Source organism: Panicum virgatum, chromosome 3N (assembly GCF_016808335.1).
Source record: "Panicum virgatum strain AP13 chromosome 3N, P.virgatum_v5, whole genome shotgun sequence".
Taxonomy (NCBI): Eukaryota; Viridiplantae; Streptophyta; class Magnoliopsida; order Poales; family Poaceae; genus Panicum; species Panicum virgatum.
The window spans coordinates 69362289-69432646 of record NC_053147.1 but is presented as its reverse complement, the minus strand read 5'-3'; the positions used below and the strand labels follow the sequence as shown (position 1 = coordinate 69432646).

At 47.1% G+C, this 70358-nt stretch overlaps 5 protein-coding genes and 1 pseudogene across 5 annotated transcripts; all 6 read left to right on the top strand.

Moving 5' to 3' along the window:
- The first annotated feature begins 1478 nt into the window (after positions 1 to 1478).
- Positions 1479 to 2580, top strand: LOC120668087 (purple acid phosphatase 10-like). Its single transcript, XM_039948032.1, has 2 exons — positions 1479 to 1501; positions 1843 to 2580. Exons 1-2 carry the CDS (start codon positions 1479 to 1481, stop codon positions 2546 to 2548), a joined length of 729 nt encoding a protein of 242 aa, XP_039803966.1. The 3' UTR covers positions 2549 to 2580.
- Positions 2581 to 19514: 16934 nt separating this feature from the next.
- Positions 19515 to 20525, top strand: LOC120668086. Its single transcript, XM_039948031.1, has 2 exons — positions 19515 to 19810; positions 20039 to 20525. The coding sequence occupies exons 1-2, from the start codon at positions 19515 to 19517 to the stop codon at positions 20523 to 20525; spliced, it is 783 nt and encodes a 260-aa protein (XP_039803965.1).
- A 5700-nt stretch (positions 20526 to 26225) lies between these two features.
- Positions 26226 to 29208, top strand: LOC120667088 (purple acid phosphatase 2-like). Its single transcript, XM_039947110.1, has 3 exons — positions 26226 to 26801; positions 26925 to 27237; positions 28001 to 29208. Exons 1-3 carry the CDS (start codon positions 26631 to 26633, stop codon positions 28897 to 28899), a joined length of 1383 nt encoding a protein of 460 aa, XP_039803044.1. The 5' UTR covers positions 26226 to 26630; the 3' UTR covers positions 28900 to 29208.
- A 998-nt stretch (positions 29209 to 30206) lies between these two features.
- On the top strand, positions 30207 to 34399 carry LOC120667087 (ubiquitin-conjugating enzyme 15-like). The gene is made up of 6 exons (XM_039947109.1): positions 30207 to 30381; positions 30486 to 30589; positions 30850 to 30952; positions 31059 to 31122; positions 33832 to 33920; positions 34010 to 34399. The coding sequence occupies exons 1-6, from the start codon at positions 30352 to 30354 to the stop codon at positions 34103 to 34105; spliced, it is 486 nt and encodes a 161-aa protein (XP_039803043.1). The 5' UTR covers positions 30207 to 30351; the 3' UTR covers positions 34106 to 34399.
- A 180-nt stretch (positions 34400 to 34579) lies between these two features.
- Positions 34580 to 40537, top strand: LOC120667086 (annotated as a pseudogene).
- Positions 40538 to 52573: 12036 nt separating this feature from the next.
- LOC120667085 (epoxide hydrolase A-like) lies at positions 52574 to 61766 on the top strand. Its single transcript, XM_039947108.1, has 5 exons — positions 52574 to 52879; positions 53771 to 54102; positions 54189 to 54365; positions 60775 to 61013; positions 61100 to 61766. Exons 2-5 carry the CDS (start codon positions 53803 to 53805, stop codon positions 61359 to 61361), a joined length of 978 nt encoding a protein of 325 aa, XP_039803042.1. The 5' UTR covers positions 52574 to 52879; positions 53771 to 53802; the 3' UTR covers positions 61362 to 61766.
- Positions 61767 to 70358: the final 8592 nt, after the last annotated feature.

The following is a 70358-nucleotide window of genomic DNA, read 5'->3' as shown; positions in this document are numbered from 1 at the left end:
CATTTTTGGCTCATAATTTAGGTTGTCCATAATAAACCCATACATTTGCTTTGCAACAAAGTCGCAAGATATATTGCGATGCGAGGGAAGAACTTCTGACAGCAAACAAGTCTGCTCTGTCATAATGGAACATTTCCAGTTTGACTTCCATTTTCCCTTGAATGCATGTACTCGCCATGGACATCCATCATTCACACACTTCACCTCATATTCTTTACTGCTAGACTTTACGACTCTGAATTCTCGTTTCAATGATATTGCCCATAGTCTCACAGCATCTTTTACGGCTTCAATGTTTGGATATGTTGCACCTTGCACTACCTCATTCCCTCTGTACTCCCACTCCTGATTTCATACATCTTCTGCGACATGACTGCCAAAACCATGCTCCTTCCACTCTTTTGGCAATGAGTACTGCTCGTCATCAGATGAGCCCTCATATTCTTCCATCTCTATTGCGGTTTGGTCTTCTGCCTCCATTTCGTCGACAATGCTATGTATCCTCTCTCCCTCATCAGCAAGGCCCTGTGGTCCCATGTTTTGGTTCTCTGTCTCTTCTGACTCATCTTGCTCAACATAATTGATCTCTCTTCGAATACTCGGAGTTCCTTGATCTGCACAATGTTGGATTTCATTTTGTGTCTTCTCCCGGATTTGAACAATAATGACCAGAGGCCACCCACGCTCTAGAGCTGCTTGCATGTACTTCTGCCAGTCATCAGTGCTGTGTATCATCATCAATTCCCATAATTCACTTTCTACCTCCCAATTAACAAGAGACTGGACAGTGATCACATGTGTCAACGGATCAACACGGAACCCACGCTGCAGCCACTTACATATGGAACCAAAACTCCTTTCCAGAGGTTTATCTATGGCGCTAGATGTGCACTTAAAGGCAAAAAGATCTACTCCATTTGGCACATACATAACATTGTAGTCACTATAAAATACTTGAAACTGCATCTTGCTCGACATATCTGTATATCACATAATACTTATCGAGTTATACTCTTTACTTCACTACTTTATTCAATAATCCGTAAAAAATAAATATGAAATTCAACTAGAACGTATAAGTATTCATAACTACGTGATGACACTCAAATTCTATACTGTATATGCCAAATTCTATTCTAAATCATAATTAATTTATAAACACGTCTCTAATAGTACTGCAATTGTAATAATAAATGGGTAGTACTAATTTTCTAAACTAATTTACTACTACGTAACTACAAACTAAAGTATCATTAAACTCCTACTTAAATGGTTCTACTATAGCATTAATTAAATTAAATTAATCACCCCTACTTAAATTACTCCTACTTAAATGCGTAGTACTTAAATAAAAAATTATATAAAATAAATGTACTAACCTGCAGATCACAAGTGCTGAATCCGGCAGGGCTTCGCCGCTTCCTTTCTCCTCACCTCTCTCTTTTTTTCTGGATTTTTGGTGAAATTTTCGGGCTCAAATGAGGAGGGAAGGGAAAAGGAGGTTGGAGCTTATATAGGGGGGCTGCCCCGGTCGCCCACGGGGGGGGGGGACACTCCCCCTGCCGCGCCCGTGGGCCGGGCCCAGCGGTCGCCCGAGGGGGGGCGACAGGCCCCCCTTTTTTTCCAGGGACATTGTTGCAAATTTGAAAAAAAAAATACACTTATGGCCTGTCGCCCTATAGGGGGCGACCGGAGGATATTTTTGAAATATTTCAAAACGGACATATATTTTTGAAATTTTTATTTTTTAAAAAATATAAAAAAGAAAAAAGCGCGGGGATTGGCTCGTGCCCCCGATCTTCCCCCTTCCTTCCAATTGGCAAGAAGAAGATGGTAACCAAGATACGGCCGCGCCACGGGCCGCCTCGACCGCGCCGCCCACGGCACAACCACGCGCTACAACCACGAGGTCGAGTACGCGCCGGAGCTCGGCGAGACCACGGCGTTCAAGCCCTTCATCCACCGGTACCCGACGCCGTACCGCGCCAGCGGGTCGTCGGAGCCGTACTGGTACTCGGTGAAGCTGGGGCCGGCGCACATCATCGTGCTCTCCTCCTATTCGGCCTTCGGCAAGTACACGCCGCAGTTCAAGTGGCTGGAGGCGGAGCTGCAGCGCGTGGACCGCGCCGTCACGCCGTGGCTCTTCATCAGCACCCACGTGCCCTGGTACAACAGCAACAACTTCCACTTCATGGAGGGCGAGCCGATGCGCGTGCAGTTCGAGAAGATGGCCGTCGACGCCGTCTTCGCCGGCCACGTCCACGCCTACGAGCGCAGCCACCGCTTCTCCAACATCCAGTACAACATCACCGACGGCAGGTGCACGCCCGTCGCCGACCGCCGCGCGCCCGTCTACATCGTCATCGGCGACGGCGGCAACATCGAGGGCCTCGCCGACGAGCTCACCTGGCCGCAGCCGCCCTACTCGGCCTTCCGGGAGTACAGCTTCGGCCACGCCGTGCTGGACATCAAGAACCGCACGCATGCGTACACTACGCCTGGTACCGCGGACATGAGATCGATCATCGATGTGCACATGAACATTTGATTTATGTTGAAAATAAGATGCATGGGTGCCCGACCCGTTTGGTCATCATGATATATATATAATTATATACTTCCTCCGTTCCAAATTGCAAGTTATTTTAGTTTTTTCGGAGAGTCAACACATTTTAATTTCCACTAATCCTTTTTTTTATTAGAAGAAGGAAGGTTAAAGAAACACAAACAACTCCAGACCCTCACACATCTGAAGCCTTTGTAGGCTTAAGATGATTACATAAGAGAAAAATTGTTATTATTAAAAAAATAGAGAGAGAAAAAAACATATGCGGAGTAAATATAACAAAAGAGATGAGGGTTTGCCTATGACCCGATGCATTCGTAGGGATGAGTATCTGTACGTCTTGACTTGAGTTGTACTATTTAATTTTAAAAAAAATTCGTCCCAATTAAATAAAAAGAAATGGGCTAGCCATGAACATGATCGGGTCTCATGGATCGCCTTCAGCATGGCCTCTCAGCAGCAGCAAGCAGGCTGAGGTTGTTGCTTTGTGGCCTGCAGCAGATGGAGCCCGCAGAAGCCTGGATGTCGACCCGCACCAGAAGACCTAGCTCGCCGGCCGCGGCGGCAGAGTGCTGACTGCTCTCTCTCTCTCTCTCTCTCTCTCTCTCTCTCTCTCTCTCTCTCTCTCTCTCTCTCTCTCTCTCTCTCTCTCTCTCTCTCTCTCTCTCTCTCTCTCTCTCTCTCTCTCTCTCTCTGCATGCAAGCGTATCAGGCAGGGTGTTGCGGTCAGTCCAAGTCCAAAGGTGTTGCTGCCTCCACGCGGCCACGCCGCCGCCGGAGCCGGACGAAAAAATTGCAATTATAGGACAATAAATAATGTGCTTTGCAAATATAGAACACCAAACATTAATTTTGCTAAAATAACCTTTAAAACGTTGTCCTTTTGTAATGCATGACATTTGACACTTTTAATCTATTTGTTAATCTAAATACATGTATTTTGACACCATAGGACCCTTTTGCAGTTCTAGCTACTGCCAACGTCGTCCCTTTTGATCGGCCTAGCGAACAGCAACTCACCGGCATCGGACACGGCATCCGATCCTCCGCGGCGTCCGGATCTGGCTACTTGGATTGGATTCACATCATGTTTGATTCGACAGGTCCGTCGATCGATCTCAATTCTCAAGTGCAAATGAAACAATCGATTGCACAACTCCCAGAGCGGCGAGACGTCGTCGAGTCATCAAGGAGTTGAGGTCGATTGGCGTCGTTGTTATCCTCCGTCCGCCGTCGTCGGTTATCCTCTGTCGCCATGGATCCATACGTCCCCTGCTTGGATCCCCCTCTCCTCCCAACCGAGGAGGGCGGCGGCCGTGGCCACCTGAGCCCAAGCTCGGTCATCTCGACACCACATCATACATCTCCGCCGATGTCACCGCCGCTGCCTGTTGGATGAACAAGGGCACACCGATCCAGGACACGTGTCCTCTTATGATATCAGTTTCCTGCTTCGTTTGTCTTAGAAAAAAATTCATGTTCTCTCTAGTATACGTGTAGTATACTGTTGAACACAAGGGGATGGACTTTTGATATTAATTAATGGTAATTCTATAATTTTCAATTAATCCCTTTTTTATTGACAACTGATAGAGTGCTGGCGGCGTCGAGTCAGAAAGTCGTTGTCGATCCATCTGTTGGATAAAGGATGGATGCTAGGATCAACCCGTTGGCAGCAGTATGTAAGCAGGACGAGGGAGATTCTCACACTCAGGCACACCCACCAAGAGGGGGAGGGCGCTTTTCTTGGGCGCTCCTGACATTTGGTTGAACACCCGTGGGCGGCGAGCGCCCTCTCCACCTCATGCCTCGGCCTCCCCGGCGGGCGGCGGGCGCCCTCTCCACCTCGTACCTTGGCCTCTGCGGCGGGCGGCGACTACTCGGTCTCCACCACCAGCCATGAGAACTAAAGGCAAGAAGGGGCTGGTCAGAGAAAAGGAAGCAGAAGATGCCACCTCCACCGCCACATCAGCACCCGTGCTAGCAACCTAGTGGCGGAGTAGGGGCGGGGAAGCACAAGGAGCACCAGACTTCCCTTCTCCCACTGTCAGCCTAGAGCCATCCTGGTGGAGCCACGGCGGTTAACCGCAACGAGCGCTAAATCATTTCTTTCACGCTGCTAGGCTTGAGCCAAACTGTCTCGGCATCGCCTTCTCTCTTGCCACCATGCATTGCGAGATGGAGCAATATGGGTTAGCAGCTGATGAATACAGACGCGGCCTCGCCATCGTGGCCTCGTGCGATTATGCGCTGCATGTGGTGCCAGTGCCACCATCTCCACAAGACCCTAACATCAGTGACCCAGCGGAGCTGCTGCGGGTTGCCATGGCCAAGGATAGGCTCCGCGGACTACTCTCTCAAGTGGCAATACTGCGTAGAAATGTTGATGGTGTCAGCCAATTCTTCAGCGGCTTGACAGAGATAGTGAGGAATTCTTTCCTTATAGTCAGGATGTCAGATCTTCTGAAGCATGTGGAAGCAAAAAAGCCTCATGTAATGGATTCATTGCATTCTAAGGAATCTGGATCTTCTGAAGCATGTGGAAGCAAAAAAGCCTCATGTAATGGATTCATTCAATTCTACCTTACAATCCGTAAGGAGTCTGGCAGCTGGCATTATTGGATGTTGGGAATCGAGGTGGCCTTAATACCCATTATGCAGAGACCTACACCTAATGCACATCAACTCACTCTAGAGTCGGTTAGCTTTTTCAATTTCTAGATACTTAGTGTATAAAGTCCTTTCGATGGTAGAGCTGCTTTCTCGCTTCTGGGTGGCAGAGCCTACCAACAGATGAAGCTGACTTTCGGGAGGCAGAGCCTTCCTACGATGAAGACCAGACCGCCTACGATAGATCACAACTTAAACACTAAATACTTAGAAACTGGGAGACTAATACTTACAAGAAAACTCAAATCTTTATTCACAACTCAACTTAATACAACACGAGATGACACTTACACTCTTTATGTGTCTATTCTACCATGACACCGCTACACTACATGACAACCTTGCCATCTCCTACTTAAGATCTCTTATGCCATGGTATAGCAAGGGGAAGGGGGCACCCCTATTTATAGGACTCCATGGTTCATATGTTATTGTCATGTACCCACCTTCTACATTCTTCTTCATTTTTAGAGTTTTCTCCATATTTATTCTACCATACAAATACTTTTTCTCTAGAGAATTCTATACTTCACCATCGGGACATGCCGCTGCCCAGGCCTGCTAGGTGCAACAGGGGATACTTCTGCACAAGAGGCTCTAGTGGCCATCAGGACATCACCGTCGTCACACTCCCAGACCGGTCGCACCTTATCAAGTATGTCGAGATGGGAACTCATGCTCGCAACAATGTGATGATCCTGTCGTCATCTCGACATCGTCATCTCGACGGGAGCAGCAGGTGCACCACTACTCTAGCTCCAGCTCCGACAATGACGATGACTATGTCCGTGACTACTGGACAGCCACCATCTGAACTATGCCCTTGCCGATTGATTTATGGAAGGATTGGCACAAGGATTGCACAATCGATGCTAGAAACATGGTCATTGACAACCCACGGCATCGTGAGTTGCTGCGGGCGCTGCCAGGGCTGACCGTTGTGTTGGGATTATAGTCCCACATTGGTTGTGGGGGAGGAGTGAACCAATTTAAAGTGAGGAGAGTCTCTCACCTCTTGGACTAGCTTTTGGGGTGTAGCAGGACTTCCTCCTGGGTGTGCGCCCGGTTGGACCAACTCTCCTTATTTTGGTCAATGGTGGACTGTGGTGTGGGATCGGATCAGGGGGGAGATTGCTGGGATTATAGTCCTACATTGGTTATAGTCCTACATTGGTTATGGGGGGAGTCTCTCTCATCTTGGGCTAGCTTTTGGAATGTAGCAGAACTTCCTTCCGGGTGTGCGCCCGGTTGGGCCAACTCTCCTGGTTTTGGACTAGCACGTTGATCCACAAGAGGCAATGGCAGACTGATCACTTCTCGTCCCATCTTGGGTAGCTTTTGAGATGTAGTAGGACTTCCTTCTGAGTGTGCGCCCGGTTAGGCCGGGCCAACTCTCCTGGTTTTGGGCTAACACGTTGATCCACAAGAGGCAGCGGCGGTGACCTTGAGTAGACTGATCACTTCTTATCCCACCTTGGGCATCGATCGTGATGTCGCCGTTTACTTCCTGACCAAGGTGGATTGCAATGCCCGTGAGGGATGGGTCATTGCTGTTGGCACCAAGGACAATAAGCTGCAAGGCATCGTCAGGCTTGATGACAGGAAAAACTTTTCCTTTAGACGCCACTACCGTCCTACTGTGATCTCCAAATATCTGACCAAGGCTACTGGTAACTATTTACATATACTTTTTCTTCATCTACTTACTGCTTATAATTCTTTATTTGGGCAATATGTATCTCAGCACATGCATGTGAAAGTCTTATTATATATCTTACAAATGTCATCTGCTTGGCTGTATGGTATACTACGTTCTTTTGTTGAATGATAGTATTTAGTACCGGGCCATGACCATTTAGTAGCGGGCCGTAACACCACCCGGTACTAAATGGTTGGGAGGGCTTGGGAGTTATTTGGTGCCGGGTCATAACACCAACCGGTATTAAATGATAGTATTTAGTACCGGGTGGTGTTAAAAACTGGTACTAAATGGCTCTGTGGGGCACTGGGCTGTAGAACCGGTACTAAATTGGTATTAGTACCGGGTTTAAAGCAATCGGTACTAACCGGAGGAGGACGAATGCCTCTTTTTCTAGTAGTGTAATTTGGAGTTTAAGACAACTTAAACTATATTGATAATAATTTCCTCCGCTTTATTTATTTGGTCTACCAAAACCCAATAAAAACTCCGATCATATTATGATGTAAAGTTTGAGTTCAAGGAACACACATGTTTTTTTTATTACACAGTTTATACATTAAAAGGCAACTGATTTGATCTGGATGGGGGAGTGGCTTCGACATATATATTGATCTGTCTTAGGTTTAAGAGGATCAGGACGATAAACAAATTGAGATAGAATTAGAGGTAATAATAAACCATGACTCAAGAACTGGTGCCCACCTTTTCATTGGCAAAATGAACACACTTGGGATTTTTTTTTGATGGAACAGGAGGGGCACAATGAACACACTTGGGATATTCAGGTGCCTCTTGAGATCAAGAGTTCTTGATTGGTCTTGGCTTATTGTTAATAGATGCCAAACTAATAAATTAATCCGAGTTTTACTAGTTAGTTTAATACTCCGGGCTGCCAAATCAGTTTCTAGGATCATGCTTCTTAGACATGAACAAGATTGTCTAGAAGGCCTGGACGTGCAAATTCTTTGTTTGTTTGCTCAGCCTATCACGCACAACAAACCGGATCGGACTCTGGACAATCTCGCTCTGGCTGCACTCGCCAACCACCATTTGCAGGAGGCTCAGATTTTGGCATCCTGTGGCACAATGGACCGGCAGCAACTATCTTGCAAGTTGGTGGATCAGCATCATTGAGAAACCAATCAAAAAAAGGCCTTTTCCATCCTGTTCATGTTTCAATGATCGAGTACTGTTTCAACGCTAGGCATTGTTGGCACCTTCACTTGTTACAAAAATAGAAAGGATAAAGCCACCATGTGATTTTGGCTGGTGACAAGAAAATATGGTCTCTCTTATGTAATGCCTTCTCTTTTTTTTTCTGGTCTCTTTGTCTTAGGCCCAGCTTAAAATACGTGTTCTGTTTTGTTTTTTATTTACCCCTGTTGTGATAATACATGAGGTACCTGAAGTAAACAGTGGGAGGGATCTGGTCTTTGTTGGTAATTTAAAAAAATAATGTGGTTCTGTGGTTGGCCCCAAAGTGTTATATCACATTTAGCAGCAGGGGACTCAATTGTCCCTGTTGACGCCTTTTTGGGCCAACACACGATCGCGCTAGATCGCGCAGTACGCAGCGATGCTCCTTGCAGCGTTGTAGCACCAACCAGTCAGACCGGTCTCGCCGGGGTAGCCCGACGAGGATCCAACGAATGCCGGCCCGGGAGGGACCCCATCGGGGCAGGCGCACCTTGGATTGCCCTAGGCTCGGCAGGCCAGCTAATGCGTCTTCAAGCACCATGGAGACGAAGGAAGAACAGCATATTGAGGTCGGAAGAGTTTAGGGCAAAGAAAAGGTAAAATATAAAAGTGTTTGATAGATTCGATTGGATACCCTCAATCGGCCGTGACCCTATATATTTATAGGCTGGGGTGGACTTATCCCGAAAGGAATCCTATTACAGATCTAAATCTACAAAAAGTCCTAGTTGTACTCGGATTCCAGTTAGACCGGTCTGACCGGTCAAACCCACCGGTCAGACCGGTCGGCGCTTTGCCGGATCTGAAATAGGTCCGACCGTTTATGGGCACTGGTCAGACCGATCTGCCAATTTTGGTCGTCAACATATGCCCCCTATTTTTTGGTAATGCTTGCATGCCAAAAAATAAGCCTCTTGACCAAAATTGTCTCAGGACAATGATAAACATACATCGGTCATATTTTGTTCTATGGGCGATAAATTCTATCGGCCGTATCTTGCTCTTCTTCAAGTTGATGACGAAACAACTTCCTTAGGCCTCCATACCTGCTTCATGGTCGCCAACCTTGCTGGTACAATCTCCGTTTGCTGTTCCATGGACTCCTTGCACATTCATTGCAGCCTCCTCTTTTGGGTGTGAGATAAGCCTAAGGGACACCACCTCGGCTGTATGTACTTAGAACCTTGTTTACTGTCATTCTCACACTGTTTGGCACATGCACCGATCTTGGCCAAATTACCATTAGCAGTAATCGGTCGTTGTGATGAACCATACTTTGCATATGAAATAAGATATTGTATACCATATGGTTGAATGTGCATCATGTCATAATCCAAAGGCATATAATAACAAAAATTCAGCCAAAATCATGGAGCAACCGGTCCTGAGTTTGGCATAGCAGCACAATTACCTTGAGATGGACGAGGATCCAATTGCTCATAAGATCTTGATGATGCCTTCTCATCTTTAGCTTCGGTTGGCCGTCTCCTTTGCTTCTGGGTGGCTCCCATCTTCTCATATTTGGCCAGGAGCTCCTTGAAGCTTGGCCTTATCCAATTCTTGGCCTTGAAAGAATTTCCAGATTCACTGGATGCGCCGGTCAGACCGGTCGTACCGGTCGGACTGATCGGGACTCTGGTTAGACCGGTTCCATCAGAACCAGTCGCTTTGAGATCATCTTGCCCCCCAGCCGAACTTGGTTTTTGTTCAGCTATACTATTTAAAACAAATTCAACATCTGGGCAATTTGTTCAATAGAACTAGCCAATGTTTCTTCAACAGTCGGCTTTTCTATCATTTGTGTCAAATCTGAATTTTTACTTAACCTTCCATCTTTTTGACACGATAGACTTGTTTAGTCATCTTATGTGTCTTTTTCTGCACAGACCGATTTTTGTGATTAAAACGGTCATTGCTGGTAGGTGGTGACTTTTTAATTGCTGATTCCTTGTATGTAATATAATCTGAACAAAAATATCTAGGAGGAAACGACATATACAAATTATAAGACCATGGAGGATAAGAATAATGCATATTAAAAAAAATTCCCATGGCACATGTAAAGATGATCCATATGATGAAAACGGCATTGACATGTGAGCATTACTCAATTGCTGATTCCGATCATAGAATTTCTGTTTTGGAACAGATTTGGCTTGCTTGGAATTTTTAGACCGACTAGCATCATTATTTTGTTTTTTGGATTTAGCCGGAAGCTTTCCAAGAACGGGCTTCGGCTTTTCCTTCTGATGCTTTTTACGGCCTTTGGCTTCAACAGTTTTCCAGACGCCAATCTCTAATTTTTTGAGTTTAACCATCTTAGGTTTTGCTTTGTTCTGCAAAACTTCAGATGAACCGGTCAAGGTGCAACCAGAACTTTTGCCTTTATTCTGTTGCCCCCCGAGCGTTGAAGTACTAGATGTAATCTCTGTGTTTTTGCTAGGGGAATTTGGCCCGACAATTTCGGCTTGGGACGGCCGAACTATATCTTGACCAGCAACATCACAAGTTGGCAAATCATTGCAAGGATTACTAGCTGGCTTTTCAATAGCCAATTTTCGAATAACAAGAATTGGATCTACACTCTTCTTTTTATTAATAAGCTTATCCACAAAACTAAGCAAATCAGTTATGAACTTAGCCGTGGACTTACAATGCTTTGGTAGATCGAACATCCTATACTCGTTGATGGCAAACATCTTCATCATGATGACGCCTTGCTCCGTTACCCGATAGCAGTGAGTGTGCATATTTATGTCGATACCCTTGCGTAGGTCTTCAGGTAATCCTTCAAGTGCTATCATGTCGCTGGAGTTTGAAACATCGGCCATGATAACCAGATTTTCTTCCCCAACGGAGTCGCCAATTTGTGTTGATGCCTTTCTGGGCCAACACACGATCTCGCTAGATCGCGCAGCACGCAGCGACGCTCCTTGCAGTGCTGCAGCACCAACCAGTCAGACTGGTATGGTGGACCGGTCAGACCGGTCTCGCCGGGGTAGCCCAACAAGGATCCAACGAACGCCCGCCCGGGAGGGACCCCGTCAGGGGCAGGCGCACCTTGAGTTGCCCTAGGCTCGGCAGGCCAGCTAAGGCGTCTTCAAGCGCCATGGAGACGATGGAAGAACAGCATATTGAGGTTGGAAGAGATTAGAGCAAAGAAAAGGTAAAAGATAAAAGTGTTTGATAGATTCGATTGGATATCCTCAATCGGTCGTGATCCTTTATATTTATAGGGTGGGGTGGACTTATCCCGCAAGGAAATTCTATTACAGATCTAAATCTACAAAAAGTTCTAACTGTACTCGAATTCCAGTTAGACCGGTCTGACCGGTCAAACCCACTGGTCAGACCGGCCGGCGCTTTGCCGGATCTGAAATAGATCCGACCGGTCAGACGGATCTGTCAATTTTGGTCGTCAACAGTCCCAAGTAATTCTGGCTTGAACTCCGTTTACTAATGGTCGTCAGGAGAAGCAACTAGTATAGTTTAACCTTGTTAGGGAAGAAAGTAATCCATAATGTTCTGTTTTTTGCAGGTGAGGGAAAAAGACTTGTAAGAACGAGGTTGGGTCGTGGCAAGTAGACAAAGGCTTTAAGGTGTGGTCTATGATGAAGCTGGTGAGCAGGTATAAGATGTAATTTTTTTGGGCTATTCAGGAGCTTGCTTGTGAGAGCAAATTGAGGGGTGTGACTGCTGCTAGTTCGTTTGTCTCACCTCTCTGTAAGGCTGTTGCATTGTTATGCAGGGATCAGAATCTGTTATTTTACCAGTCAGTCACCATGTACTATCTGATTCTGGCATACTTTTAGCGAACTGCTATGGTTATGTTTCTTTGGCTGCCTGAGAATATTGGCCGGTGTTTAGTTCGTGAAATTTTTTGAGTTTGTATACTGTAGTACTTTTGTTATTATTTGGCAGTTAATGTCTAATCATAGACTAATTAGACTTAAAAAATTTATCTCGTCATTTACAGTTAAACTATGTAATTAATTATTTTCAACTACATTTAATACTTCATGCATGTGTCCGTAAATTCGATGTGACATGTATGTAAAAATTTTTTTTTGAGAACTAAACAAGGTCATGTGTTTTCGTGTAGTACTATTTTAACTGCTGGTCCGCCGCTCGTAACCACAAATTCTGTGAAAGAGCTCTGCAGAAACCATGGCTGTAGTGGACTGCAGTTGCAGTCTGCAGAGCATCGCAGCTCACATTAGTCACAGTGCTGAGCCCTGAGGCATGAGCCCAGAAAGGATGCGGCTGGCCATGGCCAGCGATGCTCTGCTTTGATTAGGATGCGAACTACCCCAGAATCCACGAACGTGAATCGATCTTTTTTCCCATCATTGTCGAGCGGAATTCAACAGAGAAAGATAGAGGAAAGGGGAACAAAGATATGCATGGACCCATCACAAAAAGCAAGAAAAAAAATCCTTCTTGCCGGCTTTGCTTGCTCGCTTGCAAAGAACTAGTAGCTTGACTGATCGGCCGGTGCTCTTTTTATCTTGTTTTTCAGCCATGGAAATTGCGGCAGCTCCACTTTCAAGATGCTTATTTGATGGTGACGCGGCGACACACAGAATCTCTTGCTGCTTGTCCTTAGGCTTGCTCCAAGGCGGCACGGTAAACCGCCCCCCACCCTACGTAGGGGGGCTTGGGGGGGGGGGGAGCGAACGCTCCAACGGCTCCCCCCACAGCTCCCCCTACGTAAGGGGAGAGATGAATCTCCCCCTATGTATGGAGGGAGTTCACATCTCCCCCTATACTTTAATCACATCATTTCTTCATGATATTAATCTCGTTTGAGTCCCGTAACATGATGATAATGCGTATTATGACAGTACAAATACTATATGATTTTTTTAAATTCAAAAACGATAAATAAATAGTTAGTTAATGAGTGATAGTATATAGAGGGAATAGATATGGGGGGAATGGTTGGAGAGAAGGAGTTATAGAGGGAGGAATCTTTTGGAGGGAGATAGTAAAATATAGTAAATAGTACGTTTGGGGGGAGTTGGATGGGGGGAATGGTTGGAGATAGCCTTACAACAAGGATCGTCCAACTTCATTTCATTTCATTTCACAGAGAAGTAATTACTGAAAAAACAAATAGTATGAATTATATAGACTCGGGTCATCCTTGAAAACATTATTGGTCATTTTACTCGCTCGCTCGGTGGCTTTGCGCCTTTGCTTCAAGTTCATTTAATTTATAGCAAAAATGCAAAAGTATACTACTCCTACTATATACTACTATACTATGGAGACGTGACATCAGCATGAGATGGGATGCGAATATGCTTTTGACATCCGCGTTTAGCCGAAAACAAAATATATACTCTGAATTGAATGGATGATGAATGAAAATCAAAATATTGAATGCCTTGCCTCCTGGCTCTTGCGCTGGTCTTGGTTTTCGTCTTTGCAAATTGCAATGCATGCAGCATGTGGAGACTGGAGAGAGCCCCGTCAAGCATGGCAAGGACTTCCATACCACTGGCTTTTGTAGGGTCAAATAATGTTGCTGTGTGTATGTGTGTGTGTATTCATTTCATTCACAAGTTCTTGTCCTAGCTCAAAGGTTGATTTTCATTTTTCAAAAAAAAGGAGTTGATTTTCTCGGCAATGGCCGCTAATGGATTATTGGATCATAGAAAAAATAAAAAAGCGATCAAATAGTATATTCCAGGTCCTACCTTTTGTGATGAGGATCAAAAGTAGGAATATGCATGCATGAGATAAGCCTCTTGTATGCAAGGGTTATATAGATTGTGCAAGTCAACCGCTAAATGATTAGTCCCAAATGCTAATCTAGGGAAGGCTTTGCCTTTTTTCTCCTTTTGGGATTGCATTTGCAAGAACACGGCCACAATTCGTTTACAAAACAAGTAGGAAACAAAAGGTTGAGCTAATAAGGCCGTGTTTAGATGCCAAAAGGCAAAATGCAAAATTTTTGTAAATCGCTTGCATGGTGTACTAAATATAGTCGAAAAATAAATCGCATTACACAAATGGACTGTAAATCGCGAGACGAATCTAATGAGCCTAATTACGATGTGATTAGACACTAAATTGCTACAGTAATGCTACAGTCTGTATGCTCTAATGATGGATTAATTAGGCTCATTAGATTCGTCTTGTAGTTTACAGATGAGATCTATAATTAGTTTTGTGATTAGTCTATATTTAGTACTTCAAATGTTGAAGATTCTCTTGTAAAAACGCAAAATGCAAAGTGAACTAAACACACCCTAAATAAAGATTGAAAAAGCACAGGTCTTTATGCCCCATGCCTGCCTGGCTACCTGCCTTGGGCACAACATGTGATCCTCTTTTGTCCATGTCCACTTGTCCTTAGCCACTGATAAGTGGCCGAGGCCGTAAAGGAGGAGAGGTGTATATTTCTCATCCTGAGCTACAAACTACTTTTTTTTCAAAAAAAAAGCTACAAACTGCTTATAAACTGATAAGGAAAGATGATGGCATCCCCGTCGCCGGAGTTGTTAAGATGGGTCGAATGAAGCCTGCCTTTCTTTGTTTCGCCGTGGGTGCGGCCACACGGCACGACGGCGATGCATTCCATTTGTCAGAAGATATACATACGGAGAACCCCCAGCCGAGACGCAACGCAACAGTATTCTTCTTCTTCCTCAAGTTCCCACGAGATCTCGACTCCTAATTCCTAAACTAGTCTAAGAAAAAAAGGTCAACTTAGAGAGACCTTAATCAAATGCATCGGCGCACAAATCCCCATTTCTTGTGATCCATGCCGAAGCACAAATCATGGGATATTCGCTTCCCCGCATATTGAGCGAGTCAGTTAGTTAGTTAGTTTATGAGATGATGAGATCATAATCTCCGAAAAATCATCACCCATCTCCAAAGGGGATCTCATCTCATCTCATCTCATCTATTTAAACGGCCTCAGTTCCGGCAGCCTGCGTCTCCATTGCGTTGCAGACTCTTTCTTCTCCTCCTTTCTGTTTCGAGCGAGTCAAGTTGCATTGTTGGGGCCCGGCGACGGCCAAGGCAAGCAAAGCAGGGGACGCCAGAGAGTCTCTCCTAGCCAGGCAGGCAGCATGTTGGGCGGTCGCCGGTGCCTGGGCCTGGCGGCGCTCCTCGGCACCACCCTCCTCCCTGGCAGTGTGCCAGCCGCAGCTCGACGCCGCCCCCTCCTAGCCGGGGTGCTGCTGCTGGCAGCCTGACGGCGCGGCGCGGTCCCCCTCCCGGCCGGGGTGGTGTTACTGGCGGCCCAGCGGCTCGGGTCGCCGGCAGTGGCTGGCTCCGGCGAGCGGCGCGCCGGAGGAGGAGGATTGGAGGAAGGAGGAAGAAGGTGATTTGGATATAGATAGGGAAGATTTGGCTAGTCTGTTGGATACCTCAATCATTTAGTTAGCTTTTTAGTTTTTACATGGTCTTTTGTCTAGTCATTTAGATAGGATTTTTAGCTCATCTCTTGGAGATGCTCTTACGGTTAGGGTGCCAGATTTTCTAAAACACGTGGAAGCAAAGAAGCCCCATGTAATGGATTCATTGCATTCTGCCTTACAGTTTCCCAAGGAGTCTGGCAGCTGGCATTATTGGATGTTGGGAACCAAGGTGACTCTAATACCCACTATGCATAGAGCTACAACTAAGACACGCCAAATCTCTCTAGAGTCCGTTAAATTTCTAGCTATTTAGTGTATAATGTCCTTTCGACGACAGAGCCGTTTTCTCACTTCCGGGTGGCAGAGCCTACAAACAGATGAATCTGTCTTCCGAGAGGCAGAGCCTTCCTATGATGAAGCCCGGGCCCTTTGTGATCCCGGGTGGTCCCGGGTGGCAGAGCCAGCCTACGATATATCACAACTTATACACTAAGTATAAAACTGGGAGACTAACACTTATAAGGAAACTCAAATCTTTATTCACAACTCAACTTGATACAACACGAGATGACACTTACACTCTTTATGTGGCTATCCTACCATGACACCACTACACTATATTGACAACCTTGCCATCTCCTACTTGAGACCTCTTATGCTATGGTATAGCAAGGGGGAGGAGGACACCCCTATTTATAGGACTCCATGGTTCATATGTTATTGTCATGTGTCCACTTTTTACACTCTTCTACATTTCTAGAGTTTTCTCCATCTTTATGCTATCATACAAATATCTTTCCTTAAGAGAATTCTACACTTCACCATCGGGACATGCCGCTGCCCAGGCCTACTAGGTGCAACAGGGGATACTTCTGCGGAGGAGGCTCCAGTGGCCATCAGTACATCACCGTCATCATGCTCCCAGACCGATCGCACCTTATCAAGTATGTCGAGATGTGAACTCGTCCTCACAACAATGTGATGATCCCATCGTCATCTCGACGGCAGCAGTAGGTGCACCACTACTCCAGCTCCAGCTCTAACTATGACGACGACTATGCCCGTGCCGATTGCTTCATGGAAGGATTAGCACAAGGATTGCACAATCGATGCCGGAAACATGGTCATTGACAACCCAAGGCATTGTGAGCTGCTGCGGGCGCTGCCAGGGCTAACAGTTTATCCACAAGAGTCAGCGGCGGTGACCTTGAGTAGACTGATCACTTCTCATCCGACCTTGGCCTTGGGGCTTGGCATCGATGGTGATGTCACCGTTTATTTCCTGACCAAGGTGGATTGCAATGCCCCTGAGGGATAGGTCATTGATGTAGGCACAAAGGACAATAAGCTGCAAGGCATCGCCAGGCTTGATGACAGGAAATTTTTTTCCTTTAGACGTCACTACCGTCCTACTGAAATCTCCAAATATCTGACCAAGGCTACTCGTAACTATCTACATATACTTTTTCTTCATCTACGTACTGCTCATAACTCTTTATTTGGGCAATATGTACCTCAGCACAGGCATGTGACAGTCTTATTATATATCTTACAAATGCCATCTGCTTGGCTGTGTGGTACACTACGTTTTTTTGTTGAAATAAAAATAAAGTAACTACTAACTATACATGCTGTATAGTCCATCACAAGACTGCATGCAACTGTACCAAGTTACAATGATGAACTGATCGAGGCCTTCATAAAACACTTTGTAATGCTAGTTGGTTTAAGACAACTTAGCATAACTATATTGATAATAATTTCCTCCGCTTTATTTATTTGGTCTACCACACATGTTTTTAACAGTTTATACATTAAAAGGCAACTGATTTGTTCTGGATGGGGGATTGGCTTCGACATATATATTGATCTGTCTTAGGTTTAAGAGGATCAGGACGATAAACAAACTGAGATAGAATTAGAGTTAGAGGTAATAATACACCATGACTCAAGAACTGGTGCCCACCTTTTCATTGGCAAAATGAACACACTTGGGATTTTTTTTATGGAACGGGGGGGGGGGGGGGGCACAATGAACACACTTGGGATATTGAGGTGCCTCTTGAGATCAAGAGTTCTTGCTTGGTCTTGGCTTATTGTTAATAGATGCCAAACTAATAAACTAATCCGAGTTTTACTAGTTAGTTTAATACTCCGGGCTGCCAAATCAGTTTCTAGGATCATGCTTCTTAGACATGAACAAGATTGTCTAGAAGGCCTGGACGTGCAAATTCTTTGTTTGTTTGCTCAGCCTATCACGCACAACAAACCGCATCGGACTCTGGACAGTCTCGCTCTGGCTGCACTCGCCAACCTGCTCCATTTGCAGGAGGCTCAGATTTTGGCATCCTGTGGCACAATGGACCGGCAGCAACTATCTTGCAAGTTGGTGGATCAGCATCATTGAGAAACCAATAAAAAAAAAGGCATTTTCCATCCTGTTCATGTTTCAATGATCGAGTGTTTCAGCGCTAGGCGTTGTTGGCACCTTCACTTGTTGCAAAAATAAAAAAGGATAAAGCCACCATGTGATTTTGGCTGGTGACAAGAAAATATGGTCCCTCTTATGTAATGCCTTCTACTTTTCTTTTCTTTTTCTGGTCTCTTTGTCTTAGACCCAGCTTAAAATACGTGTTCTGTTCTGTTTTTTTATTTACCCCTGCTCTGATAATACATGAGGTACCTGAAGTAAACAGTGGGAGGAATCTGGTCTTTGTTGGTAATTTGAAAAATAATGTGGATCTGTCACTGCTAGAAAAATCAACATTAGTACCGGTCAGCAACCCCCCTTTAGTACCGGGCGGCTGACCGGTACCCATTGGCCGGTACTAAATGGCGTGTCATTTAGTACCGGTCAAAACGCCCGGTACTAAAGGAAATGTTTAGTACCGGTGGCTAACACCGGTCAGTACTACCGGCCGGTACTAAACAGTTTCACAAGTCACGCGAATTTTTCACGCGTAAATACGCGTGTGTGGTCGCGAGAATTTGAACCCAAGACCTCCAGTCTCGCATGTAGCTTCCTTACCATCGCACCTATGCAACAGATGTGACTAGGTAGAAGATACATTCCTTTTGAAGTAATCCGTAGAGAGCCATTTAGTACCGGCCCAAGACACCGGCCGGTACTAAAGGATGACATTTAGTACCGGCCGGTGGCTTGGGCCGGTACTAAAATGGCTCAAGGGACGTTTAAATTTTGGCCCGGTACTAAAATGATCTCGGGACAACGTTAGTACCGGACCAAAATGTGTCCGGTACTAATGGCCGAGAACGAATGAGCATTTTTCTTGTAGTGTGTGGTTGGCCCCAAAGTGTTATATCACATTTAGCAGCAGGGACTCAATTGTCCCAAGTAATTCTTGCTTGAACTCCGTTTGCTAATGGTCGTCAGGAAAAACAACTAGTATAGTTTAACCTTGTTAGGGAAGAAAGTAATCCATAATGTTCTGTTTTTTGCAGGTGAGGGAGGAAGACTTGTAAGAACCAGGTTGGGTCGTGGCAAGTAGACAAAGGCTTTAAGGTGTGGTCTATGATGAAGCTGGTGAGCAGGTATAAGATGTAATTTTTTGGGCTATTCAGGAGCTTGCTTGTGAGAGCAAATTGAGGGGTGTGGTGTGACTGCTGCTAGTTCGTTTGTCTCACCTCTCTGTAAGGCAGTGACATTGTTATGCAGGGATCGGATCTGTTATTTTACCAGTCACCATGTACTATCAGATTCTGGCATACTTTTAGCAAACTGCTATGGTTATGGATTATGCCCCTTATTTAGATGCATAAAGTTTTGGCCGTAAAATACTGTAGTATTTTTATTTGTATTTGGTAATTATTGTTCTGCTATGAGTTAACTAGACTCAAAAGATTCGTCTCGCAAATTATAGACAAACTGTGTAATTAGTTATTTTGTTTAGCTACATTTAATACTTTATACATGCGTTTAAAGATTCGATGTGATAGAAAATCTTATAAAGTTTTGAAATTTTGAAGGCATCTAAATAAGGGCATGGTATATGTTTTTTGGGAAAATTGGATGCATACCATCAAAAGATTGCATGTTTGGCAATGTACCATTAAAAGATCGTTTCTTTGCTATATACCATGGAAAGATCACAACGTTGAGATTTGTAGCATTTCTGTTAACTTTGCTAACGCCATCCGTTCCACCTGCTCCTCTCCAGTCCCAACCGCCGCCGCCGAAGATGGGGGAGGGCACTTCCTCAGCGACAACGACGCCGCCGAGGTCGACGCGGTCTGCGGCGGGGAGGTCGACCACTGCGACGTCGGCAAGATGGAGCACGGGTGAGCCCGCGAGCGCCTTGATTAGCGTCGCCTTCGTCTTCCTCCACTTTCCCCTTTTCCTTGCCTCCAACGGAATCTAATTCGGTCCTCCCGGGGCCGAATCGCTCGGCGTTGTGCGCCCGCTTGAATTTGCTCGGTGGATTGGGTCCTCTGGAGTTTCCCCGATCTGTGGCTGGTTTAGTTTGCTGAGCATATTCTCATGGGGAGGAATTTGTGATGTTTATCCAGGTGCGAGCATTACCGGCGGAGGTGTAAGATCGTGGCGCCGTGCTGCAAGCAGGTGTTCCCCTGCCGCCACTGCCACAACGAGGCCACGGTGAGCGGCTGCCCTGCTGCTGCCTGTGTCGGGCCCGTCCGCTGCCGAATCGAGTCCCGCCACCTCGAGCTCCATCGCGGCCGCATCGGCGTGAGGAGGCTGCTCCTCGCCGCGCTCGTCGACCTTGGCGCCTTCACCAACATGCCGCCATCCGCCGGCATCGACCCGCTCGCGGCTCCCCTGCCCTCCACCCGCCGTGCTCCTGCCCGCTCGTTGTTTGCTGTGCCCCTGGTCGCTGCGCAACTCGCGGCGGGCTCATCTGTGCCGAGGTCCTTCGCGTCACCGTCATCGCGAGGCGGCCGCTCCTCGCTGAGCACGCGCCGTATGCGGACAGCTGCCAAGGTCGCCGTCAGCAGGGAGACCGCTGGATCCTTCTCACCTCGCTCATGTCCTCCCTGAGACGGGCCCCGCTGCCCCAGCGGCCTTCGCCTCCCGGGCAGGCAGCGGCGAGTGCCAGGCATGCTCCTGCGCCCCTCCCCATGTACGCGCGTATGCCCCAAGTTCGACGCCATCCTTGCCTGCTGCGTGCCCGTGTTCTTCGTGCACGGGTGGCTTTGAAGAAGACAACTCAAGAACGGAGATACAACGGGACGTTAGCGAAGGTAACTGAAGTGCTAGAAACCAATAACGTGTGACCTTTCAGTGCTATATAGCAAAGAAGTAATCTTTTAATGGTATATTGCCAAACATGCAACCTTTTGATGGTATGCATCCAATTTTCCCATGTTTTTTTGGCTGCCTGAGTACTATTTTAACTACTGGTCCGCCGCTCGTGCAGAAACCATGGCTGTAGTGGACTGCAGTGCATGCCATGGTGATGTACATACATGCATGTTAAGCCCATGGAGCGCCGGGCCGGCGAGCCACGCAAGCTCTGTCACCGTCCTCATCACCTTTCCTTGCCATCTGATCTGAGAGCATAGGCACAGCTATGAATCCTAATTAAAAGAGCCCTGCAGAAGAGAATCCATGGCTGCACTGCAGTCTGCAGAGCATCGCAGCTCACACAGTCACAGTGCTGAGCCTGAGGCCTGAGCCCACAAAGGATGCGGCTGGCCAGCGATGCTCTGCTTTGATTAGGATGCAATCGATCTTTTTTCCCCATCACTGTCGAGCGGAATTCAACAGAGAAAGATAGAGGAAAGAGGAACAAAGATGAGAAAATTGCCAATTTGACATCAGAAAAAATAAACCTTGCCTATTTGACACCCAATCTTCATTTCTTACCTATATGTCTCCAAATCCATTTTTCCTTGCCAATTTGACACCACCGTGATCTTCTATTAGCCATCGCCGTTAGAATCCCGATCGGCCCACACGTCAGACTCTCTTCCTTTCTCCTCTCTGTTGGATCCCGATTCACGGGCACCAGCGGCTCATCCCAGTTCCCGGACATGGCGCGCACCAGCGGATCTCCTTGGCCAAGCACAGCGCGAAGAGGCCCCGGATCCTGATGCGGACCGCGCGCGGGGGCCTTCTCCTCCACCAGCGCCACCAGGCCCTCCATGACCCCCTCGGCGGCGCCCAGCGCCACCGGGCGTCCGCGCCGGACGCCGACGCGGCGGCCTCAACGACCTCGCCCGCATTGACCCTGGCCTCCAGCGGGCCGGTGGCAGCGAGCACCTTGCCGAGCCTGGCCACCCGCTCCTCCCGGCCCACCACCTCGACGGCCTCGGCCTCGGCCTCCCGGACCGACCGGCCAAGCGCCCCAACCGCGACGCCCCTGCCACCGACGGCCACGGCACAGGAGCTGCCTCCCTCTGAGCCCAGTGGCCCCGAGCAGACGCGCGGCGACGTCGAGCGCGTGCAGGGCCGGGCGGGCGCGGCGTCCCCCGTTGGCCCCGAACAAGAAGTGCCATGGCGTGCGGCGCGGGGCCAGGTCGCGGCGGCGCATCCGCAAGAACTGCAGGGCGGCGGTGAGGTCCCTCCAACGGCGGCATAAGCACCGCGCGGCCAGGAGTGCAGGCAGCGGCAGCCGACGCAGCACCATCTCCATGATGTCGTCCGGGAGCACCGCCAGGGACGGAGCGACGGGCCCTTCTTCCAAGCGAAGCACTGGGGCGGGGCGGCGTTGTTGGGGTCGTTGCCCGGGGCATGTCGGCGGGGTCCACCTCATCGCAGGCGCAGACGCGGTGCGTTGGCGGCGCCGAGGCACAGGCGGGGGAGGCAGCTCCTGCGCTGGTGTTCGGGATCCAACGGGGAGAGAGAGAAGAGAGACTGACGTGTGGGCCACCTGGGATTCTAACTGCAATAGCTAACAGATGGTCACCCTGGTGTCAAATTGGCAAAGGAAAATGGATCTGGGGACATATAGGTAGGAAATGAAGATTGGATGTCAAATAGGCAAAGTTTATTTTTTCTGATGTCAAATTGGCAATTTTCTCAACAAAGATATGCATGGACCCATCACAAAAAAGAAAGGAAAAAAATCCTTCTTGCCGGCTTTGCTTGCTCGCTTGCAAAGAACTAGTAGCTTGACTGATCGGCCGGTGCTCTTTTTATCATGTTTTTCAGTCATGGAAATTGCGGCAGCTCCACTTTCAACATGCTTATGTGATGGTGACGCGGCGACACACAGAATCTCTTGCTGCTTGTCCTTACAACAAGGATCGTCCAATTTCATTTCACTTGCTCCTGCACGGGCTAATTAGAATTAATAGTAGAATGAGGTTAATAATTATAATTATCTATCGCACGTCCTTTTCATCTAGAGAACATATCAAGTGCAAACCAAACAAACCGTGTAAACTCCAATCTGGGCCACCGGATCAATATACTATATTCGATATATATTTAGTTGAACTATTTGTTTGTGGTTTGGAATTTTTTTCTCTTCCAACATACATCATACATGAATATTTCGTGACATATATCGTGGGTAGTATTTTTATACAAACAATAATATAGATAATATATTATGAATGATTAAAATATTATTTTTATTCTCGATATCGAGGTCAATACAATTTGAAGATTGTAGTGCATACTGTGACTAAAATCTGCTAATTTGAAATGCCTACTGTGATTGAAATCTGCTAAATTCAAATGCCTATGATTATAAGGAGGAATCTTTTCTTGTAGCAGGTACCAAGAAATTGGAGTATATGTGCGTGTGGGAGGCCCTTCTTTTGGAATTCAATCATGCAGATATCTACATTGAAAATCACATTTATTAGTTGACATATAAATAAATAATTAGTAACATGTTGGAATGAGATTGGAACATTACTTGCATCGATTTCCCCACGGTGCAGTCTAGTTTTTTGGTGTTTCGTCAATTGCTTCAAGTTGTCTTGAAAGATGGTACCATTGATGTCATGAATGGCTGGTGATTGTTTTTTTTTTTTTTTGCATCCCCTTCATCAATGGTGTTGCACATAAATCACACAAATAGGTCTGGGTTTCCAACCAAATGACATGCCATCATTGCATCTTGGAATTTTTGCCCTCTGTAAATCGTGTGTCCTTAAAAAGAAGTTGGTAATATTATTTTGTTTCCAACCTGGTTAGTTCTTGCGTCGCTCCTTTCTCCAGAATGTCCCTTGTTCTAGTTTCCCCTAGGTGTGTTAATAAATGGAAGAAGGTTAGGTATCTGAAGTATTTAGGGTGCATAGTGAAACAAAAAGATATTTAAAAAGATCTTATGTGCATATCTGAATTATGAAAAAGGTCACATCCCCTGAAGTAATAATTTAAGGATTTACTCAAACGAATGACGTAAGTTGAGCCCCTGAAAAGGATCAGATTTTTATATATGTTGATCGGCTCCTAGGATCTCTATGCGTGCATGTTGCGTATATAATAAAGTAATCTCCAATTTGTTTTTCCTAAAATTAATCCATGTGTTGTTTAGCTTAGTGCATATAGATTAGGAGAGGCAATTAGGAGATTACCTGGTTGATCTCTGCAACATGATTGTAGATTTGAAGGTTGCTGCGATGAAGATGGTGATGACGTCTTGGTAGTTGCTAGGGAGGATTGTTTGTCGATGTTGTCATCGGATGGATCGCACTGACTGAAACTAATGTCTAGAATCTCCGGATGGTGGTTCGATGGTTTGTACTGATCCGAAACAAATCTAAAATTGCAAGCTATATTGGTTGACACTAAACTAATAAACTAATTGCAGAAATTCTTGGTTCGATTTTGATTCAACATGATTACCTGCGACGGACGGCAGCGTATGTTCCTGCCGGAGGAGTCGATGTACGGTCAGTGTATCTTCTTGCCGTAGGAGTTGATGAACGCCCGGTGTATCTTTCTGCCGGCGGATGGCTAGTGGTGTGCTTGTCGTGAATACTTGATACCTAACTCTCCTTTTATGTTGGTTAGTTAGATTGACTACCGAGCTTTGGAGATAGAGATTATTTGTGATTTAAATAAAGATGAGATCTAAAAAAATCATTTGATACAATGCGTCTGTTAATCTCGTTGCCTGCTTCTGTTACGATGTGATGGACCCCTTCCAACGTCTAGATGGTCTTGCAGATGCAAATCGTTCCGTTCGTTCCGCATTGGATTCTTGCATCAGCGGAGCAGAGAAAAACAAAGGCGCCACCGCTCTACCTGTACTCCATCGCATAGGATCCGTTCCGTGCATGCCCACGTTTTGACCCGTGCCGTTGCGAGGATCCGTTGCGTCCGTATCTGAACAGAACAGCAGAGGCTATTTTGATTACATTATATTGATTGATGGCATGTTTTGCTTTTTAGAGATTTTTTTATTTCTCTCAATTTCTTGGGCGTCCATCTAGGATCCTATGTGGCTTCATGCGGAGGCTCTTTTGATTTCTCTCATTTTCTAAAGCGTCCAAGTAGGATCATATGTGGCTTCATGTGGAGGTTTCAAAACGAGCCTCCAATTAGTAAAGCGTCTACCTAGGATTCTAGGTGGCTTCATGTGAAGGCTTTAAAAGAAGCCTCCAATTAGTAATAGTAAGATTTCACAGAGAAATAATTACTGAAAAATAAATAGTATGAATTATACAGACTCGGGTCATCCTTGAAAACATTATTGGTCATTTTACTTCAAGTTCATTTAATTTATAGCAAAAATGCAAAAGTATACTACTCCTATACTACTACACTATGGAGACATGACATCAACATGAGATGGGATGCGAATGTGCTTTTGACATCCGCGTTTAGCCGAAAACAATATATTCTCTGAGTTGAATGGATGATGAATGAAAATCAAAATATTGAATGCCTTGCCTCCTGGCTCTTGCGTTGGTCTTGGTTTTCGTCTTTGCCAATTGCAATGCATGCACCATGTGCAGACTGGAGAGAGCCCCGTCAAGCATGACAAGGACTTCCATACCACTGGCTGGCTTTTCTAGGGTCAAATAATGTTGCTGTGTGTGTGTGTGTTTCTATTCATTTCATTCACAAGTCCTTGTCCTAGCTCAAAGGTTGATTTTCGTTTTTCAAAAACAAAAAGGGTTGATTTTCTCGGCAATGACCGCTAATGGATTATTGGATCATAGAAAAATTTAATAGAGTGATAAAGAGTATATTATTCCAGGTCCTACCTTTTGTGATGAGGATCAAAAGTAGGAATATGCATGCATGAGATAAGGCTCTTGTATGCAAGGGTTATATAGATTGTACAAGTCAACCGCTAAATGATTAGTCCCAAATGCTAATGTAGGATAGGCTTTGCCTTTTTCCTTTTGGGATTGCATTGGCAAGAACACGGCCACAATTCATTTATAAAATAAGTAGGAAACAAAAGGTTGAGCTAATAATGATCATTTTTAAAAAGGTAATAATAAAAATTAAAAAAGCACAGGTCTTTATGCCCCCATGGCTGCCTGTCTTGGGCACAACATGTGATCCCCTTTTGTCCATGTCCATTGGTCCTTAGCTGACTGTTGAGTGGCTGAGGCCGTAAAGGAGGAGAGATGTATATTTCTCATCTTGAGTTACAAACTGCTTTTCTTTTATAAAAAAAACTACGAACTGCTTATAAATTGATAAGGAAAGTTGTATGTCATCCCCATCACCGGAGTTGTTAAGATGGGTCAAACAAAGCCTGCCTTTTTCTTTGTTTCGCCGTGGGCGCGGCCACACGGCACGACGGCGATGCATTCCATTTGTCGGAAGACATACATACAGAGAACCCCCAGCCGAGACGCAACACAACAGTAGTCTTCTTCTTCACCTTCCTGTTTCTTGTTTCTTGTTCCCACAAGATCTCGACTCCTAATTCCTATAAACTAACTAGTCTAGGAAAATAAAGTCAACTTAGAGAGACCTTAATCAAATGCATCGGCGCACAAATCCCAATTTCTTGTGATCCATGCCGAAGCACAAATCATGGGATATTCGCTTCCCCGAATATTGAGCGAGTCAGTTAGTTAGTTTATGAGATGATGAGATCATAATCCGAAAAATCATCACCCATCTCCAAAAGGAATCTCATCTCATCTCATCTATTTAAACAGCCTCAGTTCCAGTAGCCTGCGTCTCTATCGCGTTGCAGACTCTTTCTTTCTTCTCAGCATGTTGGGCGGTGGCCGGTGCCTGGGCCTGGCGGCGCTCCTCGCCGCGCTCTTCCTCGTCGCCGACGCCGGGGTGACGAGCCGGTACCGGCGGAAGCTGGAGGCGACGGCGGACATGCCGCTGGACGCCGACGTCTTCCGCGTGCCGCCGGGCTACAATGCGCCGCAGCAGGTACGGCCGTCGTGCCTGGATTGGAGTCCATCTCCTCTCATCTTCTCGTCCATCTCTCCGACCCGATTTTATTTAGGGGAGAAAAAAATCCAATCTTGATTGCCATCATGCCATGGCCTGCAGGTGCACATCACGCTCGGCGACCAGGACGGCACGGCGATGATCGTGTCGTGGGTGACCCCCAACGAGCTGGGCAACAGCACGGTCATGTACGGCGTCGCGCCGGACAGGCTGGAGCTCCGGGCGGAGGGCGTCCACACGCGCTACGACTACTTCAACTACACCTCCGGCTTCATCCACCACTGCTTCCTCAAGAACCTCAAGCACGGCGCCAGGTACTACTACGCCATGGGGTTCGGCCACACGGTGAGGACCTTCTGGTTCACCACGCCGCCCAAGCCGGGGCCGGATGTGCCCTACAAGTTCGGCCTCATAGGTGAGTCACGAGATCCACTACTGATTTCGTCTTCATTCATTCATCCAAGCTAGCAGATCGATCTGCAACTTTCAGGGGCCGTTTAGTTCCCAAAATGAAAATTTTTGGATGTCAAATCGACTGTTTGATCAGATGTCGAGAGGATTTTTTGGACACTAATTAAAAAACTAATTTCAGAATTCACCTGAAAACCGCGAGACGAATCTTTTGAGGCATTTGACCGCATCATTAGCACATATGAGTACTGTAGCACTTATGACTAATCATGTAGGCTCAAAAAAATTCGTCTATGCAAGTGCCAGCCAGCCATCATGTGAAGATACAGTTCGACAGAATCGAGGTTCCGTCCATAATACTGTAACATGATACGACAAGATTGCGATTCCAGCATCCATCCAGTGCTTAATAGTTTTTTTCAGCTGGAGATTAGTATAGTACTGGTAATGGGATTGTCCCAATCACCATGCTGATGCTGATTCTGATTTTTTAGTAGAGTAATACTATCTATCTGCATCTGCACAAATATAATACTGGTTGCCATCAGCACGGTCAACTTGGCACACAAAAAGTAAAGTATGAAATAATTGCCTGCCAAGTAGCAATCAGTCGGTCAATCACGGCCTGCCGTGTTGACCGGGGATTCTGCAACCTCGCTCGTACTCTACTTCAAAATTATTGTGTTCAAACTTGAAACTCGGAGCTCTCTTTTTCCAACCAATTCAATGAACAAATGCACTGACTGACAAACTGCATTGCATTGCAGGCGACCTTGGGCAGACGTTCGACTCCAACATCACCCTGTCCCACTACGAGCAGAACGGCGGCGACGCCGTGCTGTACGTTGGCGACCTCTCGTACGCCGACAACCACCCGCTGCACGACAACAACCGGTGGGACACGTGGGGCCGCTTCGCCGAGCGCAGCGCCGCCTACCAGCCGTGGATCTGGACGGCCGGCAACCACGAGCTGGACTTCGCGCCGGAGCTGGGCGAGACGACGCCCTTCAAGCCCTTCACCCACCGCTACCCGACGCCGCACCGCGCCGCCGGCAGCACGGAGCCCTTCTGGTACTCGGTGCGCCTGGGCTCGGCGCACGTCGTCGTGCTCGCCTCCTACTCCGCCTACGGCAAGTACACGCCGCAGTGGGCGTGGCTGCAGGCGGAGCTCAAGCGCGTCGACCGCCAGGTGACGCCGTGGCTCGTCGTGCTCATGCACTCGCCCTGGTACAACAGCAACGGCTACCACTACATGGAGGGCGAGACGATGCGGGTGCAGTTCGAGCGCTGGCTCGTCGACGCCCGGGCCGACCTCGTCCTCGCCGGCCACGTCCACGCCTACGAGCGCAGCCACCGCGTGTCCAACGTCGCCTACGACATCGTCAACGGCAGGTCCACGCCGGTGCGGGACGCGGCGGCGCCCGTCTACGTGACCATCGGCGACGGCGGCAACATCGAGGGCCTCGCCGACAACTTCACGCAGCCGCAGCCGAGCTACTCGGCGTTCCGGGAGGCCAGCTTCGGCCACGCCACGCTCGACATCAGGAACCGGACGCACGCCTACTACGCCTGGCACCGCAACCAGGACGGCGCCAAGGTCGTCGCCGACGGCGTCTGGCTCACCAACAGGTACTGGCTGCCCACGCAGGACGACGACACAAACTGATGATCCATTTGCTAACACGAAAATGGACACTATTTTGTTTTCTCATGATTCTTGGATTGTAATGAATGAATGGTGAATGACAAAGATATCAACAGCATCTGGAGGAGTTCCTATTTTATTTGCCCATCAAAATAAAGCACGGGAGTGGGCCGTGTCATATATATATTGGGCTGGGCTCAAACCAAGAATGTAAGTATGTAACACGGGCCGACTACACGGCCCGCGCCATGATTCTGTTCCACAAGTTCCTGCTCAGCTTCCCTCAAATAAGAAAGAAAAAAAAAAGGAAAGAAAACGAGTTCCAGCTCAGCGGCGGCGTACCTTAACTACTATGATCCTTAGCTAGAGTAACTATCAAAAATGAGATTCCTGCTGTAATCACTGTCTTGTACAAGCGGCATATTTCACCAAATATTGGGCTGGAATTCAGCCCAAATTGACAACCCAATTAAAATATAGGGGTTTCAATTGTTGCTCTCAACAGAATATGCGTAAAATAAAACATTGTCAAACCGCAGTTCAACCGTTTGATTCGTTGATTAGGCTATTGAACATATAAATCGGTAGCCTCATCGGTTCGATGATTGGTCCAATTTTTTCTTTTATTGTGCTTACCAAGTCTGAGCCCACCTTTAACTCGGGCTCCAGCAGTGCGCAACCTTCGCCACTGTCATCCTTTGTCATCCTTCGCCGTCTAACACGAATCTCATCCACCGCTGTTGTTGGTATGGCTAGCTCCTTGACAACTTCCTCTAGTGCCACAAGTTATAAAAAAAAACTGAACTCTTAGAACTCTAAACCTAGGCCTTGATGGAGAAGGTATAATTTTTTTATTTTTTATACTTTATTTGCCTGCCTGGTTACCACATTAATGTAATGTAATGTAGTAACCTCTCAAATGGCTTCAACGGTACGCAACCTTTGTCGTTATCATTTTTGTCATCTAACATGAATCTCATGGAGCCGTCGGAGTTCAACGCCCCCACCGCCATCCACATTCAACTAGCATCTTCCACCATCTGCCATCTCATCTGCCACTATCATTGTATGGCTAGCTCGCTGGCGATTCCTCTGTTGCCAGAAGTTATGATAAATCTCGTAGAACTCTAAATATGACCTCCATAAAGAACATTAGAAAAGATAAGGTTTTCAATTTTTTTTCTTTGCAAAATCTTTTCCGCCTATATTGTGCGGATCAGCTGGTTACCACATTAATGTGGGTGAGGAATGAGGATCCATTGTTGGAAATAGTTCCTGCAGGGTCCATTTGCAAGTCTTTTCACAAAGAGGGCCAACATAGAAAAAACCACAAATAAAGAAAGGGCAAATAGCCCGACTGCGCTGCGGTTTCTCTCCCTCCTGGCCTCCCTCTTCCCCTTCCCCTTCGTCGAGACTCCTCCCGTCTTCCTCCACAATTCGATTCCCTTCCCCAAGAACCCAGCCCCCACCCCCATGACGAGCTCCTCCTCTCCTTCCCGAAAGGTAGCGCACCCTCCTCCCCCCAATCCGCCCGATTCGCCGCCAGGCCGGTGGGTTTTCCTTCTCGATTCGGCTGTAATTCGATCGATCCCTTTCCTCGTGTGCAGGCGCTGAGCAAGATCGCTTGCAATCGGCTGCAGAAGGAGCTAGCCGAGTGGCAGGTCAGCCCCCCCGCCGGGTTCAAGCACAAGGTCTCAGATAATCTCCAAAGGTGCCGCTTTTTTCGCCGCGTCCCTTCCTGCAATCCCTCACTTGTCATGTCTTCCTTTTTTGCCCCCTGTTTATTCTGGGATTTTTCTTTTGTCTTGTTTAAAACTTCTAGTTAGATGGATCCAACAGTTGAAGAACCCTTTTCTTTTGTTGATCTTTGTTCATGATTTCTAGGGGTTTTCCTTGATTTCAGTCGTTATATGTGAAGGTGGATTTCAACTACTTGCCTAATAGCATGATTCTATCTTGATAATTGAACAGGTGGGTAATTGAGGTAACCGGAGCGGCAGGCACCCTCTATGCCGGCGAAACCTACCAGTTGCAGGTTGACTTCCCCGAGCATTATCCCATGGAGGCACCTCAGGTCTGGTTTTCACATTAAAGACTGCATCTTCATTTAATTATATCTACTATGTTCCTCTGTTCCTTCCATTACATTTTATTGGATGATAACCTTGTTTTGCTTCCAGGTCATTTTTCTCAATCCTGCGCCCATGCATCCACACATTTACAGCAACGGCCACATCTGCTTAGGTAAAAAAAGCTGTGTCTTATAACTGATCTTCTCATGAAGATTTGTGTATGACTCCACCTCTGATGCTTTTGGTTAACTTCGCAGCCGTGGCCTTACGGGAATGTTCTTTGCCTAACCTAATGTTCCATCTAGCTGTCAGTTAGGTGCTAAGATTCCATTTGTTAGCAGAAAGTTGCCAACTTAACCAATTGTGCTTTTATAGTTCTATAGTAGGCTCACGACTGAGATGCCCCAACACACCATTTCCTTTTGTTACTAGAGGGTCTTAGTGGTATAGCCAGATGTGTGAACTTTGCTATTACACAGGCGTTCTGTATTGTCCCTTCTAAATTTCTCTTAATGTCTGGATGTTGGTGGCTTATCCAGTTGTACCTTTATCTTGCTGATATTATAGGTACCATCAATGCATCTTTAGACGTTAGCAGAATAGTGGTATACTGGTATGAGTCTTCTTTTCTGTTTATCCTTACATCATGAGTTATAACTCATTTATCTTTGATGGCGTCATGCCCTGTGTTCCCTCTGGTATGTAGTACTTTTAGCTGTCTAGATGCTACAGTTTTTTTACAACTTCAGCTTTGTTGTTTGTCTGTAGGTTGGTTGCGACAATTGGTATTGTAGGAAAATTGTTGCTAAACCTCCTTTCCTGTGCCATTTGCAGTTGCATAATTTTTTCTTATTGGCCATTTATTGAAAAAAATCCATCTTATCTTCCATTAACTTATGGGAAAAATTCTATCTGCCAGACAGTATTATACTATGCTTGCATGCACGATAGAAACATGCCTTATATTTTTTTACACCAAATGTTTTTTTTCATTTCCTTCAAGGCAGTGAAGAGTTCAAAAAATGAGGAAAATGTAAAGTTAAATGAGAACCACCAATTCCTTAAATCTTTTTATCCCCCAAAGTACCAATATTCTGGCTTGAGTTATGAGCCTGGATATGAATGGCAGATATAGGCAGAGTATATGAGGTGATAATGTGTTAGGCAAGGAAGCATGTTAGTTTGGTTGGCCACTTGAAGAGGTGTTTGACAAATACATCTTTTTGGAAAGTTGGTGACAGAATAAACATCTTAAATTCTTAATACAAAGATTTAGCTAGAACGAATCATTGAAAGAATGCTTCCTTAGTTTACTAATAACTATTCAACAACTTTAGGTTGGCCCTTATGTTTCTCGGGTTTCATAAATCATAATTACTTATATTAAAGTAGATACCAGTACATTAGGGAACTAATAAATCAATAATTATTCAAATGAAACCCTTCATGTAGTTGTGTGAAAAGGTTGTTTTTGGCATTATTCTTTGCATGTAACCATAATGTATTCACATGGGTTATGTCATATATTATTTCAAATAGCAAGTCAAAGGGAACAAACTATGATATCCTCACATCCTATTTCAAACCATCACATGCAAAGGGGCTAGGCTACATGTGAAATGAGAAATAGGACTGCTTTACAGATGGACTTGTTTATTTTTAAGTAGGGCATTCTTGCAATCTTACTCAGTTCCTCCTGTGCTGAATGTGCCATTTACTATCTAATTTCTGATATAAATTGCAAGTCTAGATCTAATAATTTAGTTTTCCCTGAATATAAACTCGTTTCTGAAGCATCCACTCTTTATGGTATGTCATGAACAGATTCAGCACCCCCCTCCCACCCATTATTGCAGCCATCACTTTGCCGTTGAGCGTTTGTCACTTTGCTATCCATGACTGTAATGTGGCAGTATTGCTATTCAACAGTTGAGAATTATGTTTTAGCAATTGGAGCTATCTATCCCTCTGTGGCTCTGTATGGTACTTCTAAAACCAACCATCCAAGTTGATGTGAACTGAATCTAGGATATCGTGAAAAGCTAGTATCTTACCCATTGACTCGTACAGTATCTTCTTTTCTTAATCTACCTGGTTCTGTTGATCACCTTGACAACTTTGCAAAATGCTTCGAAGTATGAAGTTCTGTTGTTAGTACTCTGTCTTGTATGTCTTTCTTCTCTCCATAAAATAGCTAATAGTCGACCCATCTTCCATGAATTTTCTGAGATTTGTGAATGAAATGCAACCCTTTTAGCTTTATAGGACAACAATTCGTCCGGCGATGCTATACAGTGCTGAATGTTGGCCTACAAAAAGGCGACATGTCTAGCAACTGAGTGTAGCAGAGATGCGGATGTTGCGGTGGTTTTGCGGGCACACAAGGAGGGATAGAGTCCGGAACGAAGTTATTCGGGATAGGGTCGGAGTGGCACCAATTGAGGAGAAACTTACCCAGCATCGGCTGAGATGGTTTGGACATGTCCAACGAAGGCCTCCTGAGGCGCCGGTGCGTAATGGGGTTCTTGAGCGGGTTGATAATGTAAAGAGGGATAGAGGTAGACCTAAACTGACGTGGGATGAGTCGGTTAAGAGAGACCTTAAGGATTGGAATATCTCTAAAGAGATAGCTTTGGATAGGAGCGCTTGGAGACTAGCTATCAATGTGCCTGAACCTTGAACTTATTTCTTTCGGGTTTCATCTCTAGCCTACCCCAACTTGCTTGGGAAAAAAGGCTATGTTGTTGTTGTTGTTGTTGTTGTTGTGAATGAAATGAAAATTATGTTGTAGAGCTGTGATGACCGTCAGACCATGTGCTACTATTTACTGCACCATTTGTGTGAAATGATGACAGCTTCCTGCTGCTTCTCTTATGTGCAGATATCTTGTATGACTCGTGGTCACCAGCGATGACTGTGAGTTCTGTGTGTATCAGTATACTGTCTATGTTGTCTAGTTCGCCAGCAAAGGTGACCCTTACTCGTATCATTTGATCCATAAAAAACTCTTGCTCTCACTTGATATTCATCATCTAACTGGGTATAGTGTATGGTTGCAGCAACGTCCGGCAGACAACGACCGCTATGTTAGGAACTGCCGCAATGGGAGGTCTCCAAAGGAGACCAGATGGTGGTTCCATGATGACACAGTGTGACGAGCATCGGTGGCATTGCCTGCCAGCCTTCATTACCGTGATATCTCTTCCAAGGGGAGATGAGATGATTTAGGCCTATTCCTAAGCACCCCTCTATTGGACTGCGAAGCTTACCTTGCTGTGGTGGTATGTAAATGAGTTGCACACGTGTCAGTCTGAAAATATATATTATCACCACCAATGATACATATATATATAGAATAAGCAAGAGTGTACCGTGCCTGAATAACTGAAAACGAGCTCAAAAGGAATATGCAGATTTAACTATGTGATTTGCTAGTGTGCCTCTACCTATTTTTTTGCCCCGAGGTGCTGCTACTGTGGTAGTTCTAACTCCCCACACTCAGCAACAGTTATCTGTGTGCTCATTGATTTGGTAGATTCCAGCTTTCTGTCGTGTGCTTATGGATGTGCTTAAATCAGATCAAAATGTGTAACCTGACAGCTGAAGCTGAGTTTAAGCTGCAATGGTTTGTGTCCCCTGTAGAATGTCACCAGTTCTTGGTTGCAGAACTCATGGCTGGTGGCTGCGGTCGCCGTTGAGAACTGCTTTGTATTGCAACGAATAAATGAAATTGTTCTAGCTCGTAGATTGCTTCTAGCAAAAAAAAAATAGTGCCCCATTTTTGTGTAATATTGAGTTAATTCATGGATAAGCCAAAGATCTAATATAGCCATATCATTTTGTACAGCAGTCTCCAGATTCTCTCTTTGGTAACATCAACAACTCTACATTCCAACTCTTTGTAAAAAAAGCTCTATTAATTTAATCGCACTTAAATCCTAGATCCAAATCAACTGTTTTGATACCAATTGTAGTTGGCTTGTTGAAAAGTATGACATGATATTCCGCGGTGCCGAGAAAAAAATTCACAAGATATTTTAAAATCTTTGGCCATCTGTTTTGTTCCAACCTAAACCGTGAGCGCATTGACCGACCGACGTAGCAATCAGAGGAAGCAAGAGCGGCGACCGGCGAGTCGAGCAAAGCAGAGCAGCCAACCATGGACGCCGGCGAGGTGCGGCACTGGAACGCCGGCCTCAACGGCGTGTCCATCCACGTCGCCGAGCAGGGCCCCGCGGATGGGACGGCGGTGCTTCTCCTCCATGGCTTCCCGGAGCTCTGGTTCTCCTGGCGCCACCAGATGGCCGCGCTCGCCGCCCGCGGCTTCCGCGCGCTGGCCCCCGACCTCCGCGGCTACGGCGACTCCTCCGTCCCCGACGACCCCGCCGCCTACTCCATCTTCCACATCGTCGGCGACGTCGTCGCGCTCCTTGACCATCTCCAACTCGCAAAGGTGCCTCCTTTCTTATTTGGCCCCTTCCGGCTGGCCTCGCCTCACCACGATCAGGAGTGATTGATCTCTTCTCTTGTGGATGCATCCGTAGGTGTTCGTCGTCGGACATGACTGGGGAGCCCAGGTGGCGTGGCACCTCTGCCTGTTCCGGCCGGACCGGGTGCGCGCCGTCGTCGCACTGGGGGTACCGTACTTCCCTCGACACCCTCGGCCGATGACGGAGGTCTTCGCGGCGTTTGGCGATGGCTTTTACATTACGCAGTTCCAGGTGCTAATGCCATCTTCTCTCTCGCCTGCTTCAACCGCACAATCACACCATGCATCTAAGCTCAGGCATTGGGGGGAATGCAAATTTTCAGTTTGAGTCCTGGTTTACCTTTGTTTCTAAGAATTGAAGCAGCAGTTCATCTTCCTATTTAGAGAAGTAAAATAGGTCTAGCTATTTCAATAATTTTGTCAAATGCCAAGTTTGCCAGCTCCACTTCAATCAAACCTTTCAAGTCGAGAATCTGGCGCTCTGCTTGAAAAATTCAATATTCATGTCTGCAGGAGCCTGGAAGAGCTGAAAGGGCATTTGCTCGTTATGACGTTGCAACAGTCCTAAAGAAGTTCTACTCCATACAAATAGACAACCTCACTGCTCCTCCTGGGATGGAGATCATAGACTTTCTGGAGGCGTCTCCCTCAGCACTTCCCTGGATTACAGAGGAAGAACTCATCCAGTATGCTGAAAAGTTTCACAAGTCTGGGTTCACTGGACCCCTCAACTACTACCGCATGGCTGAGACGTAATTTCCTTACCTTGTAGTACTATCTTATTTCTGTGTCTTGTTGCCTTGTATGCGATTTTGAGGTACATCAAGAGTGGGGGCTTCAAGTCCAGTGTTCCGGATCTTGAGGTTGCCATTATCGATGGTCACCATTTCCTGCAGCAAGAGCAGGCCGAGAGAGTGAACCCCGAGATACTTTCCTACCTCGACAAGTTTACCAGCGAGTAGAGAGGCTGGAGGCATCATCACTTCATCAGCTCGACGTTACTCCGCAGACCGAAGTCGTGTCTGAAAAGAAAGAAGTTGTTGACGACTAAAATTGGCACTGGTCGAACAGACCGGTCTGATCGGTACTTGAGAGCGGTCTGGACCATATAGCCGGTCTGGCAACACCGACCGGTCTGACCGGTGGGTCTGACCGGTCAGACCGGTCTATCTGGAATCCGAGTACAACTAGAACTCTTTGTAGATTTAGATCTGTAATAGGATTTCTTGTGGGATAAGTCCACCCCACTCTATAAATATAAAGGGTCACGGCCGATTAGGGTATCCAATCGATCAAATCAATACAACTTTTATCTTTTTACTTTTCTCTTGCCCTAGCTTTTCCAATCTACTATTTGCTGTTCATCCGTCGTCTCTACGTCGATTGAGGGCGTTCTAGGTGGCCTGCCGACCCTAGAACAACCCTACGTGCGCCTACCCCGACGGGTCTTCCCGGGCTAACGTTCGTAGGCTTCGTCACCGTTCTGCCGGCGGCGACCGGTCTGATCGCTCCAAGGGACCGGTCTGACCGGTCTACGCAGGAGGCGCTGCAGCGAGCTGCCTCTTCGCGCCGCACGTTCGAGTGCGTTTGTGTGTTGATCCCGAAAGGCGTCAACATAGTTTTTGGCGACTTCGCTGGGGAAAAGAATCAATCGGCTGCCATGGCCGGTAAAATTCCTAAACCTAGTGATGTTGATGCCGCCAACATCCAAAGGCCGACTGTTCAGCAACTTTCAGCCGAACAACAGAAGGCTCTTGATGACATCCAGAAGAAGATCAGAGAGGAGAAGGAGAAGGAGATCCAGAAGCTGGAGGATGAAGCCATGAAGCAGTACATCTCACACTTCTCCATCGACCGACAAGGGAAGGTCACGACGGATGCCGGCTTCGATGCTTCACAGTTTGAGGTAAAATTCGATGAGAGCGAACAGCCCGTTCTTAATTCTGAAATAGCTAATGCTATAGATGATGCTGTTTCTTCTCATGTGAATAATAAGTTGGAATTTATTGGTCAAAATATGCATGATATGTTTGATGATCGCTTTAGCCGAATTGAAATACATCTTGGTATGAAGTCTGTCGGTAATAATGCATCTACATCTAATACCGATAAGGCAATTCGTGGTTCGGCAATTCCAACTAATAATGCTATTGTGACTAATTCGGCTAATCAGCAAAGCCGAATTAATTATAATGCATCACCTCATGCCAATGTGCCATATGGGGCAGCAAGTTCGTTGCGACATTCCACGCCACCGAACTTTGCTCAACCTAGTAGTACACCGATCACAAATCGGCTTAACGCCGATGATGTTGAATCAGGTAGTATCAAAGAGGAGGTGATTAAGATATTTCGGCAAACTTTTGGTACAGAGCCTAAAGCCAAATGCCGATCTTATCAAAGGCCATACCCTGAGAATTACGATTATGTTGCATATCCTCAAGGGTTTAAAATTCCTGAATTTGTTAAATTCACTGGTGATGATAGTAGAACTATATTGGAGCATATAGGTCAATTTATTATACAATGTGGTGAAGTTAGTACTAATGATATTTACAAATTGAGGTTATTTCTTTTGTCTCTATCGGGTGCTGCATTTACTTGGTTTATTTCATTGCCACCCAATTCAGTTTTCACTTTTGCTGATTTAGAGCAAAAATTTCATAATTATTTCTTTAGTGGTGAAACTGAATTGAAATTGTCACATCTCACATCGGTTAAGCAAAAGATACATGAAGGTGTTTCTGAATATATTAGAAGATTTAGAGATACTAGAAACCGATGTTATAGTTTGACAATTTCTGATAGAGATTTAGCTGATCTAGCTTTTGCTGGTTTACTTAATTTTCATAAAACAAAGCTAGAGGGACAAGAATTTCTAGATGTTAGTCAAGTCTTACAAAAGGCTCTGGCTAATGAAAGCCGAGCTAAAGAAGCTAGAGATTCTCAAAAGTCCAATGAAAAACCTAATCGTCCTGTTTATGTGCTCGGGTGTGATTCCAATTGTTCGGACGATGAAGGTAAAGATGTTTATACCGCTGAATTTGTTTGGTCCTCTAATGATAAACCTTGCGTTTGCGGTTCTCTTAAGCCGATTCATAAAGATCGGCAAGAAAGATTTACTTTTGATGTATCCAAATGCGAGAGGATATTTGATGAATTATATAAGAATGGGTACATCAAGATGTCGCATGTCATACCGCCGCTTGAAGAATTAAAGCGGCGAGCTTATTGCAAATTTCATAATACTTTCTCTCATGCGACTAATGATTGCAATGTGCTTCGAAGGCAAATTCAATCGACTGTTAACGAAGGCCGAATAATTGTTCCACAAATGCAGGTGGATCAGAATCCTTTCCCTGCACATACACATGTGCTTGAATTAAGTAATCCTAAAGTGTTAATTCGGCCAAATCAAGCCCAGTCAACAAATGGAAAAAATATAATTATTGGTGAAGAAAGGTCTGAGCCTTCGAAATATCATCAGGAAGCTCCAGAAAAGAAGGTCCTTGAAGATTCATCGAAGAATTCAGCGCTCGGGGGCAAGAACAGAAGAAAGACGCCAGATCTGCTCAGACCAGTCTGACCGGTCTGGAGTCCGGTCCGACCGGTCCATCTGGGATTTCTAAAAAAATTCCAGAAACAACAAAAAGGAGTGGCCGAGTTTTAAGCAACTCTTGGCCAAGTATGAGGAGAAAGGAGTTACTCAGAAACAGAAGAAGCGACCAGATCAACCTAAAGATACAAATCCATCATCGAAGCATCGTGAGCAATCGGTTTCTCATGTTCAACAAGGTAATAATGCTTGTGCGCCATATTCATTTGGTGGGCTGATTGCTCCATGGTTCTGGTCGTATCCTTATTATTGCACACCTATGGATTATAGTAGAATGTATATACATTCGTATTTTATTCAGTATTCTTCTATATATCCAAGTTATGGTGCCTCTCAAAGACCGATTGTTGCTAGCAATAATCTGGTCAAAAGCAAACTTGATTGCAGCAAGGAGGGTGAGAAAGACATAAAGCAAGACAACAAGTATTTACAGCCGAGGTGGTGCCCTTCAGGCTTGTCTCACACCCAAAAGAGAAGGCTGCAGCGGATGCTCAAGAAGGAGTCTATGGAACAGCAAGCGGAGGTTGTACCAGCAAGGTCGGCGACTATGAAGCAGGTATGGAGGCCTAAGCAAGTTGTTTCATCATCATCTTGAAAAAGAAGCAAGATATGGCCTATAGAATTTATCGCCCTTAGAACAAAATATGGCCGATGCATATTTATCATCGTCCTTAGACAATTTTGGTCCAGAGGCTTGTTTTTTGGCATGCTAGCATCACCAAAAAACAGGGGGGTATATGTTGACGACCAAAATTGGCACTGGTCGAACAGACCGGTCTGACCGGTGCTTGAGAGCGGTCTAACCGGTCTGGACCATATAGCCGGTCTGGCAACACCGACCGGTCTGACCGGTGGGTCTGACCGGTCAGACCGGTCTACCTGAAATCCGAGTACAACTAGAACTCTTTGTAGATTTAGATCTATAATAGGATTTCTTGCGGGATAAGTCCACCCCACCCTATAAATATAAAGGGTCACGGCCGATTAGGGTATCCAATCGATCAAATCAATACAACTTTTATCTTTTTACTTTTCTCTTGCCCTAGCTTTTCCAATCTACTATTTGTTGTTCCTCCGTCGTCTCTACGTCGATTGAGAGCGTTCTAGGTGGCCTGCCGACCCTAGAACAACCCTACGTGCGCCTGCCTCGACGGGTCTTCCCGGGCTAACGTTCGTAGGCTTCGTCACCGTTCTGCCGGCGGCGACCGGTCTGACCGCTCCAAGGGACCGGTCTGACCGGTCTACGCAGGAGGCGCTGCAGCGAGCTGCCTCTTCGCGCCGTACGTTCGAGTGCGTTCGTGTGTTGATCCCGAAAGGCGTCAACAGAAGTCTTTGGGAGACTATTCTCCTGATCTGAGAATGTTGGAGCCCAAACTCAGATCTGTGTGCAAGAATAAGTGATTGCTAGCCATCTGTTGGCTTGCTTACCGGAATAAAAGAGCTTTATTTTTTTCCAGAAAGCATGTGAAGTACTTGGTGCAATTTCTTTTTTTGAAACGACACGTTAGAGTGCGTAGCAGAATCCGGTCCAGCCCGTTATTACCACGAGCCAGCGTCCCACCAGACCTTAGGTCCGCCGGAGCCCAACCAACCAAGACATCGGACATAACTCAACCTAAAAGACTAGTCTAATGGGTGAGGACTGCCCCACCTTATATATTATGCTCTCCACCATTAATTTTCGATTTTGGACTAAATCTAATAGTTTGTTTGATGCTGATGATTTCCTTGAGGTACTCATGTTTTCGGGCACGCCTTGATGGACCATACACAGTTGTGAGTTGCAAGGAGTTGGGACTCGATCTTAGGTCTTGTTTAGTTCCTCCGTAAAACTTTTTTGAAAGAGAATCTTATTATTTGGGAGTATTAAATAAAAGTTAATTACAAATTTGGGATGTATATCGCGAGATGAATCTAACGAGAATAATTAATCCATGATTAGCGGATGGTTACTGTAGCATCACTGTTGTAAATCATGAATTAAGTAGGTTCATTAGATTCGTATCGCGATTTACAACTCATCTGTGTAAAAAGTTTTGTAAACAAATATATTTATTATTGCTAAATGGTAAGGTTCCCTTTGATGTGATGGAGGTGTAAGATGTTTGAAAAAAATCTAAGCAAGGCCTAACTGTTGCGGTTATGTGGAATTCACCGATCATGAGGTCCGTCAGGTTGACATGGTTGACATTCCATAAGAGCAAAATGCCACCTCTAGTGCCGCTCATACCCGTTGCAGGTTTGTGTATGAATTTATTGAGTCGGTGTCCCCCCAAGGTAAGAGGCAGTGAACTGGTCTGTGGAGCTAAGTTTCATTTTCAGGAGGCATTCAATGTGGCAAAGGCTAATGCCACTGTTTCATATACTGTGTCACGACGTGCAGGGAGGTTGAGGTGGTTTGAGAACCTCTACACATTCATGGAGGATATGACTTTGCCATTGACACGAGGGTCTGACGGCGTCGGGGTCCATATGTCAAGTCACCATGAAGTCTGGCTGCAGAGGAACTTCCCTCACGTTCTGCATTAGAGGTTGTTTGGTTTTTTTCATGAGGAATGAGCAGTACTCACTCCTGGCTGTGATGAGTGAATTGTCAATCATGCGGTGTGATCGTGCGCTTAGTCTTTGGTTGCAGATACATGGGCGTCGAGTGTCGACGGAGAGTTGCCATGGAGGAGCTCGGGCCGGGCGGCAGCTGTGGCGTCCACTCCTGAATCGAGGGCGCAAGCGGCGACAGAAGGCGGGTTTCTTGGTTTGCGCCACAAAACCAAGCAGGCGGACGGCGGTTGAAGATGCCAAGTCGTGGAGGCACGGGCATCGGTCTCGGGACTGGCGGAGGTGACGGGCGTCGACGGCGTCTAGGGCCTCGCTGCGGGCGAGGAGGTGACCGGCGTCGGGCGGCGTCTAGGGCCGTCAGGAGGCCGAGGCGGGAACGGCGTCTAGGGCCACGGCGTGGAGGCGGGAATCTTCCCGCACGTGGAGTTTTGGCGGTTTTCTCAAAACCGACCACCTACCCGGGGTTCGCGGACCCTTCAAAACCGCGAACCGGATCTTCATCAACATGGCGGCATCGCGGAGAAGACTTCATTTCGAAGAAAGAACCTCAGCCGTCAGATGAGATCATGTACAGGGGGATGCTGCAGACCAACCGGTCTGACCGGTCCTTGGAACCGGTCTGACCGGTCCGTGGAACCGGTCTGACCGGTCTCGGTGGGTATAAATACCCCCACCAGCCCGTGGCTGGGTGAGTCTCTTGAGTCTTTTCGAATCCTTTTCGTTTTTCCTTTTCCCTTCCGCTGCTCCAGGTTAGGGTTTAGCTAATCTCTCAAATTAGTGGGCAGGATGATGGGCGGATGGCTCTAGCCTTGTATAGGTGAATTCCTCTGAGAATTATGAATGAAATCTGGTTAAGATTCACCCTTGTGTACTGAGTATTCGTCCTCCCCTTCCTCTCTGGCATTTTGGGCTCGAATTCTCCTCTTTTGGTGTGTTTCGTATTTGGAGGAGTCAAACTCTTCGATTCGTGTTTTGATAGACTCGTTGTGACGATTCTGATTCATCTAGCCTAGTACCAAACCCTCTAGAATCGCGAGTTCTCATGAATTGGAGTTTTTGAGTTCTTGAGAAAACCCCAATCTTTTTTGATTTTCCCTTGATTTCTCACGATCTGTTAATCTTTTGGGAAAGATCTCTTGGGGATATGTTCACGGGACAGTTGTGAAGGTATCCTCCAAGTTTCGTTGGATTTGGACTTCGTTTGCTCGAGATTCAACTTTTGAAGTCTTGTTCCCAAGCTTTCTGGGAGCGACCGGTCTGACCGGTCCCTTCCACCGGTCTGACCGGTGTGACCAGTCTGACCGGGGAATTGCACCGGTCTGACCGGTCTCTACAGTCCAGTTCTACATTTCGACTCGTTTTGCTTCAGCGTAGCTTCCTAGGGCGATGTGCCTAGAGATAGCTAGTCCATAGCTATTCTCTCATATCCTAGGTTTGAGGGTTTGCGGTGATCTTTTGGGATATAGGCCGACGGATCAATTTTGAAAGAAATTTTGATCGGCTCCCATTCACCCCCCTCTGGTCGCCGGTTTCGGTCCCTCAATTGGTATCAGAGCTTGGTTGAGGTTTTCAGTACCTTAACCGGTTCGAAAACCACTTGGCGACCATGGCGAGTCTTGGTAAGATCCAAGTGTTTTCCGGCGAGCACTATGCTTATTGGAAGGTTCGCATGCGTGCCTTCTTGCAGAGCATGGGAGTCGAGGTTTGGGAGATCACCAAGAACCATGCTTACGAGGTGCTTGCCATTCGGACCACACCTCTTCAGGTGTCCGAGCACGAGGCCAAAGCCAAGGCTGTCAATGCCTTGTTCGCTGGCGTTTCTCGTGCGGAGTTCTCATGCGTCCTGGGTTTTCAGGAAGCCCACAAGGTTTGGACGTGTCTTGAGAAATACCACGAGGGCACACCTCAGGTCAAGGCCAGACTGTTCGAGACTCACCGGCGTGAATATGAGAATTTCACACGGGGGCCGGGTGAGAGCATTGGCGACATGTTCAGTTGGTTTCAATCGATTGTGAACAAAGTCAATGCGAACAGATCTGCTGATGCCCATGAGTACACAGAGCATGAGAAGGCCCTCAAGTTGCTCTACGCACTTGACCGCTCTGTGTGGGATCTCAAGGTGAACACGATCATCGAGTCTGTAGGCTATGAGACTCTGATCGTGAATGAGCTTTTCACCAAGCTCAAGGCCGCAGTGGTGGATAACCAGATACGAGCTAAGCTCAATGGTGCCCCTCCTTCCAAGAGCATCGCTCTTGTGACTGGCCCAGGTGGATCGAGCTCTAATGCTAACTCTGCTCTTGGCTTTTCTCTTGTCTCTTTGCCTTCTGTTACAGATGAGCAGCTGGAGACGCTGGGCGACGACGACTTGTGCCTCCTCATCAGCAAGTTCCAGCGCGTCTATCACAACAGGCAGAGGAAGAACCCCAGGTGCTACAACTGCGGCGATTTGAACCACTTCATCGCCGATTGCCCCAAGAAGTCCGGCGGTGGCCAGAACAACCACTTCGACTACTACCGCCACCGCGACCGCGACAAGGGAGGCTCCAACAAGGAGCGTCAGCGCCACAAGCACCGCAGTCGTGACCGGAGAGGACGCTTCGACAAGGAGTTGCTCAAGAAGTGCTTCCAGTACAAGAGCTCTGACACCGACCACTCTTCTTCACCGACCTCTGACGACGACGACAAGAAGAAGAAAAAGCGGGACAAGGATGCCACCGGCTTCATTGGCCCTTGCTTGGCGGTCGGTCGATGCAAGGGCTTCTGCACCATAGCGGGTGAAGCCGATGGAGCTCGTGCGTCTTCGGGTGGACATGCTACATCGACGCACGTCGACTCTTCTCCTGGATCCGAGATCGATTCAGAGGTAAACTCTACAATCGACCTGCTTGATACGGAGGTTAGGGAGTTGTACGCCACTCTCGACAACCAGAAGAGGCTGCTTAAGGAAGCAGCTAGAGAGTGTAGAAAGCTTAGCGCTGAGCTGGCTTGTGCTAGGGAGAAATCTAGTGAGGATGAGTGCGCTGGCTGCATGTCTCACATGAACGATCTTGTTGCTCTCCGTGCCAAGCATGATTAGAACATTGCGAACTTAGATGTTACTAAGACTTCGCTTGCTGACGTGTCTCATGAGCTCGCTAAGGCCAAGCATGAGCTTGAACTGGTTAAGGACGCTCGCATTGTTAGTGATGTGCTTGAATGCGATGAGTGTCTTATCTTTAAGTCTGATCTAGCTTCTTTGCAGTCTAAGTTTGCCACTGTTGTTTGTGAACTAGAGGAGCTTAGATCTAGACCTGTTCTGCTTGGTGCCTGTAAACTTTGTCCCATGCTTAGGTTGGCGCTAGATGAGAAGAATGCCATGATTAAGTCTTTGGGGAAGACTAAGGTCGGGGAGTCTAGCCCACCTATTGATTGTCATGTTTGCCCTGGTTTGATCTCTGATTTGGATAATCTTGCGGTAGAGAAAGCCAACTTGGAGAATGAGAATACCTAGCTTAGGGCGATTCTTAGTTGGGTTTCTGCTAGTGAGCCACAGTTGGGCATGATGATCAAGCAGTTCAAGCGTGGTGATGGGTTTGGGGTCGGTTACACATACACAAAGTCAGACTTTGACAAGTTGTATGGTAAGATCGGCAAGGCTGCTGGAGCTCCAAGTGCTCTAAACACTGCTAGCACGAGCACGCAGCTTTCGCTTGTTGACCCCGTGGATGGTGTGCTTAAAGAACCATCGAAAGCACCTCCAAAGAAGCAGGTTTGGGTTCCAAAACCCAATGAGCTGAGGAATCCCCTCGATACGCTCACTGCTGCCACAGCTCAGGTTGCCCAGAAGAAGGGGACTACTCCTCCCCGTCCGCAGGCTAGGCCTCCACCTCCCAAGAGAGAGGTGAGGTACCACTGCGAGTACTGTGACAGAGAGGGTCACCTGGAGGAGTTTTGCTTCAGAAGGAAGCGAGCTATGATGCATGAGCAGGAGAGATGCAACCCGGACATATACTCTGCTCGGGTGCATGGTCCTCCTCGGCGTGGTGGTAGGCAAGATGCTAGGGCGCGCCGTGTAGGTGGAGGACAGGGAGACGATGGAGGTTACCATGCTCCAGCGGGTGATCGCTTTGCCGGTCGTGCTCCTGGTCGTCCTCAGTACGGCTATGGACCACGGGACCGAGGCTTTGGAGGAAGTTACGATGCACCACGCTTTCCTCGCGGTGGTGGTCGTCAGCCTCGCGGTAGACGGGACAGGGGATACGTTTTGCCTGAGTTTGCTAACTCTTCTGTAGAGCAAATGGCTCGACACTGGTTTGCTTCAGACTTTGCTAACCCCATTGTTGAGACATTTGCTCACCCTTTGTCTCACTACTGATGTGCAGGTCGGAGGCTTGGAGAACAGGTGGATCATGGACTCTGGTTGTTCGCGCCATATGACCGGGAATGATAAATGATTCTCCAGCCTCACCCCAACGCGCCACAAAGAATACTTCATATTTGGGGATAATGGTAAGGGCAAGGTACATGGTGTTGGCGCTGTTAGAGTTTCTGATCGCTTCACCCTGAGAGAGGTTGCTTTGGTTTTGAATCTTGGCTTTAATTTGCTCTCTGTTTCGCAACTTCTTGATGAGGGGTTTGAAGTTCGCTTCAAGGACGGTTGTTCTCGAGTTTTGGATTCCATAGGAGACCTTGTTTGCCGGATTGTTCCTGGTGACCATGTTTTCTTGGTCGATTTCTCTGGAACTCCTTTTAACCCTTCTTGTTGCTTGTTGGCTGGTCCTTCTTCTGATCTATGGAAGTGGCATAGGAGACTTGGACATTTGAGCTTTGACTTGTTGTCTAGACTTAGCTCACTTGGCCTAATCCGAGGATTGTCCAAATTGAAGTTTGAAAAGGACCTTGTTTGCCATCCGTGTCGCCACGGGAAGATGATTGCCGCTTCTCATCCGCCTGTTAATCAGGTGATGACCGCTCACCCTGGAGAGTTGCTACACATGGACACAGTAGGTCCTTCTCGGGTGATGTCAGTTGGTGGGAAATGGTACGTTCTTGTGATCGTGGACGACTTTTCTCGCTATTCTTGGATCTTTTTCATGAGAACCAAGGATGAGGCTTTCGAGTTTGTTCGAGACTTGATCCTGAGGTTGAAAAACGAGCTACCCCAGGCCATGAGAGCAATTCGCAGTGACAATGGCACAGAATTCAAAAATGCTCGTTTTGACACCTTTTGCAGTGATCAAAGTCTTGAACACCAGTATTCTTTCCCTTACACTCCACAGCAGAATGGGGTTGTAGAGCGGAAGAATCAGACATTGGTTGAGATGGTTAGGACGATACTCGATGAGCGTAGGACTCCTAGAAAGTACTGGGCTGAGGCGGTTAACACCGCTTGTTATGTGTCCAACCGCATTTTCTTGCGTGCTTTCATGCACAAGACTTCTTATGAGTTGCGATTTGGACGCCAACCCCGTGTTGACCATCTCAGAGTTTTCGGTTGCCGGTGCTTTGTGTTGAAGGAAGAAAATCTTGATAAGTTTGAGTCTCGATCATCTGACGGCATTTTTCTCGGTTATGCATCTCATTCTAGAGCATACCGTGTGTTGCTTATTGACTCTAACATAGTCAGAGAGACTTGTGAAGTCACTTTCGACGAGACTGCACCGTGCAATGCTTCTGTCTTTGAAGTTGCAGGAGAAGATGAGCTCGGCACCTCCATCTTTGAAGATGAGGAGGAAGAAGCTGCGGAGGGTGAGGCTGAGGCTACCACGCGTGCTGTGGACCCAGTTGCCTCCGCCACGAGCTCGGACGATGATGACGACCCCGATCCGACTACGTCTACTTCACGGGGGCCGATCGAGCAGGTGACTCAGGCTTCACCAGCTACACCTGAGGAGACACCAGATTTGGTTGAGGAGGAGGCGACTTCGACAAGTGAAGCGCCGCGACACATTCAGCGTCGTCATCCACCTCAACAGATGCTAGGTGACCTCAATGAGCGAGTCACACGGTCCAAGGTAACAAGTATCGCTGGCTTTGCTCATTCAGCGTTTGTTGCCTCTTTTGAGCCCAAGGATATTGGACACGCTCTTTCTGATTTTAATTGGGTCAATGCCATGCATGAGGAACTTGAAAATTTTGAAAGAAACTAAGTTTGGGTTTTAGTCGAGGCTCCACCTGCTTGTAATCCCATCGGAACGAAGTGGGTTTTCAAAAACAAGCAGGGAGATGATGGTTTGGTTGTTCGAAACAAGGCTCGTCTTGTTGCCCAGGGGTTTTGCCAAAAAGAAGGGATTGATTTTGAGGAAACATTTGCCCCAGTTGCTCGTCTGGAAGCGATTCGCATTTTTCTTGCATTTGCTGCTTCTAAGGGTTTCAAAGTTTTCCAAATGGACGTTAAATCTGCCTTCTTAAATGGTTTTATCGAAGAAGAGGTTTATGTGAAACAATCCCCTGGTTTAGAAAATCCCAAGTTTCCAAACCGTGTTTATAAACTTCAGAAAGCACTTTATGGTTTGAAGCAAGCACCTAGAGCTTGGTATGATAGACTGAAAACATTTTTGTTGGCTCAGGATTTTAAAATGGGATGTGTGGATAAAACTTTGTTCCTCATGCAGTCTGGCACTGATTTTCTATTAGTTCAGATATACGTGGATGATATTATCTTTGGTGTCTCTTCTCACGCTCTTGTCTCCAAGTTTTCTGAGCAGATGTCCAGGGAGTTCGAGATGAGCATGATGGGTGAGCTGCAGTTCTTCCTCGGGCTACAGATCAAGCAAACTCCTCAGGGCACGTTCGTCCATTAAGCGAAGTACACCAGGGACTTGCTGCGGAAGTTCGTCATGAGTGACTTGTCACCTCAGCCGACTCCGATCAGCACTTCGACGGCGCTTGATGAGGACTTGGACGGCGAGGCGGTGGACCAGAAGGAGTACAGAAGCATGATTGGCTCTCTCATGTACCTGACGGCAACTCGGCCGGACATTCAGTTCGGCGTCGGCCTTTGTGCGCGGTACCAGGCTTTTCCGCGCACCTCCCACAGGCAGGTGGTGAAACACATCTTCAGGTATTTGAAATTCACCCCTGAATTTGGTCTTTGGTACTCTGCGGATTCTTCTCTGGTTTTGGTGGGCTTCTCTGATGTCGATTTCGGTGGGTGTCGGTTGGATCGCAAGTCGACATCCGGCACTTGTCAATTTCTCGGTACATCTTTGGTGTCTTGGTCCTCTCGTAAGCAGGCTAGCGTAGCGCTTTCCTCCACAGAAGCTGAGTATGTTGCCGATGCTAGCTGTTTCTCCTAGATCCTATGGATGAGACAAACCTTGCAGGATTATGGACTGAGTTATGATAGGGTTCCCATTTTAATAGACAACATGTCTGCCATTAGCATTGCCAAAAAACCCTGTCCTACACTCTAGAACCAAACACATAGATATCTGATTCCACTTCCTGCGAGACAATCATGAGAGAGGCCATATAGACTTGATCCATGTCCCTTCAGAGAGGCAAACCGCATATATCCTCACAAAACCACTTGAGCAGGACACCTTGGCTCGCTTGCAAGGGGAGCTTGGGGTTTGTTACCCCTTTTGATCGCTGACTTTTCTTTGGTTAGCTCTTTGTAGGTCTTTGTTTTTGCTTCTCTTCATTTTCTAGGTTTGGTAGTTGCATTGTGCATATACATTGTACATGTTTGCATTTTGCATTGCTACACTGCACTGGCATTCTTGTATACATTGTTATGATCTTCTAGTGCTTGCTAGTGTAGTTTCTTAGACTCGATCATGTATAGCTTGCTCCACAGTATATGTCATATCATCTGAGTTAAGCTATTTTGATTTGAAAATCTGAAAACATGGTTACCCTGTCTTGGCTACTAGCATGATAGGATGTATTGATGTGCTTTGCTATCTTATTCATGCTAGTATGGCTTGTAATCTTTGACATGAGCTAAAATTGTTAAATTTGTTTAAAATATGTCTGAAATGGAATGAAAAGATTCAGGTGGTATTGCTTGTCGCATTGATCGAGCTTTCAGGACGGCTCACATAGCACTAGTGAGAACCCGAGCAAGGCTGTGCATGACTGAAGCGAGTGCCTTAAGCTTCTGACTGCATTTGGCATAGGCTTGACCTTGTTGCTAAGTAAAGCATGACAAGCTTTTAACACCTGGTAAAATCACTTGCTTGATAAGTTTGAAATGCAGAATTGAATCATGATAAAATATATTGGCTGCTTTGGATCACCTTGTATGAGTTTGACTAGCACTGCTTTCTTTTCCTACTTGCTGTTGCTAGATCATGGGTGATGCTTTTATTTTTGCTGAACTGAACTTGCTAGCTCTAGAATTGTTTGATATATCATGTTGAGCTAGATTCAGTTCCTGTTTATGAAGCACACATGCCTATCACTAGTTGATCATATCTGTGTATGCCTGAGTGTTTCACGTACACCCTCTGCACGACATTCATTGCATAGCATGATTTCAGGGGGAGTTTTAGGCATCTTTTAGGCTTGATGTGTGCATGTGCCAACAAGGGGGAGAATTTTTGGGAGAAGTGATCGAACAAGGGGGAGACTTGTTTGATTTTTGAAACTTGTTGCGCACAAGGCTTTGATGTGGTGAGAGTTGCACTTGTGAGAGGGATGGTGAGTGTCTGCTTTGTTTCTGGCTCCTGAGTTTTCCTCGCTTTCCCTCCGCTTTCAGCATGACTGCGTCGAGCGTTACCTCTGTCTTTGAGGAGTCATGTTTTGGCTTTTGATCGATTGCGTCGAGCCGTTGCCCTTGTCTTAGGGGATCGATATGTGCTTGAGTAAGTGACTGGTCTTGCCTTTCTGAGCTTTGTGTCACTTGCTTGAGTTCTTCACTTTCTTGCTTCTCTTTTTATCACTTCTCTGATTACAAGTGGTGTGTTGACAATGCACTCATCAAGGGGAAGATTGAGAAATGAGCATTATTGACTCCTGGCTGTGATGAGTGAATTGTCAACCGTGCGGTGTGATCGTGCGCTTGGTCTTTGGTTGTAGGTACACGGGCGTCGAGTGTCGACGGAGAGTTGCCATGGAGGAGCTCGGGCCGGGCGGCAGCTGTGGCGTCCACTCCTGGATCAAGGGCGCAAGCGGCGACGGAAGGCGGGTTTCGTGGTTTGCGCCACAAAACCAAGCAGGCGGACGGCGGTTGAAGACGCCAAGTCGTGAAGGCACAGGCGTCGGTCTCGGGACTGGCGGAGGCGACGGGCGTCGACGGCGTCTAGGGCCTCGCTGCGGTCGAGGAGGTGACAGGCGTTGGGCGGCGTATAGGGCCGTCAGGAGGCCGAGACGGGAACAGCGTCTAGGGCCCCGGCGTGGAGGCGGGAATCTTCCCGCGCGTGGAGTTTTGGCGGTTTTCTCAAAACCGGCCACCTACCCGGGTTTCGCGGACCCTTCAAAACCGCGAACCGGATCTTCATCACCATAGCGGCATCGTGGAGAAGACTTCGTTTCGAAGAAAGAACCTCAGCCGTCAGATGAGATCGTGTACAGGGGGATGCTGCAGACCAACCGGTCTGACCGGTCTCGGCGGGTATAAATACCCCCACCAGCCCGTGGCTGGGTGAGTCTCTTGAGTCTTTTCGAATCCTTTTCGTTTTTCCTTTTTCCCTTCCCCTGCTCCAGGTTAGGGCCAAAGACTCCAACGCAAACGAGGGTTAGGGTTTAGCTAATCTCTCAAATTAGTGGGTAGGATGATGGGCGGATGACTCTAGCCTTGTATAGGTGAATTCCAATGAGATTTATGAATGAAATCTGGTTAAGATTCACCCTTGTGTACTGAGTATTCGTCCTCCCCTTCCTCTCTTGTGTTTTGGGCTCGAATTCTCCTCTTTTGGTGTGTTTTGTATTTGGAGGAGTCAAGCTCTTCGATTCGTGTTTTGATAGACTCGTTGTGACCATTCTGATTCATCTAGCCTAGTGTCAAACCCTCTAGAATCGCGAGTTCTCACGAATTGGAGTTTTTGAGTTCTTGAGAAAACCCCAATCTTCTTTGATATTCCTTTGATTTCTCACGATCTGTTAATCTTTTGGGAAAGATCTCTTGGAGATATGTTCACGGGACAGTTGTGAAGGTGTCCTCCAAGTTTCGTTGGATTTGGACTTCGTTTGCTCGAGATTCAACTTTTGAAGTCTTGTTCCCAAGCTTTCTGGGAGCGACCGGTCTGACCGGTCTCTTCCACCGGTCTCTTCCACCGGTCTGACCGGTGTGACCGGTCTGACCGGGGAGTTGCACCGGTCTGACCGGTCTCTACAGTCCAGTTCTACATTTCGACTCGTTTTGCTTCAGCGTAGCTTCCTAGGGCGATGTGCCTAGAGATAGCTAGTCCATAGCCATTCTCTCATGTCCTAGATTTGAGGGCTTGCGGTGATCTTTTGGGATATAGGCCGACGGATCGATTTCGAAAGAAATTTTGATCCGCTCACATTCACCCCCATCTAATAACCGGTTTCGGTCCCTCATTTCAATAAAGAAGTTGTTTGATTTCAGAGTATAAATTTTAGATCATGTCACATCAAGAAGAATCTTAGTATTTAAAATTATTAAATAAAATCTAATTACGAAACTAATTGCATAATGTTTTGGCTAAATTGCGGGACAAATCTAAATTGCGGATAGTTACTATAGATAGAAGAGATCAAACAAATAGTTCAACTAAATATATATTGTATATATATGGAGGTGCACAAAATGAAATCTATTGTAACAAATAATGAAAATATATATTTTAGAGTATGTATTAGAATATTTAATAGATGAAAAAAGCGTGAGATGGATAATTATAATTATTGATTTTATTTTTATATTAATTCTAATTAGCTCGGACTAGTTAATGAATAAAAGAGGAAAAACAATTTCTTTTTGAGGCACACATTATTCCATATCTGATGGTGCTGTTAGTGGGTGGTGCGAGCTCAGCTTCTTCTCCCTTTTTTATTTTGGAAGGAGGGAGAGCTGCCTCGGACGAGCTCCGAGCTACAGCAGCAGAGGGAGGGAGGCAGCCAGGGAGACTAGAGAGAGAAGGGGGGAGTTCCTTTTTCTTTCTGGAATCGTTTATTTTAATCCTGGGATCTGATTTTGTCCCCATATTGGGAGGATTGATTATCTTTCTCATCTCCCTCTCTCCCCTTCTCTTCTCTTCTCCTCCCCTCCCCACTCAGCCTCAAGAAGATCAGCTTTGCTGTGGAGGCAATCCCTGCCTCTGCCTTGTTTCCTGCTCCTGCTCTGCTCCCCAGGAGAGGAGCACAACCCGCCCTCAGGTCATCTTCCCTCCCATTTTCTTTTCTTATTGCCTCTCCCTTATTGTACCATCTGCAGCTCCTCCTTGCTGCTGCTGCAGCAGCAAAGAATTGGACCCTGCATGTCGGTGTAGCTCTTCTTTGCTCGCTTCGGTTGCCCGATGAAAACTTCTGTGCTATTGCTGTTCTTCCGTTCCCCGGCTGGTCTTGCTTTCTTGGGTTCAGTAGAGTTGGTAGGGTGTGTTGCTGTTTATTCTCTCTGAATTTGGGAAACAAAATCGAGCTCCTTTCGTTGTTCGCCGATTTCGGTTCGATACGGATGATAAGGCGCTGTTGGGTTTTCTTGCAGAAGACAGAGCTCCCCAAGAGAAAAGATGTTCCTTTTTTTACCTTGAGGTGACATGGGCTCACCAAAGTTCTTCCCTTTTCTTGCTCTACTAACCGATGCTTGCGAACCTCGCCTCTTTTATTTGATTCACAACTCAAAGATTGGTTTCTCCGAATTCTGTTTATCAGCCTCCTCTTTTTGAACTGGCAACCAACTCATTTTGCTGAGTATCTTGGCTAGTAATTTGATCCTGTTTATCATTGGAATTGGATTTGTGAGTTGTGACTGAATTCTACAAGTTTTCTCTTTCTTCTTTCGACGCTTGCATGAAAGCCAAGCTCGGTTCCTTTTACTCCTACCCCCTTTTGTTGTACTTCTTGTGTTCGAATTACTGCACCACAAGTGGCTTTCCTGCCAACAAAATCTTACGTATTTTCATCCGAATCAACTGCTTCATTTATTCTATACTACCCAGCCTGTCGCATCAAAGCTTTTGTCTTGGAAATTTCTCTTGCTCGCTTCGGTTGCCCGATGAAAACTTCTGTGCCATGCGTCTATTCTTGTTGGACTGACTCATCCAACAGCTAGCGTAGCGAGGCGAGCAGAGCAGCCAAGCATGGAGGCCGAAGGCACCGGCGAGGTGCGGCACTGGGCCGCGGACGTCAACGGCATCTCCCTCCACGTCGCCGAGCGTGGCCCCTCCACCGGGCCGGCAGTCCTCATCCACGGCTTCCCGGAGCTGTGGCTCTCCTGGCGCCACCAGATGGCCGCGCTCGCCGCCCGCGGCTTCCGCGCGCTGGCCCCCGACCTCCGCGGCTACGGCGACTCCTCTGTTCCCGCCGACCCAGCCGCCTACTCCATCTTCCACATCGTCGGCGACTTGGTCGCCCTCCTCGACCACCTGCGCCTCCCAAAGGTGCCTTTTGTTTCTTGTTTTTTTCGTCTGAATTCTTTGTTGGCCGCTAGCTGCTTCACCATTTCTTGGGCGCGCGGTGTATGTAGGTGTTGGTCGTTGGGCACGATTGGGGTGCGCATGTGGCGTGGCACCTCTGCTTGTTCCGGCCGGACAGGGTGCGCGCCGCCGTCATCCTGGGCATTCCCTACTTTCCCCGCGGCCCTCGCCCGATGACCGAGTCCTTTGCAAAGCTCGGCGACGGCTTTTACATCAATCAGTTTCAGGTGAGGATCTCTTGCGCTGCTCAACTACTTCAGAGCTATTATGTGGACTGGAAATTTCAGTGGCATTGCAATGCTTGGTGATAGTGAAATGCTGGTGGAATTATTTGCTACTTTTCGCAAGTTCGCATCGTGACCTTGTCTTGTCACTTCAGGAAAGAACAAACTAGTTCAAAGTACTTTTGGAAAACATATTAGCAAAGCTCACATAATAGGTTTGTGGACATACTTTTTCCTTGCTTTAACAGATTTGAGGCGGAAAGAACAAACTTCAGGTGACCTTTTTTTTTTGAGGTGAACAGGAGGGGCACGCCCCTACTGGAATTTATTGAAGAAAAAAAAGGAAACACGAGGTTTTTAAATACAACAGAGACAAGAAAGAAAAGGAAAAAGAGAAAAGAAGAGAAAGAAGAGAAAAGCAGAGAAGAAAAATAACTTTTTTAGATAAAGGAATATTGAACAATATCCCGGCCTCTATATCAAAGAGTTATATCCGGCCCTTATTACAAACTGAAAGAGAATGAGGATGCATGGAAATAGTAGATTAGATTGATTGAGACCCTGGGTTACATACATATAGGGATGAGGAGATCTTGAGTTTATAGAAACAACACCAATCAAGATCTCCTCATATCTCTCTAACCATACAAGCCTGGCCGGCTGCTATACGCCTGGCACAAGGCTCACACATGTACAAGTCAATGTCTAACACCCCCCGCAGTCAAATCGTCGGTAGACCGAACGTTTAGACTGGATCTAAACTCCGTGAAGACTGACGAAGGAAGCCCCTTGGTGAAGATGTCGGCGAACTGGGACGTCGTGGGGACGTGAAGGACGCGCACATCACCGAGGGCGACACGCTCCCGAACTAAGTGAAGATCGATCTCCACATGCTTGGTGCGCTGATGCTGAACGGGGTTAGAAGACATGTAGACGGCGCTGATGTTGTCGCAATACACCAATGTTTTCTTGCGCAAAGGAGAGTGCAGCTCAGACAAAAGTTGGCGTAACCAGGAGGCCTCTGCAACGGCATTGGCAACAGCACGGTACTCGGCCTCAGCACTGGAACGAGAGACGGTGTTCTGACGCTTCGAAGACCAAGAGACCAGATTGTCGCCGAGGAAGACCGCATAGCCCGAGGTGGACTTGCGAGTGTCAGGACAGCCAGCCCAGTCAGTATCAAAGTAAACCACCAAATCCAGAGCAGTAGAGGGGCGCAATAGCAGGCCCATGTGAAGAGTGCCGCGGACATAGCGCAGGATGCGCTTCAGAGCAGCAAGGTGAGGCTCACGGGGATCATGCATATGTAAACAGACTTGCTGAACCGCATAGGAGATGTCAGGCCTGGTGAATGTGAGATACTGAAGAGCTCCAGCAAGACTCCGAAAATCAGTAGGATCTGACACAGGAGGACCATCTGCAGAGAGTTTCGGATTCACATCCACTGGAGTAGTGCAAGGTTTGCAGTCTGTCATCCCAGCACGATCAAGAATCTCAAGCATGTACTGTCTCTGTGAGAGAAAAAGACCAGAACCTGTGTGCTGCACCTGCATGCCAAGGAAATGATGAAGAGGGCCGAGATCCTTCATGGAGAACTCCTGCTGAAGAGCATCAATGGTGCGCCTGAGCAGACCATCTGAGGAGGCAGTCAGAACAATGTTGTCAACATAGAGCAGGAGGTAAATGGTGTCAGCTCCGCGATGATAGACGAACAGGGATGTATCTGACTTGGCTTCAACAAACCCAAGGTGTAGGAGATGCGAGGCAAATCTGCTGTACCAAGCTCGAGGCGCCTGCTTGAGGCCATAGAGAGAACGGTAGTCTGCACACGAAGTCTGGATGAGTGGAATCCTCAAAACCCGATGGCTGAGCGTAATAAACCGTCTCTGAGAGAGTGCCATGAAGAAAGGCGTTGTTGACATCAAGCTGGTGAACAGGCCATGAGCAGGAGAGAGCCAAAGAAAGCACCGTCCTAACCGTGGCAGGCTTGACGACAGGGCTGAATGTCTCTGAATAATCCACGCCTGGCCGCTGTGTGAAGCCGCGAAGAACCCAGCGAGCCTTGTAGCGCTCAAGAGACCCATCAGCCTTGAACTTGTGCTTGAATACCCATTTTCCGGTGACCACATTGGAGCCAGGGGGCCGAGGAAGAGGATCCCACGTGTGGTTGGAGAGCAGGGTGGAGTACTCAGCTTCCATGGCAGCACGCCAGTTCGGATCAGCAAGCGCGGCGCGGTAGGTCCGTGGCACCGGAGAGAGGGGCTCGGCCTGGTAGAGTGCCGGTTGCCGGAACCCGCGCTTCCCACGTGTGACCATGCTGTGCTCGTTGGTCACGGGAGGAACAGCAACAGCACGAGCAGGGAGCTGGGGAGCAGCAGGGACAGGCGCAGGCGCAGCTGACTCGGAGACGGGTGGCGCCGAGGGCGGCGTGGGGAGCGCAGGTGCCTGCGCCGAGGCCTGCGGGCGCAACAAGGCCGGCGCAGGCGGCGTCGAGGCCTGCGTCGAGACCGGCACCGAAGCCAGCGGGGACGCAGGGGCCGGGGCGGGCGTCGAGGAGGGCAGGCGACGGGTGTAGACGATGCCGAACCGTCCAAGGGGAGCCGCACGTGGCGTGTGCGGAAGCGCGCCGGGAACGGACGGCCTGCTAGGCGTCCGGCTGGACGCGCTGCCGAGCGCTGGAAGCGCATCAGGCGCGCGAAACACCGGTAGAGGTGCCAGAGGCGGGGTCCCAGCATGAGACGTCGGCGTGCCGGAAGCCGCACGTGGCTGTGCGGGCGATCGGCCAGTAGTACCTACAGGCAACAGAGGTGATGACGGTGGAAAAGGCACCGGCACCGAGTTAGTCTGTTCTTCCAGGAAATCGAAGGCCGCTCGAGAGGGAGGTGCAGGGTCTTCAGAGAAGGGAAAAGAAGACTCCTCGAAAACCACATGGCGAGAGATGATCACACGATTAGTGTGTCGATCAAGGCAGATGTAACCCTTGTGGTGAAGGGAGTAGCCAAGGAAGACACACAGAGCGGATCGAGGGGCGAGTTTATGGGCTGCGGTGGCGGAAAGGTTAGGGTAGCACTTGCAGCCGAAAACGCGTAAATGCTCATACGATGGGTGCGTCCCATGAAGGGAGAAGTACGGCGTAGAGAAATTAAGCGTTTTGGTGGGTAGGATGTTGAGTAGGTAGGTAGCGGTGCTAAGAGCGGCAGCCCAGAAAGTGGGGGGGACACTTGCTTGAAACAGTAGAGAACGAACGACATTATTAGTGGTGCGGATAATGCGTTCGGCTTTACCGTTTTGCGGCGAGGTGTAGGGGCAGGACATGCGCAGGTGGACACCGTGGGCAAGGAAGAAGGTACGGGCGCTAGAGTTATCGAACTCACGGCCATTGTCGCACTGGATGCCTTGGACGGTGATGCTAAACTGTGTGCGCACGTAGGAGAAAAAGTTAGAAAGGGTGGTAAACGTGTCAGATTTAAGGCGTAAAGGAAAAGTCCAAAGAAAATGCGAGCAGTCGTCAAGAATAACCAGATAATATTTGTGGCCTGAGACACTAGTAACAGGTGAAGTCCAGAGGTCACAATGAATTAACTGGAAAATACGAGTAGCACGAGACGATCAAGCATGAAAAGGAAGACGAGTATGACGCCCTAACTGACACGCATGACAAAGAGTATGACTAGCAGGTTTATTACAATGAATGACTATGAATGACTGATGCTAGTTTGGAAAGAACTTCGGGACCATGGTGCCCAAGCCGCTGGTGCCAAAGAGAGGAACTGCTGGACGCAACGAGGGCAGTAGTCGGGAGCCGCAGCGGGTAGAGAGGCCCAGAGCTGTCACATCTGACGATCTCGGTCCGACTGGGTAGAGCCTTCACAGAACAACCAAGAGGGTCAAACTCAATGGAACAATTGTTGTCGGTAGTGAACTGACGAACGGAAATAAGATTCTTAATAAGGTTAGGGGAAACCAAAACATTATTAAGAGCGAGCTGATGAGGGAGCAAGGTAGAGCCAGTGGAGGTAACAGGGAGCAAGTTCCCGTTGCCGACAACAATGGACGAAAGAGCTGAACCGGAAAAGGAAGGTGAAAGAATACCAGCGTCAGAGGTCATGTGGTTGGTGGCACCAGAATCGAAGTACCACTCATGTTGTGGAGGCTGCTGGAGCGACATGGTCTGGAAATTCGACGCGAGAGCTTGCTGGTCCCACCCACCAGCAAGAGAGGGAGTCGGAGGGGTGTATGCCGCTGGAGGTGGAACACCCCACTGACCGGCCCACTGTCCTGGGCCAGCGAAGTAGGCCTGCGGCTGCTGGATTGGGCCAGCAGACCGAGGCGGCGCCGGAGCCCGTTGGCCCGGCCACATGTAGATGGAGCCGGCCGAGGGATTGTGGTAGGAGGGCTAGCCTGGGCCTGGTCCGCCTGTGCCACCGGAAGTAGGGGTGCCGCTTGAGGAAGAGCTCCCGTTGCCGCCGGAGTTGCCGCCGCCCTTGTTGTGGTGCTTGCCACCGAGCTTGCCGCGCTGGGAACCGCCGCCCCCGGAGTCAGACGTCGCTTGCTGTGGCGACTTCGGGGTGGAGGGCTGCTGCGGCGAAGGACGCGAAGGCGTGGAGGCTGGCGGCCTGGGGCCACCGGAGCTGCCAGTAGTAGGGCCGGAGAGGGCAGCAAGCGCCGTGGCCGGAGGGGCTTTGGCCATGGTGAGTTCCTCAAGGCGCAGATCGTCTCTGACCTAGCAGAAAAGTGGGCAGAGGGTTGCTGCGGTGGAGATGAAGGCCGAGAGCGCTGAAGCGCTCGTTTAGCCCACGGATGATGTTGAGGACGAGCGTCGCCTCGGTGATAGGTTGGCCGAGGTCCCGGAGGTCTTCGGCCATACGCTTGAAGCGGCGGCAATATTCGACGACGGACAGATCGCCTTGGGTGAAGGCGCGGAACTCCTGATCGGCGTAGAGGGCGCGCGTGACGCGATTCCCAAGGAACTGGGAGTCGATGGCGAGCCAGATGGTGCGAGCAGAAGCCCCGCGCTGACTGACGATGTCGGTGAGGTCGTCGGAGATGGCGTTGATCAGCCAGGTGCAAACGACGCAGTTCATCCGCACCCAGGACGGAGAGGCAAGCGAGACGGTGTCGGAGAGGACGTGAGACTGCAGGGAGTACTTGCCGAGGACGTCGAGGAAGGACTCCTTCCAGTGAGCGTAGAAGGAGGAGTTGACGTCGAGGAGCAGGGGAACCAGAGTACGGATGTTCTGGACCGACACCGCCTGCGCATGTAAGTTGAGGAGGACGGTGGCTTCCTGCTGAAGAAGAGCGTCCTGGAGAATGCCGATCTGGTCATCACCGTCACCGTGATGGGAGCCGTTGTCGTTGTCGCCCGCGGGAGGAAGGACAGCGGCGTGCTCGGCGGCAGCGCGCTCCTGGGTGGCGCGCAGGCGGGCGGCGGCCGCATCCAGATCGGCCTGGGCGGCGGCGGCCTCTCGATCGGCCTCGGCGGCGCGAGCTAGGGCGGCCTCGCGAGCCATCTGTGCCGCGCGGGCTTGCTCCTCTGCGGCGCGAGCGGCCGCGAGGGCTTGCTCCTCGGCGGCGCAAGCGGCCGCGCGGGCTTCCTCGGCGGCGCGAGCCATCTGTGCCGTGCGGGCTTGCTCCTCTGCGGCGCGAGCGGCCGCGAGGGCTTGCTCCTCGGCGGCGCGAGCGGCCGCGCGGGCTTCCTCGGCGGCGGGGTCGCCGTCGAGAGGAGATGCGGCGGCGGCCAGGACGGTGTCTTCAACGCCGGAAGAAGGCATGGCGCAGGGCCAGGCGGGCGCACAGGGTGCAGCACCGGCCGGCAGCGTGATGGCGCGCGAGATGCGGCGCCGGGAGGGTGGTGAGGCGCGCGGGACGCAGCGCCAGGGGAGGAGGCGCGCGCAGAGGGTGCAGTGCCGGCAGTGGAAGGGAAGAGAAAAAAACCCAGACTCTTGATACCATGAAAGAGAATGAGGATGCGTGGAAATAGTAGATTAGATTGATTGAGACACTGGGTTACATACATATAGGGATGAGGAGATCTTGGGTTTATAGAAACAGCACCAGTCAAGATCTCCTCATATCTCTCTGACCATACAAGCCTGGCCGGCTGCTATACGCCTGGCACAAGGCCCACACATGTACAAGTCAATGTCTAACACAAACCTTGAGAGCTAAACAGGAAGCAAATTACAAGCCACAAAGCCTATTACTAAACTGCCACCCGTTCCGCGCAAAGATGTCCATCGCCGTCACCTCCAAGGCGCAGAGAAGAAAAGTAACTACAAGGGCTGTATCCACAGTTCCAAAGCAAATGCTAATTCCGGTTTAGTTCTGTGCAAAAGCAGAGCCAACTCCATCATGAAGTTTGCAATTTGGATTTACCAATCTTATATTCTTATTCCGGAATCTATGCTTGCAGGAGCCTGGAAGAGCCGAAAGGGCATTTGGTCGCTATGACGTTGCAACTGTTCTAAAAAAGTTCTACGCCCTTGATATCGATGAACTCATTGCTCCTCCTGGAGTAGAGATCATAGACTTTCTTCAGGCACCTTCGTCACCACTTCCCTGGATGACAGACGACGAACTGGGCCAGTATGCCGAAAAGTTTCAGAAGACCGGGTTCACAGGACCCCTAAACTACTACCGCACGTTGGACATGTAATAATCTCCATACCTTATGCCCACCTCTTGATGCCTTCTTGTATTATTTTAAGTAGTTAAGCAGTGTTGTGCTGTCTTCGCAGAAATTGGAGCCTTATGGCACCTTGGAGTGGAGCGAAAATCATGGTTCCTGCAAAGTTCATTCTTAGTGAGAATGACGTTGGTCTCCAGTCCTTGGGGACTGAAAAGTACGTCAAGAGTGGGGGTTTGGAGTCCAATGTTCCAAATGTTGAGGTCTCAATTATTGAAGGTCACCATTTCCTGCAGCAAGAGAAGCCTGAAAGAGTGAATTCTGAGATGCTTTCCTTCCTAGACAAGTTTGCCAGCGAGGAAGCATCAGCATGATGTTCTTATTTGCAGTCAGTCCTGAGAAGATGGTATCCTACCTGTGAGTGACTGGAAGCTTCCCAAACTGAAAATGGTTATGCTCATATGTAACTGTACTTCTTGAATAAGTCGAGTAGAGTGGTGGTTTTGTTGTGTAGAGTTTGAGTGGAGTTGTATGGTCGTGTTGATGTCCCAATCCAATCGACCGGCGTCATCTTTGTTGTTTTGTTATGCGCAGTCTGGACCTGTCTCTTTTTTAAAAAAAATAATCGGCAGCTCTCCTATCTAGTTCGTTAAAAAAATTGTTCTTGAATAAGTGGGTTAGCCATCTGCTCGCTTGCATTTAAGAGTAAACAGAGCATGTAAAAAACAGTTGATATTTCAAACTTTCCATCCATGAACGGTGTCATATATATTCAGTTATGAGGTCCATGAGCTTATCTGCTCGTCGTGTTCCTTTCACTTCACTTATACGTAGCATATATTCTCATTTTGGTATTACTGTTAACAAGTCATCAATATAGTAGTACACAGGAACAACAAACATTTTGTAAAACAGAAACTACACAAGATGAACGAAGCAGCTCATTTACCCACATCAGTGAATTTCTTGCTGTCCTCAACATATAGGCGCCACATTCTTCTCCGGTGCATGCTTGGTCTTGATGGGCCGGACTCTCACGTACCGGCGCATCATGCCGATGATCACCCTCCTCCCAGCCGCTTGCTCAGGCGGCTTCTCCGCCCCTGCTGCAGCTGCTTCTGCAACGCCTTGGACAACAGCATCGGCAGAAGGATCCTCTTCGCGGCCTCCGGTGGCGGCGTGCTGCTCCCCCTCCCCGTCGACGGCGGCCTCGTCTTCTATCAGCTCCTGCAGCGAGAAACGGCGAGAGCTATCTTGGCACTCCTCGGTGGCTTCAGACTGTGCTGACGTCTTGTGCGCCTCGGCATCTTCGGAGTCCTGTGATTGCAGATGATGTGATACTGATAGGCATAGACACTCACACTGAGACGCCGAGACGGCGCTGCGGCATTCAGCTCGGAATCCTGAACTTGATGCTGAGGTTGCATTAATCCCTCCATGGCATTGGCATGATCTTCTGGATGGCAATTGGCAGCCAAGCTTGTTGTTGGTCTCCTTGTCCTCCTTGACATGGTAAGATCAAACCGCCGAGCCCTGGCCGCGCTCGCCATTGTCTGAACTTTGGACGACGACATGGTAAAATAGAATGGGAAAATTTGATTCATGCCACCACAACTCCGTGAAATTGGGTGTCATGTTGAAAATCATGCCACTCAATGACATGATTTTCAACATGAGATCCAATTTCAAGAAATTGGAGTGGCATGGATCCAACTGACCCAAATAGAATTGCGATCGCTTGGACTCTGGGATCAGGAGGCAAGAACTATATATGGTACAGGGCAGCAGATTGGTCCTGGATCGATGCTCTTGCGTGCACGTCTGACGTCTCAAATCCTGTGGGCTCCGTCCTGATCCATCGAGGTCAGTGTTAAGTGGGATTGAAGTCTGCATGCATGGTACACGAAGAGGATCAGTAATCAATCAAGCTGTCTAAATTTAATCTGAATGGCAGGTACAGTCACAGTCGCAGGCTTTGGGGTAAAGTCGAAGGGGTGATGGAGAAATCTTGTCCTGGCTGTGCAGCCTGAGAATCCGATCAAGAAACAGTTCGATGTGCGGCGTTGTCCCTGTGAGACGTCCGATCGCGGATGTGTGGCTCCGATTGATCAGGATAGGCGAAGGCCCTTGCACTAGTCCGAATTTTCTTTTCAAGAGGCGGAGCACCACCGGCGATCGGCGGCGGCCAGGGACACTGGATGGGACACGGAGGGAGGACATGCTGCTCGAGCGATCGCTGGCGACGGCTAGATGGCCCCAATCATCTCGAAGCCCGTCCGAGGTGAGGCCGCCATACATTGGCTTCTTTGCTTCGCCGTCAGGTCCCCATAAAAGTAAGTCCAGATGCTGCTGCCACTGCTAACCTCGGCCGTTGCACGATCGAACCCATGCTTCTGTTTTTGCCAACACGTTGCTGCTGCTTCCAGTTGACACACGTATTTTGATCCGCATTTCAGTTGGTGAGGGTTCTACTGAATTCTGAAAGAAACAACTGCAACTATCAATTGTGGTCACACGATGCAGATGCGTGGGATAAATAACAGGAACGTCTCTCGTCTGCAGGTGGACACGCAAGAGTTGTCTGGTCAGAAACACGGTGACAAACTTGCTCAAGGGTTGGGGTGGGCCTACGTTTTCATGTGGATCTGCTTACTCAGGGTGTCATTTTTATGTCGATGCAACTTGCAAGCGTGGGCCTTCAGGTCAAGAATTACTGCTCCTGTTCCTTGTCCATGCGCGAGAATGGTTCGGCAGAGACTGCAGATCTCTGCTGCCCACACAAAATTTTTATCAGCTTATTAACTTTTTTCTAGAACAAAGGATTTTTTTTAAATCAGATGAAGGTACATGAAAGGGCTGCTTGAGTCTTCTGTCAGAATCAGCTGTCCCTGAAGATGACCTGATACTGTTCGTCAAAATTTTGTGGAATATGGGCTACCTGAGCAAATATGGTGACAATGTTAGTATATGATGAAGGCTAGAGCCAGCATCGGTTTTCTGAATATATATGAGGTGTCTCGTTTCATCACAACATTGGCAATTGCACTCAGGAGTTACTGTGCATACTACAGCGGGCCATGGTATACTGCTGCTAAAGAAATTCTCCTACAAGGTTGGGGGCCAGTGAGCATCAAGTGGATTGCAGCCAGCATGGATGCCACTTATTGCCACAGGAATTAAAGCAGGGTTTCCTGACATGTTTTGCAACGATCCTGAATGCTTTACCTTGGCTTTTGCAAGTCCCTGGAGCTGAATCAACCCCACAAATGCTTTACAAGATAAAGTTCAGGCTTTTCTGCGAAAGCTACGTGGTGCATTCTACTACAGTATAGCAACTGCAATCCTAATCCTCAGCTGATCCGCAGCCAAGAACAGAAGAAATTAAACAACCTGTCCTCATGGATTCCTCTTTTCACTCTGCTGATAGTACAACATAACAAGGTACTGATCTCTTCCATCTTGAATGAATCTTTATTACTGCAGTAGGATAGGAGTATACTCCTTTCTCTACTAGCCTACTACGAGCTGCAAAAAGAACCGTACATGGATAACTTAATCTGACAAATCAAATTAAAGAAACTAGTAAATGACAGAAAATGAGAATAAAGAGAGGATAACGAAATGTGATCATTCTATAGGGGGTTAGTGGGCCAGATGGGCTTAACTGTAAGTTTTGCTCATGATGATTCTAGCTTGACCAAAACCTCTCTCTCTCTCTCTCTCTCTCTCTCTCTCTCTCTCTCTCTCTCTCTCTCTCTCTCTCTCTCTCTCAAGAAGATGAGATGAGACTTATGTTCTGGTGCTGGTTGCTAGATACTTGTCAATAATTGAGACAAGCACGGACCACACACAGCATTTTCTACGCGCTAGCTAATGTGATCGGTTCCCTCACGCCAAGTTAAGGGGCCAGCCGGCCGGCCGGCCGCCATGGTCCATTGCTACTAGCTTCAATAATGTTATCATCATAAACGCAAAAGTAATCATCATCTCGTAGCCGGCTTAACAGACATCTATCATAAGGCTCTTTAATTTCGTTCTCTCATAGAAGTTGACAGAATAATAAATTGACAACTGAAAAATCACTCAGGATTGGCTATTCTCCATGATGTCCAGGCCGATCGAGCTGTTTGCATGAGCTTTTCGATCCCTAACTGTACCCTGCGGTTCTGGTTTTCTAGTTGGTGTGCTCGTTGTGATTGGTCTGTACGATAGATTGAGCTCCATGTATCCTATGAAGCTCATAATATATGGCGAGCATATTTTTCACAAGGAAATAATCAATCCTCCTAGGCCTCCAACCTCTAACTACCTACCTGCGCAAAGCAGTGGTGCCCTTTGCATTCGGAACTAAGAACATGTCAGTAGTACAAGTGAGAGGTCACTATCCTGCAGTCCACGGTGCTGCATAGTCACCAATTCTGACGAGAAGAACACAGTACTACTATAGTACTAGCTGCTGCTTATCCTGAAATAAAAAGGTTGTTTGAGTTAAGCTCTGCTTATCCTAAAGTCATAAACGCACAGCTTACAAAAGTAGGAGCTCACACTTTTGATCCTGATATCGTACACATGTGGCGTAAAGAATCACAACACAAACTTTCTTTGAGATTGTTATTCCAAATGTTAATGAAATTTATATGATCTGCTTAGGTAATCGTATATGGTATCTTCAGACTGTAGACTGTAGACTGTAGGATAGAGGATTTTTTTCTATCCACTTCTGATGCGTCCATGGTTAAGCATTCAAAAGTATAGACATTTTTAAAAAAAACAGGGGAGCCGTACGTACGTACGTGTTCATCAAGCACGGCAACATATGTGAACATTTGTATCTTTGATATGTTAAGATTAAGATGACGCAGGGGCTGGCAACTGGTGCTAATCAAATGTATTGTGCAAGGTCATTCACATACTTTTGGTCAAAACCAAACCCTTCACACTTTGATTATGCAAGTTCCTAGCAAAGTTGCAAAAAGAACATTACACCCATCATCGACAAATGGACAATATAAACTCTAGCTGGCTAGTATCCAAACAAATGAGAGCAAGGTAGCATGACCAGGGCCTTGCCCAATAGGTGCTCCATCTGGTTGTAGCATTGCTTGGACAATTTAGTACTAGTAGCCTAATCATGCAAGAGATAATCACTATATCTAATTCATGGCCGGCTTTTGGTAATTCTTCTCAACTTCCTCCTAATCATTCTTTACATTCTACCTAGGCCGTGTTTGGTTGACCCCCGTAAAATTTTAAAAAAAACATCTTTCTACATTTGAAGTACTAAACATAGACTAATCATAAAAATAATTACAGAACTCGTCTGTAAATCGCGAGACGAATTTAATGAGCCTAATTAATCCGTCATTAGAGGTTATTTACTGTAGCATTAGCATGCTTGGACTCTGCGTGCCTGCATAGCTACTAGCTAGGATAAAACTAGGATTGTAGCTGTGGTACATGTTCAGAGTAATCCGGACGGGCCCATTGATTGTGTGTCAATTGGGACCCGTCACCCGTGAACCAGTGAGCATCTCTGTATGGAGACGCTTTTTTTGTCTCATGCCGCCGTTTGATTTGCAGCGTGCTAGTGAATAGTGACAATTTGACCGCTAATTACAGTGTCAAACAAAAAAGTTTACAAAACTAACTTCAGAACCCTCACGCTAGCATCACTGTAGCAGATCATCGATTAATTAATCGTTATTAAATTCGTTGCGAAAAGTTACACCCATTTCTAAAAAAAATTTACAAATAGACTTCATTTGATCTTTCATGCGGAGACTAAAAAAAGCACGCTAGCGCGCCTAACCAAACAAGACTGCCAGTACCAGGTCTTGGAGGCACATGCTGCAAATGCCAGTCAGATTGCAATGGATCATACTGTAGCTAGCTGCTGCAATTCCCTTTCCTACTCCTACACCACCTTAGGGCTTGTTTAGAATATTTTGTATTTTGTATTTTTACATTTTTGGAAGAGAATCTTTAACATTTAAAATATTAAATGTAGACTAATCACAAAACTAATTACAGATCTCATCTGTAAACTACGAGACGAATCTAATGAGCCTAATTAATCCATCATTAGAGCATGTTTACTGTAGTATTACTATAGCAATTTAGTGTCTACTCACGTCCTAATTAGGCTCATTAGATTCGTCTCGCAATTTACAATCCATTCGTGTAATGCGATTTTTTTAACTACATTTAGTACACTATACAAGCGATTTATAAAAATTTTGTATTTTGCGTTTTGGAATCTAAACATAAACATGACCTTACATTTAACAGAATGTTGCGATGAACAGAGCAAAGCTACAAGGGTGCATTAGTGGATCTGCGTCCTCTTCTCTGATCATCTGGACTCACTTCTGGCAAAAGGTCTGGGAGAACATAAATAACACCCAAAGTTTTCTGTTACCCTGCATGCACTGCAGTGTTTCTTGTTTGTTTTTTAGAAGTAACTGAAATACGTATATATCATGGTTATGTATTGTTCTTCTGAGAGGTAAGTGGAACCTAATTGTTAGGTTTCTATTAAAAAAACAGACCAAATGATGTTTTCACAACAGGTGCTACAAGCCTACAATTAATTAGACCAACTGAAACTGTGGCTTTTAAATGCCCATTGGACCCGACGCACCCTTTTCCAAAACGAAAAGGAAAAAAAAAACAGTAGATCAAAGCTGTATCTGGATGCTCTGATTACCTGATAGATACTCCTGGATTCATAGGGGAGTTGTACGTACTACGTATGTCTTGGACGGAGAGTTTGCTGGTTTTGTTCTCAGAGCTTGAAAATGTTTGGTGACCAATTTCAAACAATCAAACGTAGAAATGGAAGTGAAAAATGTTTGGTGAGCAATTTCACGCATAGAAATGGAAGTTGGGTAGGTTCCAGATGTGTGCAATAACCAAGAGACCAATTGCTCCCAGATGATAGCACTAGCCTCTCCAGATAGATAGATGATACTTATAGGGTGTGTTTAGATCCGCGAAAACCTGGTGAAAAAGATCACATTGGATATTGTAGTATATTATAGCACTTTTCGTTTGCTTGTATTAAATATTGTTCTATCATAGGCTAATTAGGGTCAAAAGATTCGTCTCGCAACGTACATCAAAATTATGCAATTAGTTTTTTTATTTACCTACATTTAGTACTCTATGCATGAGTCATTTACTATATTTAATGTTTCGATGTGATTTTGATGTGATGGAAAATTTGAAAAATTTGAGGGAAGTGAACACAGCCCTACATGGGATAGACTCGTAGACAGGTGGCAGCAGGCAGGCAGGCAGGCTAGGCTAATGGATGGGGCAACTGGCAATGCAAACTTGTTGAGCAGTAAAGGCTGACAGGGCAGAACAACAGTGGCACCATGGCCTTGGCCCGTGTTCAGTTCCAAAAACCAAAATTCCAAAAAAAATTCCGGCACCCGCATGGAGACTTAAATCTAGACGAAATAAAAAACGCATTGCGACTGCTGTCTGTAAATGGCGAGACGAATCTAATGAACCTAACGAGACTGTAATTAGACGCTAAATTGCTACAGTGATGCTACAGTAAACAACCTCTAATGACGGATTAATTATGCTCGTTAGATTCGTCTCGCGATTTACAGACGAATTCTGTAATTATTTTTGTGATTAGTCTATGTTTAGTACTTCAAATATAGAAAGATGCCTTTTCAAAATTTTTACACCGCGCAACCAAACGGGGCCTTGTTTGGCACGCTACAAAATTAGAGGGTACGTTTCTCGAAAAAAAATCTCATTTTCTAATCTCGCGGTCCAAGACTTTATTAGATTCTTCAGGGTCACTAGCGCAGGAGTTCTGGAGTTGGTTTTGTAAACTGAATTTGTTTGACACCGTAATTAACGCTCAAAATGTCACTATTCATTAACACATTACAAAATTAGCGCGACCCAAACAAGGCCCATATCCTCCTTGGTGGATATACACACCAATGTAAAAATGCAAAGCGTCTAGGGTGGTGGGGTTCCTCCTTGTCCTTGGCAAGGCAGTGCTAGTGTACTGCAACTATATATGCAGGGCAGCAGCCTTGTGAGCTGAGTGTAATGGCATGCATGTTCTACAATCTCATCTTAGTGATAGATTATGTTTCTATTACAAATAAATACAAGGAAATTGATCGATTGTGTTTCTTTTTAAGTTACCAAACTACTCTACTGCCATGAAATGCGATCAATAACGTGATGTGCTTCTTCAGGAAAGAAACAAGGAGGATAGAGATCGATCGAGAGGGATGTCTTGAACTCGGTCATCATGGGTCATGCATTGCATCTGCATTCCTAGGGCTTATGGCTGACTGATGAGTGTGGTATGAACAAGGATAGCTCTGCCTGCTGCTGTCGGCTTGATGGTTCAGTCATTTGCATGCATTCGTTTACATGCATCATATCCATCACCGTCGGGGCAACGGAAAAGCTGGCTGTTTGTCTAATAAGCCTAAGAGTTGCCGGAACTTGTCATCTTGGTCTCTATCCGGAGGCAACAACTTTTCCACGTATTTTTTTTGTGCCAAAAAATGCGCGCATCTGCATCGGCTGGCGACCGACAGAGACGCCGAATTGTTAGGTCCATTTCGTCCATGATTATTGACATGTACACGCACCATGCATGAGATGTACTTACTGCTTCTAGCAGCTGTTCTAACACCTGAAAACATGCCAGCTTATGGATATATATACAGTACAGATGGGCGGGCTGAATGTAGCTGGCGCCAATCATGAGTCATCAAAAAGGTCCTTCATCTGGCCGGCTTCTTCATGCTTCCATCTCCCTTTCACAAATATTTTTAAGGTGAACAAAGTAGATGGTGACAATGTCTAAGTATAACAATCCGCTTTTCACAAAGCTAAAAACAATGAATCCTTTTTAAGATAAAAAACAATTATTCTAATGTTAAATATTTTTGGCAAGAACAAATATAACTAATTTATGCTAGATGGCAAAAGGTACATCAATAAAAATGATTAATAGACGATGGCCCTGTCAATTGTGATGTTTTAAGGAAATCAAACTTATTATTAGCTGCAGTATGCGTGGGTCATTATTTGTTCACCTCTAGGTAATCCTCTATGCACTACTATAGAAGAATAATGAAGGTGCAGCAAGATGAAATTGGTGCCACGGGAAAGGATGAAAAAAAGGGGAGGTTTTCAAAACGAAATAGGATAGGCCTTTTGATGACGCTTCTTTAAAATTCATTATATCCCACAATGTTTTTTAATCTTGACACACATTTAAGTGTTTGACACAATCTAAGATCCCTAATTGATCTCTGCATATTCAAGAATGGATATACCCTCACCTAGAGCTGCCAAGCTGAATTAAACAACACAAATAA

What these genes read in the sequence shown, in the direction of transcription:
- LOC120668087 (XM_039948032.1), top strand. Translation starts at nt 1,479, where the DNA reads ATGAGGAGGGAAGGGAAAAGGAG. An exon ending in AGGAGGGAAGGGAAAAGGAG is followed by an intron (nt 1,502 to 1,842) that starts GTTGGAGCTTAT and finishes ATGGTAACCAAG; the next exon opens with ATACGGCCGCGCCACGGGCC.
- LOC120668086 (XM_039948031.1), top strand. Translation starts at nt 19,515, where the DNA reads ATGGTATATGTTTTTTGGGAAAATTGGATGCATACCATCAAAAGATTG. An exon ending in GTCGGCAAGATGGAGCACGG is followed by an intron (nt 19,811 to 20,038) that starts GTGAGCCCGCGA and finishes ATGTTTATCCAG; the next exon opens with GTGCGAGCATTACCGGCGGA.
- LOC120667088 (XM_039947110.1), top strand. Translation starts at nt 26,631, where the DNA reads ATGTTGGGCGGTGGCCGGTGCCTGGGCCTGGCGGCGCTCCTCGCCGCG. An exon ending in GCTACAATGCGCCGCAGCAG is followed by an intron (nt 26,802 to 26,924) that starts GTACGGCCGTCG and finishes CATGGCCTGCAG; the next exon opens with GTGCACATCACGCTCGGCGA. An exon ending in CTACAAGTTCGGCCTCATAG is followed by an intron (nt 27,238 to 28,000) that starts GTGAGTCACGAG and finishes ATTGCATTGCAG; the next exon opens with GCGACCTTGGGCAGACGTTC.
- LOC120667087 (XM_039947109.1), top strand. Translation starts at nt 30,352, where the DNA reads ATGACGAGCTCCTCCTCTCCTTCCCGAAAG. An exon ending in ATCCCATGGAGGCACCTCAG is followed by an intron (nt 30,953 to 31,058) that starts GTCTGGTTTTCA and finishes TTTTGCTTCCAG; the next exon opens with GTCATTTTTCTCAATCCTGC. An exon ending in CAACGGCCACATCTGCTTAG is followed by an intron (nt 31,123 to 33,831) that starts GTAAAAAAAGCT and finishes TCTTATGTGCAG; the next exon opens with ATATCTTGTATGACTCGTGG.
- LOC120667085 (XM_039947108.1), top strand. Translation starts at nt 53,803, where the DNA reads ATGGAGGCCGAAGGCACCGGCGAGGTGCGGCACTGGGCCGCGGACGTC. An exon ending in ACCACCTGCGCCTCCCAAAG is followed by an intron (nt 54,103 to 54,188) that starts GTGCCTTTTGTT and finishes CGGTGTATGTAG; the next exon opens with GTGTTGGTCGTTGGGCACGA. An exon ending in TTTACATCAATCAGTTTCAG is followed by an intron (nt 54,366 to 60,774) that starts GTGAGGATCTCT and finishes CTATGCTTGCAG; the next exon opens with GAGCCTGGAAGAGCCGAAAG.